Consider the following 72,089-nt stretch of genomic DNA (forward strand, 5'->3'; position numbering starts at 1 on the left):
TTGATTTCTTATATTTTTGACATATTTTTGTTCAAATTTCCATGATCCTAGGATTAAAGTACACATTAAGGTTGTAATAGTCATTCAACCTTTATATGAAGAATGAATTCATAGACAAAATCTTCTTGTTTATCAAATTGTGTGTCAGGTTATACTTGAATAACATGAATATAGTAAACATTTGATAGCTAGTTGAAGTCCACTTCTAAGATTACAAATGCTAAAGTTGTTTACTCCATTTAATGGAGTCTTCCTCCTTTGAGACTTTTAAACTTATTTGTTATCACACCTTTTGTTATCACACCTTTTGAATGAGGAGCAAAAGTGCATGACATGAATATCTCAATAGGGACCACTTTTGTTGTGTTTGTCTTTTCATGTAGATTATGTGTTGTTTTTATTGGTTTTAAAGTTTGTTCATGAATAATAAATTGTTGAATATACTGATTTTATCGGTTTTGAAGTTTCTTCATGAAACTATGTTTAACTTTAAAATATATTAATATACTGATTTTGATATATTAATATAAATTAAAATATAAAATTTAGTGTAGATTAAAAGTTAAAATATGAATTTAAGTTTTATATTAACTAAAATTAAAAAAGTTGAATAACAAATAAAAGATTCATGGTGAAACTTTTATGTTGATTGAACTTATCTTTTATTATGGTTGAGAAGAAAATTATTACAAATTCGAAACATGACTTTAATATCATATTCTTTATGAGAAATTAGTCTTTTTAAATAAAAGAAAAAGTGAATTAAAATTAAATAACGCAAATAGAAAAAACTGTCAAGCTCTATCACGTGAGTGCCACGTGGCCATTGGGAAGCTCAAAAGAAGTGAGCCCAACTTCCTTAAACGCCAAACTCCCCAATACCCATTTCCCAACTTCGACCATAAGAAATTCTTTTGGGCTTCTCTCACACGCCAACATCAACAACATCTAAAAATCAAACAAAGGCAGAAAGAGAGAAGAGAGGAAGAAAATAGAGAAAAGAAAAACCTTGGCTGCCCGCCAAACGCAATTTCCCAAAGGAAAAACCCTTTCGCGCTCTCTCCTCCCAAATGACACAACCATCAGCGCCTCCGCCTCCGCCGCTGGCGCCACCGCCACCGACAACTCCCCCGCCACCTCAGCAGACCGAGAGCGTTCGCGTGCGCTGCGCCGGCTGCCGAATGATCCTGACAGTGGCGCCTGGCCTCACGGAGTTCGCCTGCCCTACCTGCCGGATGCCGCAGATGCTTCCGCCGGAGCTCATGCCTAGGGAGCGCGCCGCCGCAGCAAATGCGCTTACATCGGTGCCTCCGACGTCCGCTCCGCCGTCGCAGCCTCCGCACGCTCCTGCACACGGCATTGATCCCACTAAGATCCAGCTTCCCTGTGCTTCTTGTAAGGCCATCCTCAACGTCCCTCACGGCCTTGCGCGCTTCGCTTGCCCTCAGTGCAACGTTGACCTAGCCGTCGATGTCTCCAAGGTGAAGCAGTTCTTCCCCGCCGCTCCTCCGCCTGAAGAAGTTAACGAGGTTTGCCTCCTTTCTGTTTCTTCTTTGCTGCTAATTGACGATTTCGGTGATTGAGAAGTACCGAACAGGAACGGTGCTATTGGTTTACTGTGTAGTGTGATTCTAGGTCACGGTAGGGTTTGTGTGTAATTTACTTCGTTCTGGTTGATATTCGGGATATAGTATATAAAGTGTGATACTATACAGAGTGTTATTGTGATTGTGGTCGATACTATAATGCTTCCAATGAGGATGAAGAAGCAAGGAAGTGGAATATGAGTATGCTTGATGGTTGACAAATGCTTTGTCTGTCTTTATTGATACCGAGGAGCATGTTTGGAAAGCTTTAGTCGGTCAACACACATTTCATCAGGCCAAACGTAAAAGCAAATTTTTGTTTCTTATTGGTATAAGGTGGTTTCCGTTGAGACAAACAAACACACCAGAAGACATGCAGTATAAAGTGTGATTGTGATTGTGGTTGATGTTATAATGTCAGTGTGTTCGGTGATTTTAGGTTACATTTGGGTTTTTATGTGTACTTCATTTTTCGATGATTTATATTGGGACATACAATTTTAAGTGTGGTTGATTTTATAATGTTTGTGTGTAGTGTAATTTTAGGTTACATTTGGATTTCTAAGAGTACTTTAGTTTGCCTTGATTATTGGGCACACACAAATATAGAAAGTTTGTTGTTTATAATGTTACTCTGTAGTGTTATTTTAGGTTACAGTGTGATTTCTATGTACAGTTTAGTTTGTCCTGGTTGCTATAGGGGACCTACAATATGAAGTAGGATTGTGATTGCAGTTGATATAATAATGTTTCTAATGAGGATGAAGAAATAAGAAAGCAGAATATGGGTATGATGAATGGTTGCTAATGTGAATATGTTAGTAAGGAGAAATGGGGATGATTAAGAGGAAGCCTTGATTTGGTTTTGCATGATAATGGGATTTTATGTATACTTTATTTCGTCTTGATCGATATGGAGCATATTTGATAGGGTGTGAATTTTAGGGTGGTTGATATTAATATGCTGCCAGTAAGGATGAATGAGGATTATGAAAAGGAGTTTGTGATTCTATGTGTACTTTGGTTTGTCTTTATTGATATGGAGGATCTACAGTAAGTTTTGTTTACAGCTGAAAACTTGACATGGTAATTGTTGCTTATTGGATTGAACAAGTATTATATAATGTAGTAGAATGTGCTTGGTAGTTAGTCAAGTGGGTGCAGCATTTCATGATTGATGTGGAGGACATACAGTGAGGAGTAATGGTAGTTGATATGATGGTTTAGCTACAAGGATGAAGATGAGCATGCATTATGAAAAGGAAGAGGAATATGCTTTATTGTTGGTGGATGAGGTAAAGTTGTAGCAAGAATGAATTTACATTTAAAAAAGGAAGAAGAATGTCATTTAGGGCGAATTAAGAAACTGGAAGTACAATATGCTTGATGATTGATAAAGTAAAGAAGATAATAATTCTCATGTTTTGTTATTTATATAGATAAAGAGTTGATACAATAGAGAGATAGAAGGTCAAGTCACTGTCCTAGACTGCTAGGTACAATGATTAGAGATAATCCAACACACTACCCCCTATTTTAGTCCTACTGACTACACTAACAAGTAGACTTAGTAATTATTCTAACACTCCCCCTCAAGCTGGAGCATACAGATTGAATTGAAAGTTATTGAACAATGTAACATTTTGGTTAACTGACTTAAGGAAATTAAATTGAATGGACAATTAGGGACAAAAAGAACAGATTTTAGAGTTAGAGAGGGAGACAAGGAGACTTGACCGACTCCCTTTGAACAAGTTTTAGAGCCATTTGCAAGAGTAATGAAATGGGGTTTTTCTTGGAGGGAAAGGGTTGAGAACAATGAGGTATTACCAGAGATGTGATTAGAAGCACCCGAGTCAATTACCCATGAATTTTGACCTTCCATGGATTGAGAAATGCAAGCTGTGGATGTAATTGGGGATTGAGATGATTGCGCCAAGCTGTTAGACATTAATCGCAGATACTCTTGATACTCTTCCTCAGTGAACTTGGAGTTGGAAGTGGGAGTTTCAGCCTTAGAGATATTGGCTGTTTTTGAAGGAAAACCATGCAAGGAGTAGCAGTTTTCTTGAGTGTGACCCATCCTCTTACAGTAAGTGCACTATGGACGTCCGCTTCCTCCACGTCCTCCTCCTCTAGTGCCCCGTCCTCCTCTTCTCAGCGTAGCAACCATGACAGATGGTTCCATTGTTTCAGGAGCTTCCTGAGATTGAGGCACTGGAACACGAAGAAGACGTGTGGTCAAGGCTTCCAAGGAAGGGACCTCATGACTTGTCAGAAGTTGATCTCTGATATGATTCAAATCAGGGTGTATAGCACGGAGGATCATCACCATATAATACTTGTCAAGCTTCTTCTTGATGTCTTTCGAAGATTCCACTTCCAAGAACATTCTCAACTCTTCCACAGCTGCTTGGGCTTCAATCATGAAGGAGACCATATCATGGTCTGTCATTTTGTGACATGCAAGCTTGTTTGCTGTATCATAGAGACGTTGAATATCATTAGCATAAATGCTTTGAGCTTTCTTCTAAAAAGAGTGACATGTTTTGAAGGCTCTAAGAGATATCAAAAGTCGGGGTTCCACAGATTGCCACAATGGGGCACACAATTGGAAATCTACATGTTCCCATTGTTCAGCTTTTTCAGAAGGTACTTGGCTTCCATCCTGCTCAAGGTGGTCATAATGTCCTTGACCGAGAAACCACATTTCAACGGCAGCAGACCAAGAGAGGTAATTCTTTCTGTTTAGATTTTCGGAAGTAATTGAGGGACTTCCAAAGAAAGAAAGAACACTTCCAGACGCCATTGTTGATAAAAATAGGAGAGGAACCAGAAAGGAGCCAGAAAACCGAGAGGAACTAGAAAACCCTGGGGTTTCTTAGGGTTTTCTTCAAGGGGAGCTTCTGGACCTCACTGAAGCAGGATTTTGAGGGGCAGAGCAGAGAGAGGAGGTCTAGGCGACGACTTTGGATGTGTTGCGGTGACTTTCCGGTGGCCAGAGGGCGGCGCGTGAGCTGCACGCGCCTCTTTGCAGCGCACAAAGAAGCAGCGCGTGGCAGCGCGTGGCAGAGCGTGGGGAAGAATCAGACGCCGACACCGGTGGGGTTGGTCGTCAAGGCGAACCAGATCAAGTGGTCGCCGGACGGAACATTGACGGCAGACGACGGCGGACGGTGGCAGACAGATGCGAGATGGCTGAGAACCAAGTTGAAGAGCTTCAAACTGCAGTTGTCAGCTGCAGACAGTGGCAAGACAACTGCGGACGGCGGCAATGGGCACCAGATAGATGCAAACAACAATGACAATGCTGGTGGACCAGTTTAGGACAGAAACCAGAGCAGGATGAACCTGCTCTGATACCAACTTGAGATAAAAATATGTTCTTGAGGGCTTGAAAGACACCTTTCATGTTCTGTTATTTATATAGATAAAGAGTTGATACAATAAAGAGATAGAAGGTCAAGTCACTGTTCTAGACTGCTAGGTACAATGATTAGAGATAACCCAACACACTACCCCCTATTTTAGTCCTACTGACTACACTAACAAGTAGACTTAGTAATTATTCTAAGAAATAGGATGGTTTATTTTATTTCTTGGGGGGAGGTGTCGGGGGAGTGGTTTGTTAATTAGGGAAGTGGGAATTACTGCTGCTGGGAATGGATTTTCCTGTTAAGGTACTTATCGTGTCCTTATGTGGTTCTATGCTGTTGGATTTATTGCCTCTTTGCTTCTTCCATGCACATAATCTTGTTATTATTTTATGGTAAAGGTGTTTAGTGTTAGTGCCTTGGTGAGTGAGGAACTGAACTTATATTTGTGGATGTTTCGTGTATAATAAATGTGGAATAGAATGATGGATTATTGTGTGAGCATTCAACCATCCACATTTTTATGAGCATTTTTTTAATAAATAAATTTAGAAACAAGAATTTAACCATCTAATTGGGTGCTTATCACCATCCTTCCCTTTTACGTAAATTCTTTCATTGAGACCTTTGTTGAGTTGGTGGAAAATGGGTATGTGGAAAATTTGCAGCGAAATAACTTTATTCTTTTTTGGTTAATGGAAATAGGGGCTGGGAAATAAAATGCACTGATTTTTCACTGAGGTAAATTTTTCCTTGAAAATAATTTCACTCTATCCTCTTTTTTTTTCCTCTTCCCAAATTTCACCTACTCAAGTAAGCTGACCCTAGGTGTCTTGTATAATGCGAAGAATGCATTGAGATCTTATGTTCAATCATCTCATGTGAGATTTGAGATGGAAGGAGGGACTAAATTGAATGGCAAAAGAAACAATTAAATTTGAGCACAGCCTGCCAGTCATTTGCAAGTATGATCTAGAAACATTCAATGAACTCTGGAAGTGATTGAGTCTCAGGAATACAACTAACTAATTTATTGAAATAAAAGAATTACGAGTGGAGATCTGCTACCCTGATTCACAAAGCATAAGCTCCTATTGATTTCCTTAGAGAATAACTAAGCATGACCCCTGACAGACTCCTGCATCCCTTTTACATACTACTCCTTAACAACTTTCCAGATTAGCCTACCTGCTATTGATCCCCTAGATAATGCTATCCTAAAAACGAAACAATATAAAAGATACCAGCTTTAATGTATAACATATTCCTATCTTTCAATTAGTATTTAATATTAAATACAAAACAGTAATAAATGTTAACTTCCTTAATCGAAAACAGATCTATCTGTTATTTCTTGTTCCTCCTATTATAGACACTCGATACCTCGGGCCTGCTATTTTGCTTTACATGCTGGGACCTACCAATGAGAAATATGAGGCTAGGATCAGGAAGACAAGCCTGTCCAACAAAATCTAGGGAAGAAGTTTATTGCTAACATTATTCTGCTCACGGTTTATTTATATAGGTTATGGCTACCTAGGGGCTTGATTGCTCTTTTGAGTCAATGTTATTTCTGTTTTTTTTTTCTTACCTCTATTTTTAATGTGTACATAGGACCTTAGAGGGTTCCTTATTCTTTTGCATGTATCTATACTGCATATGTGTATTTATTTCAGAATAGGATCTTTTGCGTTTTTGATTTTGAGAAGGACAATCAATATGTGAACATGCATTATGCCCCCAGTAAAAAAATGGATTGTCCCCTACCTCTGTTGATATTTATTTATTTCTCCAGTTCTCCTTGTGATGTTTCCTTTTATTAATTTAATTTTTGTCTTTTTTTTTTGTTTTTATGAAGGTCCATTGTTTCAAAATATGTTATTTGTACATTTTATTGTCCTTATATCAATGATTTTTATTTTTTTATATAATGTATTCAATTAAATCAGGTTGCTGTTGAAGTGGAGCGGGACGAGGATGAAGGTGGCATGGTTGGTGAAACATTTACAGATTATGTGAGTTACTAATTGTCTCCTTTTGAAAGCATTGTTTGCTAGAACTTTATAATTTGTGGATTATTATTTCAGTTGTTATTTCATGTTATGCTAGCACATTTTAGTGGTATTGAAATGTCTCCTTGTGCAGCGACCACCAAAAGTATCTATTGGATCTCCACATCCAGATCCTGTTGTGGAGACATCTTCCTTGTCTGCAGTGCAGCCGCCTGAGCCAACTTATGATCCAAAAATTAAAGATGATTTGGAGAGATCTAAGACTTTGTCGTGCTTGCAAATTGAGACATTGGTCTATGCTTGTCAGGTTTCTTCTATGATAAATTGACAATATATGGTCATGTTTTGCTTTGCCTTTCCTGTGTATGATGTTGGTTTTTATGACAGAGACACCTTCAACATCTCCCAAATGGAGCTAGGGCAGGATTCTTTGTTGGAGATGGAGCTGGTGTCGGTAAAGGTCGAACAATTGCAGGGCTAATTTGGGAGAACTGGCATCATGGAAGGAGGAAAGCTTTGTAAGTTTGGGTCATGGCATCCACATGAAATTATGGTTGTTATTGAAAACTAAGATGCTCTCGGAGTTTTGTTGTTTTGATGCTTTTTGTCACATGTCCAATGATCTTACACAGGTGGATTTCTGTTGGTTCAGACTTGAAGTTTGATGCTAGAAGAGACTTGGATGATGTGGGTGCAGCATGTGTTGAAGGTATTTTCCTAGAAAATTATATACAGACAAGGTTGTATTTATTACTTATGTTTTGATGAGCCTGTTTGCCTGTTAAGTTAAATACATAACATTTGCAAAAGTAATTCTCATTACGAATATTTTAATACATATTTTTAGATATTTTTGTTTTCATTTCTGGGACATGTGAGGGGTGGGTATTTCATTGGGTGGTAGTTTTGCCCAATATCTCACAGAATTGGGATTTTGGATGTGTAGGTAGGTGGTTCATGGCCAGTGATTTTCAATTAGATTAACACTGTTATCTTCGTGATTCCTTTATTTTGCGTCTTCTTAAAATAGAATTTTGCTTACCCTCCTCTGTTTTGGGAGTCACATTTGTTATTAACCTCCTCTTGTGCACACTCTTACCTCTAGTTTGCTTTTTATCCAAAAAATGAAAGTTTTCTGCTGTTTTGTTATCATCCTGGGGTAAATTTTCTTTTGTAGTCCATTTGAGGTGTTTGTGTAACTGTTTTGAAGTCTTTAGTTTAAAAATTAATTGTTATTATTGTATCTATATCACAAAATTGTTTCAAATTTAAATATCTTCCTTTTGTTTTCCCTCTATCCAGTGCATGCTTTGAACAAACTTCCTTATTCTAAGCTTGATTCAAAGTCTGTTGGGATCAGGGAGGGAGTTGTTTTCTTGACGTACAATAGTCTCATAGCCTCTTCTGAGAAAGGTCGTACTCGTCTCCAGCAGCTTGTACAGTGGTGTGGACCAGGGTTTGACGGTCTTATAATTTTTGACGAGGTATGGGAATATTTTCTAGTGTCAACTAGCATCCAATGATTGTTTAATTTGATAGTTGTTAATTGTTAAGTGTTTCTCGGATTCAATTTTATTTCTCCACCATTTTTTTTACTAAGGTTTAAATGGTCAATTGTAGTGTCATAAAGCAAAAAATTTGGTCCCTGAAGCAGGCAGTCAGCCAACTCGAACTGGAGAGGCAGTGCTTGATATCCAGGTTGTTCTTCATTTCAATCTTTTGAAGTAGTGGCCCAGAATTTCTATATTGTTTGTGTTGTATTCATTTGTGAATTTATGATGAGTGAAGATTAATTTTTTTTATTGTTTTTAAATATATTTTTGGTTTTTTATTCTTTGTTCTATTTATTTTCGTATGTAGTGTTTTAGGGAATATTTTTAATACAGTGAATCTAAATGTGATAAGTGATATCTAAGCAGAAAGAAAGATAACAATGGTCTTGTTTAATATGCTTAGTAGATGCAACTTGTAGCATAAGTACAGTGATAGAATGAAGATTCTTAGATTTATTTATTTTAGTTAAAATAGTTTAAAGCCAGTGGTGGAAAAGAAACATATTCATGTGAAATAAACTTACATGGAATAGGTGAGCCCTTTTTAATTGGATTTTCATACCATTATGCTACAAATTATAATATGGATGACGCTTGCTATAAATGGCAAACCTCATAGCCATGCATGTGAGTATGCTACAATTTGTAATACGTATCATTCTTACCACAATTGGCAATTCCAATACCCATTTAGGCTATACAGACCTAAAGAAATGTTTTAGTTACATGATTTGGAAAATCTATTCCTCTTTAATCCCTCAACATTAAATAAGTTTCCCAATAAATAATATGGTGTCATTTTTGTTCTCACCTAACTCATGAAGCCTGTCATGATTTAATTGAAAATTCAATTTTTAATAGTCTATTGGTATGAGGTGATAGAAGTAAACATCCATTTTACAAGATATGCTCAAATCCTTGTCATGTTTCTCTGATGTGTCGCTAACAACTCCACCATTAAAGTAAGGTTCCAAATCCAAATTGTCATGCTTGTGGCTGAAGGCAATAGGGTCATGAACAATTGGATGAGATGTTGATAGGTCCATATACAACCATTCATAATGAATTCTCACTTAAGATTGAAACTGTAAAATAATTCTAGAGGGCTTAATTGATCCCTCTCACAATCTTCTATTTATAAGAATAAATTGATACACAAGTACATGATAAATAGGGTAACCCTAGACACAATATAATCATGATAAATAGGGTAAATCTAGACACAATATAATCATGATAAATAGGGTAACCCTTGACACACTATAATGAGGATAAAATAGGATAAATATCCTAACACTCCCCCTCAAGTTGGAGCATACAAATTGTATGTACCAAGCTTGGAACAAATAAACTGAATCCGAGGACCCCTTAGTGACTTGGTTAATACATCTGCGAGTTGATCGTTTGACCCAATAAACTCAGTACATATTTCTTTGATCAACAACTTTTCACGAACAAAATAACAATCAATTTTTATATGTTTAGTCCTCTCATGAAACACTGGATTTGATGCAATGTGGAGAGTAGCTTGATTGTCGCAATACATCTTCATAGTATGGATGTCACAAAATTTAACCTCTTGAAGGAATTGTTTCACCCATATAAGTTCACATGTTAGTGATGCCATTGCCCTATACTCGGCTTCCACGGTTGATCGACCTACTACATTCTGTTTCTTACTTTTCCATGAAATAATGTTTCCTCCGAGAGAAACACAATATCCTGTAGTAGACCGTCTATCAATAGGTGAACCTGCCCAATCTGCATCACAATACCCAGAGACCTGAATGCTTCCTTTATCTTCATATAACAATCCTTGCCCGGGAGCCTTCTTTACATACCTTAGAATGCGAATGAGAGCATTCCAATGGTCAACACATGGAGCCTGCATGAACTGACTAACCACTCCAACTGCAAAGGATAGATCTGGCCTTGTAATAGTGAGATAAATCAGTTTTCCAACCAAACTCCTATACCTCTCTGGATCGGAGAATAATTCACCTTCTTCTGTCCTTAATTTCTGGTTTGGGTCCATGGGACTGTCTATCGGTCTACAATCAATCATGCCTGTTTCTTGTAATGTATCAAGAGCATACTTCCTTTGGGAGATTACAATTCCATCTTTTGATTGCGCTACTTCAATGCCTAAGAAGTATTTGAGACTTCCAAGATCCTTGGTTTGAAAATGTCTACTCAAGTACTCTTTTAGTTGAGATATTCCAACAACATCATTTCCTGTAATGATAATATCATCAACATATACTATTAAGTAAACACATTTCCGGAGAGAAGAATGACAATAAAAAATTGAATGGTCTGCTTCACTGCGTTTTAGCCCAAATTTTTGAACAATGGAGCTAAACTTTCCAAACCAAGCATGTGGGGATTGCTTGAGGCCATATAGAGATCGATGCAATTTGCATACCATACCAGACTCCCCCTGAGCAACAAACCTAGGAGGTTGCTCCATATAAACTTCTTCCTCAAGATCACCATGTAGGAAGGCATTCTTGATATCCAATTGATGAAGTGACCAGTGACGAATGGCTGCCATGGCAAAGAAGAGACGAATAGTAGTCATCTTAGCTACAGGAGAGAAAGTGTCACAATAATCAAGACCATAAACCTGAGTGTAACCTTTTGCAACAAGCCGAGCTTTGAGCCGATCAATTTCACCATCAGGGCCAACTTTAACTACATACACCCATCGACAACCAATCGCCTTTTTTCCTGGGAGAAGGGGCACCAGCTCCCAAGTATTGCTGTGGTCAAGAGCCTGCATTTTTGCAATCATAGCTTGTTGCCATCCAGGATGTTCAAGTGCTTCTTTCACATTCTTGGGTATAACAACATAGGACACTGAGGATAAAAGAGAAAAATAGGAGGGCGACAATCGATGATAGCTTAGAAAATTATAAATGGGATGGGGGTTTCGAGTTGAACGAGTACCTTTTCTGAGGGCAATAAGCAATCATTTGCACCAGGAGGCGTGGGAGGAGGTGACGAGGGAGAAGAATCTGAAGTAGGAGATTCACCATTGTCTTGGGGAGGTGGACTATCCATTGGGGCCCTATGTGGTATGATCTCAGAAAATTATAAATGGGATGGGGGTTTCGAGTTGAACGAGTACCTTTTCTGAGTGCAATAAGCAATCATTTGCACCAGGAGGCGTGGGAGGAGGTGACGAGGGAGAAGAATCTGAAGTAGGAGATTCACCATTGTCTTGGGGAGGTGGACTATCCATTGGGGCCCTATGTGGTATGATCTCAGTATGTGGAGAAACAGGTGTAGAAGGATTGTGATCAAGACTTGGAATGACAAAGATAGTGGAGCTATTTGACTCAGCCATTGGAATAGGAAGGACCTGTTGGAGGATAGAAACATCCTGAACAGATGGAGAGAAGTAAGGAGTCTGTTCAAAGAATGTGACATTGGCAAACATGTCATACTTCTTAGTTTCAGGAGAATAACACCGATATCCTTTTTGAAGTCGAGAATAGCCTAAGAAGACACATTTGAGAGCGCGAGCGGAGAGTTTGTCTAGACTTGGAGCCATGTCATGAACAAAACATACACACCCAAACACTCGGGGAGATGTATGAAAGAGAGGATCATTAGGAAACAAAATGGAGAAAGGGACTTTATTATCAAGAGAGGAGGAGGGCATCCTTTTAATAAGATAACATGCAGTTAAGATGGCATCCTCCAGTGATGGACAGGAATATGGGCACCAAGCAAAAGAGTACGAGCAGTTTCAACCAAGTGTCTATTTTTTCGTTCTACTATACCATTTTGCTGTGGTGTATAGGACAAGTAGACTGATGTAAGATACCATGGGAACTCAAGATGGCAGAAAAGGAGGATGAGAAATACTCTTTTGCATTATCACTTCTTAGTATTTTGATTACTTGACCAAATTGATTCTTGATTTCATTAAAAAAGGATGTAAAGATAGCTAACAATTCAGAACGATTTTTCATAAGATAAACCCAAGTACATCTTGAATATTCATCAATAAAGGTAACAAAATATCTAAAACCAAAGGAGGAGATACGACTAGGTCCCCATATATCAGAATGAATGATGGAAAAACTAGAATTACATATTGATTGAAACCTTTTAGGAAAGAAGATCTAACATGTTTTCCTAATTGACATGACTCACATTCTAAGGTTTGGAGACCACTAAGTTCAGGACACATCTTTTTTAATTTGGACAAATGAGGATGGCCAAGTCGATCATGTAGCACTTTAGGATTAGGAGCAGCAACACAGGACACCCTTGGACGAGATCCAAAATGGTATAGTCCGCCAGCTTCATATACTCCTCCAATCTGTCTCCCCGAACCAGGCTCCTGTATAACAAAAGATTTATGATCAAAGGTTATTGAAAAATTTAACATTTTAGTCAACTGGCTTAAGGAAATTAAATTAAAAGGACAATTAGGGACAAAAAGGAATGAGTGGAGATTGAGGAAGGGAGATAAAGAAACATGACCGACTCCTTTGGAAGAAGTTTTAGATCCATTTGCAAGGGTTATGAAATGAGGTTTTTCTCGAAAGGAAATGAGAACAAAGAGGTATCACCAGAAATGTGATCAGAAACACCTGAGTCAATTACCCATGAATTTTGACCTTTCATAGATTGAGAAACGCAGGCTGTTGATATATTGGGAGATTGAGATGGTTGTGCCAAGCTGTTAGATTTTAACCTTAAATACTCTTGATATTCATCCTCAGAAAACATAGGAGTGGAAGTTTCAGTCTTTGAAATATTGGTGGTTTTGGAAGGGAAACCATGTGAGGAGTAGCAATTCTCTTGAGTATGACCCATCCTTTTACAGTATGTCCATTGAGGACGTCCCCGACCTCCTCGTCCTCCTTCTCTAGTGCCACGTCCTCAAAGATACAAGAAGTTTGGGTTCCACTGATTGCCATAACAGGGCACACAACTGGAAATCTGCTTGTTTCCATTGATCAGCTTTTTTAGTAGGCACATGGCTTCCATCTCGCTCAAGGTGGTCATAATGCCCTTGGCCAAGGAACCACATTTCAACGGCAGCAGACCATGATAGATAATTTTTTCCATTTAGCTTCTCGGAGGTAATTGATGGACTTCCGGAGAAGGAAAGAGTACTGCCAGACGCCATTTTTGAAGAAGACGAATAGTACTAGCGAGGAACAAGAAAACCCTAAGGGTTTAGACGAAGGAAACTGTGACAGTGATGGACGACGGTGGCCTGCGGCGACATGGCCGGACGGTGGCCGGCGACGAAGAATTGTGGCGCCGGACAGATATATATTACGAGACAGAAACCAGAGCGGGATCGACCCGCTCTGATACCAACTTAAGATTGAAACTGTAAAATAATTCTACAGGGCTTAATTGATTCCTCTCACAATCTTCTATTTATAAGAATAAATTGATACACAAGTACATGATAAATAGGGTAACCCTAGACACAATATAATCATGATAAATAGGGTAATCCTAGACACAATATAATCATGATAAATAGGGTAACCCTTGACACACTATAATGATGATAAAATAGGATAAATATCCTAACATTCGCAAAGTTTTGAAGCTTGTGTTGTGCTGTATTTGAATTTTTGTCAGAAATAAGTGGTGCAATGCCACTACTGCAAGAAGAACAAAGATGGAAGGAGGTATTGAATTGATACAAAATAACACCTTAAGGCCTACTATCCAAAATGCATTGAGTCTTTTTTTTTCTCTTTCCATGGCAAATATGACTTTTTGTTTTTTAATGGGGTGAGCCAATAATTTGAAATTGGTCATGCAAACTTCAGTTCTGGCTTTTGGACAAGTATGAAGGTTTAAGTGAACGGTTGTTTTCCAGGTCCGGGTGCTGATATAATAGTATATAATGAAATTTATGAGTAGTGACACAATTCTAGAGAATTCTGATCCTAATTTATGAGCTTAGTCTACTCCTTGGTACCTTATGTGGCGGAAAGTCCCATCATACTGTGTGTATCTGATTTGTACCATCTATGAAGCATGGCAAATGTCCTTGTAATAATGGTTTTGATTTGTTGGAGATTCCATATTGACTGGAATCTCTCCTACTTTGTAATTCAATTTTATGAGGTTGAATTATGTTTAAAGTGCTTTTTCTAAGAGGGCATGTCTGCATATACCATTTACCCCCTCTGACGTCGATCTCTCCTATTTTATCTGCATTAATGTATCATTGAAATAGTGGGCACAGGATGTGGTATCTGAGTTATTGCAGTTTAATTTCCCAGGAGCGACTCCCTGAAGCTCGTGTTGTTTATTGCTCAGCAACTGGAGCTTCTGAACCTCGCAATCTGGGTTATATGGTTCGACTTGGTCTTTGGGGAGATGGGACATCCTTCTTAGATTTTCGTGAATTTCTAGGTAGTTTCTCGTCTATTCTTTTCCTAATTTTTTAAATACAATTTAACTATTAATGTTCATTTTTTTTTTCTTTTGAATATGCTGTTCTATTTCTTTTACTCAAATAATGTTTTTGATAAATCCACTCATGAACCTTTTTTTCCCTTTCAAATACTTGCTGCTGCACTTTTTGGAGGTATATTATATTTGTCTAGTTGATGAAGTCTTTATTATGATATACATTCTTCTGTTTGTTTGTGGCCATTTTTTTTCACTTATATTGTTACTTTACAATAATTCATGAATAATATTTCATGATTGGTAAGCATTTACGATGGTATTGAATATAGTGAAAAACTATGTATATGATTAATCTCCCTTGTGTAGAAAATACACATAGGATATTATATTTTATAAAAGATATATCTGCTAAACCCAAAATATAAATAAAAAATAATAAAGTAATCGAAAATAAAATTGTTGAAGTATAATGTCTTTATTATTATTAATATTTATGTTAGGGTTTTAATAGGGGCTTCCTGCCCTTTTACTTTTCAGAACTACTGTCTCCTATAAATACAATAGTAAGTTGTATCAGGTTTTCTTAGTAAAAAATAAGGCTTTTCATCTTCTCTCAACTCTTCAAGTTGGTATCAAGAGCCAAACCTTTGTTTCTTCCTCGTCTATCGTCGGCGGCATCGCCTCTGTCATTTCTGCCATTCGCTCCGCTGTCCCTCGCCGCTGCCGTTGTTCGCTGTTGCCGTCACCGCCGCTGCCAAACGTCGCTTTCTCCAGCGAAGTCAAGGGTTAGGTGCGCCTTGAGAAGCACAACTCAACCCTAGTGGTCCCGTCCTCTGAAGCCTCCACACGAGCATGCGCCGCTTCTTTCCGGCAAGTCTCAGTCGCGTGTTCCACACGCGCCACCTTCCCGCTATCGTAGTTACACCGTGTTACTGTAGATCGTCTTGCCGGGGCTTGTTGAGTGTGTTTTGGTTCTTATTTCTCTGTTTCGTTGGCTTGGGCTCATACCTAGGGTTTCCTCCCTCACGTTTTTGAAACCCTAAGTTCCATTTCTTCTCACAGTTCTAAAATGGCCTCTTCTACTAAAACTAATTCCACTTTATCTGCTACCCCTTATCATTACATCGTTCCCTCTGTGGCTTGAAGCGATCACCTCGAGTTTGGTTTGGTAAATTTAGTTGGGTTGTGCAGAATTTTGGATTGAAACGATGTGAGACGAATCATTCAGTATTTTATAGTCACTCTTCTCCTGATAAATGTGTTTATCTTATGGTTTATGTTGATGATATTGTCATTACAGGAAATGACGTCACTAGAATTGCTCAATTAAATAATCATTTGTTCAACCACTTTCAGACCAAAGATCTGGGTCAGCTAAAATATTTCCTTGGTATTGAAGTGGCACAGTCAAAGGAACGTGTCATCATTTCACAAAGAAAATATGCTCTTGATATTTTGGAGGAAACAGGCTTGACAAATTGCAAGCCCATTGATAGTCCTATGGACTCAAATCAATAGTTAATGAAAGACGAAGGTGAACTTTTCTAAGACCCAGAGAGATATAGAAGGCTTGTTGGAAAACTTATCTATCTTACCATAACAAGACTTGATCTTTCTTATCCAGTGGGAGTTGTTAGTCAATTTATGCAAAATACACATGTTGATCATTGGAATGCTGTGATTCTCATTCTCAGATATGTAAAAGGGAAACCAGGACAAGGATTGTTGTATGAGGACAAGGGAAGCACTCGAGTTGAGGAATATTGTGATGCAAATTGGGCTGGTTGTCCAATTGACAGAAGATCTACCACAGATACTCTGTTCTACTTGGAGGAACCTTGTATCTTGAAAAAGTAAGAAACAAAGTGTTGTTGCTCGATCTAGTGCTGAAGTTGAGTATTGATCTATGGCTCTAACTACATGTGAACTTGTGTGGATTAGACAACTCCTTGAAGAGTTGAAATTTTGTGAAAATGAGCAGATGAAGTTGTACTATGACAATCAAGCCGCCCTTCACATTGCCTCCAATCCAGTGTTTCATGAAAGAACAAAACACAAAGATTGATTGTCATTTTTTTAGAGAGAAGTTATTGCAAAGGATCTTGTTACTAAGTTTGTCAACTCTAATGAACAACTCGCAAACATTCTGACCAAATCTCTAAGGGAGCGTAGAATTCAATTTATATGTTCCAAGCTTGGTGCATATGATCTATGTGCTCCAGCTTGAGGGGGAGTGTTGAAGTATAATGTCTTTATTATTATTAATATTTCTGTTAGGGTGTTTTTAGGGGCTTCCCGCCCTTTTACTTTTCAGAACTACTGTCTCCTATAAATACAGTAGTAAGTTGTATCAGGTTTTCTTAGTAAAAAATAAGACTTTTCTTAGTAAAAAATAAGACTTTTCATCTTCTCTCAACTCTTCAAGTAAAATATAAAAATAAGATATCTTTCTAAGATATCTAATATACCTAATACTTCCCCTCAAATTGGTGCATACAAATCTTATTTATCAAGCTTGTTACAAATATAATTAATTATTGGTTCCTGTAAAAACGTAGTGAAAATATCATTGGGTACAATCTTCTCTCGAATGAATATACAGTCAATTTCAATGTGTTTGGTCCTTTCATGAAAGATAGGATTAGAACTAATATGAATGGTAGCCGGATTATCACATATAAGTGTCATTTGAGTAACATCTCCAAATTGTAACTTCTTAAGCAATTGTTTAAGCCAAACAAGCTCAAAAGTGGTTGGGGCCATAGCTCTATATTATGCTTTTGCACTAGATCTTGACACCACTTTTTTTCTTGCTTCTCCAAGAGATCAAGTTACCACTAATGGAGACACAATATTCAAATGCAGACCTTCTATCAGAAGGAGATCCTGCCTAATCAGCATCTGACGTTGAACAATGTTGCTAAATTTTCCAAACTAGGCCTTGATTTAGGCCATATAAGGATTTGTGAAGACGACATACCAACCAGAAGACCCTCTTTGAACAACAAATCTTGTAGGTTGCCTCATATAAATCTCTTCTTGCAAATCTCCATTGAGGAACACATTTTTGACATAAGTGATAAAGAGGACATTGTTGAAGAGCAGTCATGATTATAAATAAACGAAGAAAAACCATCTTTGCCACTAGAGAAAAGATCTCACCATAATCTAACCCAAAAATTTGTGACCTTGGGGTACAAGACGAGTTTTGAGGTGATCAATAGTACCATTAAGACCAACTTTGATAGCAAGAACCCACTTGTAACCAATAATATATTTCCTGGACGATAATGGGACAGACTCTCAAGTTCCACTATTTTGAAGAGTACTTAGTTCATCTAGCATGGCTTGACGCCAACTAGGATGAACTAAGACATCACTGACAAATAGGTAGGTATGAAAAGGTGAAGATAACTTATGATAACTCGAAGCAATATAATGTGGAGAGGGATTACAGGTATAACAAATACCTTTTCAAACGATAATTGGAAGATTAGACTTAGTTGTCAGAGTCAGAGATGAAAAAGTAGTTGGCATTGGAATTGGTGGTTGTTGAGAATGATGTTTATGACTATAAACCTGAAGTGGTAGTGAAGAAGTATCCGATGGTTGTGGTGGTGGTGGACAAGGCACATATGGAGGACCACAAATAACAAAAATATTGATTGTACTAGGAATATTGATTGCATTAGATGAAGACATATCAGAAGAAGAATGACGTCTAAAGTAAAAAGGAGACTCATTAAAGGTGACATCTGGATAAACAACATAGCAGTTAAGAGAAGGAGAAAAACACTTGTATCCTTTTTGTGTTCTAGTAAATCCTAAAAAAACACATGAATGTGATTTAGGACATAACTTATCTAGACCAAGACTAAAATTATGAACAAAACATGTAGACAAAAAAACTTTTAGAGGTAAGCGATGAAGAGGTTCCTGAGAAAATAATGTAAAATGATGTATTTTATTATTTAGAACTGAAGAGGGCATGCAATTGTTAGATATATTATTTATATTTTATGTTTGTCTTTTATATTTAGTTATTTTGTTATTCTTTATTTGTATTTTGGGTTTAGCCCATATTTCTTCTATATAAATATAGTACCCTATGTGTATATTCAACACAAGGGAGATTAATCCCATACATAATTTTCATTATATTCAACATGAATAATGAGAAAACATGTAGTAACCATAACATCACCCCAAAAATATTGAGAAACCATTGATGTCTACTTTTCTACTTAGGCATCCTATTTTGTTGAGGTGTATAAGCACATGAAGTTGGATGAAAAATGTTATGAGAAGCCATAATTTGTTTAAAAGAATGGAAAGATATTTGTGACCATTATCACTTTGCAAAGTTCGAATAGACACTCTAAACTTAGTTTTAATTTCATTGAAAAAAGATTGAAGTATATAAAATAACTTTTTTTCATTAAAAACAAGTAGGTACATCTAGAATAATCATTAATAGAAGTAACAAAATATTGAAAACGTAAAGTAGACTTAACTCGACTAGGTTCCCAAATATTAGAGTAAACTAAGACAAAAGGGGACGAAACATGTTGGTAGACACTGCAAGGAATGGAACTATAATTATGCTTACCTAATTGACATGACTCACCAAACTGGATAACTTGGATAAGCTGGGAATGTGCTGCTGCAATTTGGTAAGACTGAGATAACCTAACTGAGCATGAAAAATAGATGAAGACTCTATAATTGTGCCTCCATGTGTAGAAGGGTGGAGATGATAAAAACCATGAGACTCACATTTGGTGCCAATCTTCTATCTCGAACTCCGTTCTTGTAAACAAACAAAATGTTTGGTAAAAGAAATAATACAATCAAGATGGTTAGATGGATAATAAGTTAAAAGGAGATCCATGGACATAAAAGACATTATCAATGGATAAGGAACGAAAAAGGTTAAGGATCTCAATACCATGAGCTAAAACCCTAGATCCATTAGGCATTGTAAGAGAAGGTAAATTATCCAAGGAGGATGAAGAGGAAAACAAATATTTGTTACAATAATGTGATTGTGACTCTTGAGTCGAGAATCCAAGGACTAAGAGAAGAAGGTTGTTGATCCTAGAAGGTTGTTGATCCTCACACTTTTTTGAGTAATATGATCAACATCCCTTAACTCTTAAGCCAAAGTTTAATGTCTAATGCCCAAGTTGCATAATTAGAGCTATCTAACTTATAGTAGACAAGTGCACATTGACATAATATATATATCAGATGCACTAGTGGCAGAAGAGAGATTAGAAGAGACAGTAGCGAAAGAAGCCATAGATGAACATGAGAGAGACAAATCCTAAAATTCCAAGGTTCTACAATCAAGGCAACATGGCCAGATCCTGAGAGCAAAGGTTGCGACAAGTTCAACGATGGTGATTGGAGCAAGAGAAGACAACGCACACACCTCAATGCATGGCTGGAAAAGACGATGACTGTGAACTTCGACGATGTTAAAGTTGTTAGGCTGGGACAAGTACAATCATGGCATTGTTGGTCGAAACTGAAGTTGTGTCGATGGTGACGACAATTGTAGTGGCCAGGGCCGACGAAACGTTTTCAAAAGAACCATAGGCTTTAGATATCATATTGAATATAGTAAAAAACTAGGCATGAGTTTAATTTCCCTTTTGAAAAAAATACACATAGGGTATTGTATTTATAATAAAGAAAATATGAACTAAGTTCAAAATAAAAAAAAATAATAACCAAGTAACTGAAGATAAAAGATAAATATATCTATTTAAGATATCTAATAATTTAATATGTTTAACAGTAACTAATATTTTATGATTCTTTGATTTAATCTTCCTAGAAGTACATAGTATAGGATGTTAAAAGAATTTGTTATATCTCTGCTTTCTAGTTGCGTTTCTTGTCCTTGATGTTCCCATATCCTAGGTCTGTGATGTTAAGAATTTGAAATTATATATCCAGGTGCTTTGGACAGAGGGGGTGTTGGAGCTCTTGAATTAGTTGCCATGGACATGAAAGCAAGGTTATAATAATTTCATGTGGTCACCAACCTACCTTACTGAAAGTATATGCTTAAGAAAGATAAATTGTTTTTCTTCATTTATCTTGTTGTAGGGGTATGTATTTATGTCGGACGCTCAGCTATGAAGGTGCAGAGTTTGAAGTAATTGAAGCACCTTTAGAAGAGAAAATGATGGTACAAGAAATTTATTTGCCATTATTTGCGGAACTTGTAATTTCTTTGCTGAAGAAACAATGGAAACTATCTGGTAAAATACTGACTGGCATCTGAAAATAATAATCAGTAAAGCATAAGAGAAAAGAAAGGGAATTCCATCAATCAGTTTCAGAAGGTTGTTTGTTAGTTATGTGACATTGTTTAAAATAATTGGTCTTTCTTTTTCTTACAATTGGTCTGGGTGTCATTTGGTTTGTGCTTGTCAAAGTCAAACATATTTATTTGTATCAATAAATGCTGACATTATACAGTCGGGTATGCATGTGTATTTTCAGATATGATTTTTGTTCAAGCATGTTAAATCAGGAATGTACTTTATCTTTCTCTTTGGTGCGTTGTAATTTCTTTTTCTTTTCTTAAGTATGATAATAGAAACGAATTGAAGTTGTAAGAAACTAGAGATGTTTCCTGGCTGTAGATTGTTCAACTTTCTTTTCATATAATTATAACATGTACAGTTATCTATATTATCTCTCAATGCATTAATTTATCCCGTGACTTCCATATTTTTGTCTTATAATCTTATTTGCACAATAACATTAGGAAATATATAAAAAGGCAGCTGAATTTTGGGCTGAATTACGAGTAGAATTGCTGTCAGCCAGTGCCTTCCTAAATGATAAACCTAATTCTAGTCAGCTATGGCGCTTATACTGGGCAAGCCATCAGGTATTGAAGTTTATGTGGCAGATTAAATCTGTATTTGGATTCTGATGTTTGTTAACTAATACTCATTGACTATTTTGTCTGTTCGTTTTCCTTGTAATGCTGTAGCGTTTCTTTAGGCACCTATGTATGTCTGCTAAAGTCCCTGCTGCTCTGAGATTAGCAAAGGAAGCGTTAGCTCAAGAAAAATGTGTAGTCATTGGTCTTCAGAGCACTGGAGAAGCAAGGACAGAGGAAGCTGTGACAAAATATGTGTGTATTTGAATACCCTGTTCATTGCATTTCAGTTTCTCACACGGTTTATTATTTTGGTCAGGGTTCTGAGCTTGATGACTTTGTTTCTGGACCTCGAGAATTGCTGCTTAAATTTGTGGAAGAAAATTACCCTTTGCCAGAAAAACCTGAACTTCTCCCAGGTTTTAGACTTGTTTTTCTAGATGATTCTCATTTATTTATATATTGTGAATTTAATCGTTCTTCTGTAATAGGAGAAGATGGGGTGAAAGAACTCCAAAGGAAGAGGCACTCTGCAACTCCTGGTGTTTCAGTAAAAGGCAGAGTCAGAAAAGTAGCCAAGTGGCAACCTCCTAGTGATGCTGAAAGTGATGAAGAATCTGATAGTGAGTCTCTTAGAAACAAATTTTTTGATGAAATCCACTTGTCCTTGTTTCTCTTGTGCCTCCGTAAGTGAAAATAAGGTGTCACTTTTGACATTAGTATTATTATTATTATTATTATTATTGAAAGCAGAGAACACTTTCTTAAACCAGAAGGCCTTGGACTCTGAAATTTGCTCAACCAACGCAAACTAAACTTGTAGAATATATTTCAGAAACTGAATAATTGCAAGAATAGTTTAATCATATACCAGTTCCTATTTTCCAATTACTCCTTGAAACTTTGATTGCATTAAACATTAGTTCTGTGACAAATTATTTGCAGACAATGTTTGCATGATACGAGTTGTTTCTGCCTAGAAGTGCACTGACCACTGTATTAACCATATTTTATTTTGTTTTTCTCTTGTTCGATGTTGAATCAGCGTCATTGACACATTATTATTTTATTTATTTGTTATGTTTTTATTCATTTGACTCACTTCATTGGCTATGGTGTGTTAAAGGCATCGTTGTTATTAATATAATCTTTTTTATTCTCATGATATCCATTTTTAAAAAGTTAAATGTTTGACATTTGATGATTCCTGAAGACATTTTAATTTGCTGTGTTGCTTGTGTGCATTTTTATAAAGATTCCTCTGGTTTGGTGCAGCTGACTCTGGTGTTGAATCTACTGACTCTGATGATGAGTTTCAAATATGTGAAATTTGTACTACTGAGGAGGTGGTTTTCTTGCTTTTAAGTGTTTTTGATTTGTTTCAATACTGGAGATTCAGTAAGCACTTGATTTCCCTGCAGGAAAGGAAAAAATTGCTACAGTGTTCTTGCTGCGGTAAATTAGTCCATTCCACATGCTTGATGCCACCAATTGGTGATGTAGTTCCTGAAGAGTGGTCATGCCATTTGTGTAAGGAAAAAACAGATGAATATCTCCAAGCAAGACAGGCCTACATAGCTGAACTTCAAAAGAGGTAGAATTCTTGGGTGATGTTTTCATGGTGAAAAGTTATCATTTCAAGTTAAATAACTGATTAGTAAAAAAACTGGTTGTATTGAGATACAATATCTTCTGTTAACCAAAATTATGTGGTAGAAAAATTAATATAAGAAACCAGGGAAGTGTTGATTGATGAACATATTCTTACATTATTTCAGGTATGATGCAGCGTTGGAACGGAAGACAAAAATATCAGAGATAATTCGGTCTTTGGATCTGCCAAATAATCCTTTGGATGATATTGTTGATCAGGTAGTGATCAGTACTCGACTTACATTCTTGCTTTGAAAGGACACTTTTCAATATGTGAACAGAACACAACTGTTTAAATCATTGTAGTAAGTATTGTATGATTTACGATACGCATTGTATGATTTACGATACGCATTGTATGATACAAGTCAACTCCTCTGTGATACAAATCGTGTGAAGACTCATAGGTTCTAGTTTTTTCCTGAGTGGCCTTGTTTGAATGCTATCTTTTCTATCCTTTTCCTTAATGTTATTTTTTTCTTTTGAATCTGCTGACTTTTTCCTGCTACTACTGTTGTCATCTAATATGCAGCTAGGAGGCCCTGACAAAGTTGCAGAAATGACAGGAAGGAGAGGAATGCTTGTGAGGGCTGCTACAGGCAAGGGTGTAACCTATCAGGCTCGTAATACGTGAGTTGTTGTTTGCCTACCTAATCATTATGCAACACTACATTATAGATTACTAATTTCTGTGTGTACCTCTTTAGAAAAGACGTGACCATGGAAATGGTTAACATGCATGAAAAGCAGCTCTTTATGGATGGTAAAAAGTTAGTTGCTATTATCTCTGAGGCAGGATCTGCTGGCGTTTCATTGCAGGCCGATAGACGAGCTGCAAATCAGGTGTGAAAACTTCTCTGATAGAAACAATTATGCTTGGAAATTTATAGTATACTGAACTTTGAATATAGTTGCTGTCATTCGTCTCTCATTCTAAGCTTTTCCCAACAGAAAAGAAGAGTTCATTTGACCCTGGAACTTCCATGGAGTGCTGACCGTGCAATTCAACAGTTTGGAAGAACGCATCGATCAAATCAAGCTTCTGCACCCGAGTACAGGTCATTGAGCACTACTGATTAACATCTTTTGCAGTTTGATTGCTTTCATTTTGGAACTGTTCAGTTCATCCTTTGGAACCATATCACATCCCAAATATGACGAAATAGGATGAATTGAGATTGACATTTTGTAAGTTACATACGTAGTTATTTGAATAAACTCACTTTCTGTATTTTCCAATTGTTTGGACAAGGTGTTCATTTTGTTCTTTCTTCAACAATTTATGATCTCCAGTAGTCAAACTCTCATTAATTGTTTCCACTCCATGGGTTCAGATATGCTAGATATTTAATATAGAACTGTGGCTTGAGGAAAATGACCTTGTTTGAGTCTCTTTTTGGAGAAGAGAAAAGAAAGATTAGGAAGTGCAGTTAGGAAGACGTGTATATATTATTAAAAGTGATGCTATAGCTTAATTTGGGAAGGATCTGGCTTCCATATTTGTTTATACCAGGACTGTGTAAACTATCACGTGCAATTTACTTCTCTGAGCATCAGTGTAATATCCTAGCCAAACTACATTATTGTGCCAATATCTTTCCTCAAATGGAAGTGTTTCATGGACATAAACTTGCTGCCTTTTTTCTGAGCAAACAATTTTATTGTTGGTGTGAATTAGTTGACTATTATCATGTCACCTGATAACTTATAAAAAGTTAGGATTGAGACACTTTAGACCTGATCAGATCTTAAAATAGTTGCAGTCCTAAGTTTTGATGATGCTCTCTCCAGATGTCACACCACACTAGTTCAACCTAATCTCTATTACCATCAATGTTGTTAAAATCGCAATTAAGTTCACAAACTTGCATAATCCTACGAGTTTTCACCCCAAGCGAGCTGACATGGAGACCAGATCAGAAGCTGGCCAGATCGGAGCGATCTCTCAAGGTAGCTCGCTGGATTGGAGGATCATCCTCTGTGTCGATCTTCTTGGTGTGCCATCTTTGTCTTCATTTGTTGTGATATTTGGGTTTGGCAGCATGTTTTATTAAAAAGATGACCCAACCCATGTTTTATAAGAAAGTGACCCGGTCCACCTTTAGTTCACACCTCACCAAAAAAAAACAGTTTGCACAAAACGAGCTATACGAGTTTCCTGCAACCACCAATCTTGTTGTCAACAATCGCAGACAACACTCTTTGCCGACTTATGAACCTATTTTTAATTGTTATGAACCCATTTTATGAAATCTGTATGTGCTATTTTTATCGTTCATATTATTTTTAATGATGCACCTATTTATGAATACAATTTTTTATCTACTTGTAACTCTTACGAGTTGAGTTACTATCTTTGAGTTATGAGTTTTCATTCCCTTTCTAATTCCCTTACGATCCTCGAGTTTGACAACATTGATTACCATAAATTTTGTACAGGATACTCTTCACAAATCTTGGTGGAGAACGAAGATTTGCATCAATTGTTGCCAAAAGATTAGAATCTCTTGGTGCTTTGACTCAGGGTGACCGCAGGCATGTTCAATTTATCAGTTTTCTTTTTAAAATGAGCTGACATGGATGAACATTTTGGTTGTTATTCCTGACATTTTTTGTTTGTAGGGCTGGACCTTCATTAAGTGCTTATAATTATGATAGTGCCTATGGAAAAAGGGCTCTGATGATTATGTACAAAGGAATAATGGAGCAGGTTTCATAATTTTTATGGAAAATAAGGAATATATATAATATATAGAAATGTGTAAAAGAAAAAGAATGTTCAAATACATACTGTCGAATTTTTTTCAGGATTCTCTGCCTGTGGTACCTCCGGGATGTTCATCTGACAAACCAGATACAATTCATGATTTTATTGTGCAAGCAAAAGCTGCTCTTGTGTCTGTTGGAATAGTAAGGGACACAGTCCTTGGTAATTCATTCATTACTCTATTCTAGAAGTTAGTTTGCCTGGTTTGGTAATTAAATTTGTTCGTCTGTAATCATTTCGTAACATTACCACATTTAAATACATGCTTCCTATATTTGTAGGTAACGGTAAAGATCTTGGAAGATTATCTGGTCGCATTATTGATTCAGATATGCATGAAGTTGGGCGGTTTCTCAACAGGATTTTGGGACTACCTCCTGATATTCAGAATGGGTCTGTTTTTTGTGAATTAAATTGCTTGATGCTTATAAGTCTTGGGATTATATTCAATATAATAAATAATACTGTAACAGGCTATTTGAGTTATTTGTTAGTATCTTGGATCTTCTTGTTCGGAATGCTCGCATTGAAGGTAACCTTGATGCCGGCATTGTTGACTTGAAAGCTAATGTAATTGAATTGCAAGGGACTCCAAAGGTTAGTTTCTAGTTGACTTCTTTTGACAATTATCTATATTAACTTTATTATAAAGCTAATATTGACGGGAAACTTTTTCACTTCCATTCAGACTGTTCATGTTGATCAATTGACTGGGGCCTCAACAGTTTTGTTTACATTCATCTTAGATCGTGGGATCACATGGGAGGTACATGTTCTCTTCTACCTGACCTGAATAATGGTGTTTTTTATGCTTTTTCTGACTTGTAATTTAATATTTACGTGTTAGTTGGCAACTACAATGCTGAATGAAAAGCAAAGGGATGGGCTTGGTTCCACCAATGATGGCTTCTATGAGTCCAAGAGGGAGTGGTTGGGAAGACGCCATTTCATTTTAGCATTTGAAAGGTATATTTTAGTTTTTGTTATCTAAGATTTTAAAATTTAATTATAGTTTTTATTTAATTCGATGTTCCAATATTTGTTAAGGTTGCAAAATATTACTTGTGAGATTGTTTTATGTTCACACGCATGGAAACCCAAATAGGCTCTATCATCGTGTATGTGTTGAGAAAACTCATTGGGATTTGTTTGGAGGGCATTTGTGGAGAAAACTCACTGGGATTAGGGTTTGAGTGTTTTTTGAATCAGCCCCTTCATTCCTTCTTTTCACTAAAAAAATTTAAAAAGTTATTTATAAAATCATATAACAATAAAATATTATATTATTTATAAATATTTTAATATCCAAGTTTAGTAGGTTCTTACGAGTTTACGTAAACACTCTAGTCTAACAACCTTGATAATATTAATAATATTTCGATAAAAAATATTAAAAATTATTTATAGTATCATATAACATTATATTATTATATTATTTATAATTTATAAATATTTTAATATTTTTATATCAAAAGTAAACTCTTACAAGTTTATAATTCGAGTTTAATGACTTCCATGAGTTTACGTAAAGTCTAAGAGTTTAACAACCTTGAGTAGATGTCTCAATTTTTGGTATTTCCTAAATATTGACATCACCTTCAATACTGTTCTTACGGGGAATGTTAGTGTTAAATGACTATAAATATCATGCAGGAGAAATTGGTTTCAATCTGTTTGTTTAATTGAAGCCTTGCTTTTTAAAATTTAAATGAAAAACACTTTTACACGGAATGTCTACATTGGATAGTCAATGCAGAGAACTGGTCAAATAACGTATTGAGCTCATTATGGTTTTCTATAGCTGAAAGATAAACTCTGGAAAAAAAATCAACATCATTCATGGTAATACGAAAATAGTTGGTATCTGATAAAGTTGTCTTTTACTATTTATTTTAGTAGCTTGGTTGGGGCTTAAAATCTTTTTTCATTAAAAAAATAAAGGACAATAGGAAATTAGTAATAGAAAAAATATGTTCATAAAGCAAGACATCAAAATGTATTAATGTTTTTGTGGTGATTGTTCTTAATGATCTGATTTTCTCAGTATTTCCTTTCATTTTTCAGTTCAGCCTCGGGTATGTATAAAATAGTTCGACCCCCTGTTGGAGAATCAAACAGGTATGTGTTTCTCAGTAGTCAGGCCTTGTTGACCTGTTCAGTTTAATTGTATTTTTAACCCCCATTTCTCTCAAATATATATATAGGGAGATGCCTCTGTCTGAATTAAAAAGTAAATATAGAAAAATTTCGTCTTTAGAGAAGGCTCAGTCTGGTTGGGAAGAGGAATATGAAGTTTCATCCAAACAGGTATAATTCTTTAAGTTACTTTTCATTACTTTTCCCTGTTGGGAAAAAATGGATGTATTGAAATCTTGACGCTTGATCGAGGACAGCTTGTGACTGTTTAAGCAGATGCCTGTTTTATTTAACATTTTATTTATTTGTTACGAACAATGGTGGTATAAATTTATAAGTTATCATTCCTTTTCAACTGTCTATTTCTGTACTAATCAATTTAGCCGTAAAGTCATAAAAGAAAAAGATAAGGGGACAAAGTAAACATTCATAACCAAATGCTCCAAGAACTTTACTCTTTAGATCAACTTGTTATGTATTCTGAACTGGCGTTGCATTCAATAGGTTAAACGTATCATGTTAACCTGCTAAAACATTTAGATGGAAGGGAAAATAATTATATACTCTTGTTCACTCTGTTGTCTCATGCAACTTCTTATATTTATTGGCAGTGTATGCATGGTCCCAATTGTAAGATTGGCAACTTTTGTACAGTTGGTAGAAGACTACAGGAAGTAAATGTCTTGGGTGGCCTCATCCTTCCTGTGTGGGGAGCCGTAGAAAAGGCCCTTTCAAAACAGGTAATTCTGCAGCATAGAAGTTGTCACACACTAAAAAACATTTTATTGAAAAAGGCCTATTAATTAAACTGGTGATTGGAGTTGAATTTTTTAATGATGAGATTTGCAGTGTAAAATATCTAGCAGATTGTGTTGGATTATGATATCAGTTGATATGATTTCTTATAGTATTATTCACACATATCCTGTCGGGTGTAACCTTCGAGGTTCGTTAGAATTTATTTCTTGCACTGAGTTTGACTTTACTGTCGAATTGTTGGATCATTATCAATTACTTGTGACTAAATATAATATTTTGATTGATAGTACTTTCAGAAATTGCTTAAAATATATTTCTTTGAAGTAAACTAAACTGCGGAACAAAATTTGTACAGGCCCGTCTAAGCCATAGGAGGTTACGCGTTGTACGCATTGAAACTACTGTGGACACCCAACGTATTGTTGGGCTTCTTGTTCCTAATGCAGCAGTGGAAACTGTGCTTCAAGGTTCTCTCTCTAAAACACATCCACATTTCCGAATATGCGCTCATGATGTACCTACATTGAGATAGAAAATGTATATAATTGTCTGTAAATGTGCTGGGTAAGTGATTTTTTAGACTTAGGTACAATTTTGGACTGAGTTTAAGAATGTAGATTTTTCATGATGGATACTGTTTATTTTTTGCCTGGACTCATTCATGTAGTTGTTTGAAAAAAAGTTAACCTCCTTGATATGCACATGTATGTCAAAGGGAATATTGCATCAAGGGGTCAACCTAGGGCACTTGCCTGTTTTACCTTGGTTTTGGATTTATTTGCTAAACAACATGAAAATATTAGTATCCCAACGTGTATTTCATGTAGATGGTATAGTTTTGTCGAGAGATCTTTTGAATCAATTATTTTTCAATTATGCATGATCAAGTACAATGAATAGAAGTTAGCAGATGTGCTGAAAATGAATTGGTGAAATTGAGAGATCATTTTCTATGGCAAGGCATATAATTTAGGTATCTTGGATTTAACGTGAAAAGTCATACATCGATACCTAGTCATAGGATCTAAGTTTAGGTGAAATTGACTGATTTAGATGTTATTTGTGATGGAAGACTGCTGGTTAAAAGGAAAATTTCAACATAATGTCAGTTGGTTTGCAAGATCATCTGTGGTACTGATCGTCGAGAAGTATAAATAAGTGTAGCAAAGAGGAATAATAGATGAATTTTCTCTCTATTTTGATCTTGCATTCTCTTGTCGATTTGATGAAGAATCTAACCGAATATTTTCTGAACATTTACAGATTTAGCATGGGTTCAAGAAATTGATGATTGACATGTGACAGTAGGATTTGCTCAACTTTTTTTTAGCGAAGTTTGAATTTCGGTACCACCTTTTGGCAGTTGCTTGCGCTACCATATTTGGTGTCTTCGAATGTCGACAAGCAATTAATTTTATTTTATTTTTTTGGAAAAGGCTCTACATTGACGCAGAATTTTTTTGAGGGGAAGGCTCAATCTCTTCGGCCCGCAACACAATTGTGCAGTCTCAATTTTAGTATTATTTTGTCACCCATTTAGGGATGTAATTCGATTTTGTATATTTGTAAAGATGATTCACTGAAAAAGCGAAACAGTAGATAGCTAGGTTGTATCACATATAGTCCAGTCAATCTGAACTAGTTTGTATCAGATATCACGAATGATTACTGAAATCATAATTGAAGTAAATATTCCTTTTGAGCAACATTGATTGTCCCAAACATAGTAATACACAAGCATGCCATACCAATCATAAATTATTCCCTTTTTCTGCACTAGATGAAAATTTATCAGCACACGAAAGAACCATCAACATGGTGATCACTGCAGTAGAGTCCTGGTCTTTGGGTGAAACCTCCTCTCTTAAGCTTCTCTCTTGCCTTCAAAACAAGTTCTTGATTTGTGACTGCACCACGTGTCTCCTCAATTATAGCCTGTATTGCATTGCTGAAAGCTCCGTAAGCATTGGCAGCATTACCGGCTGGACTTGCATCTGCAGAGGTCTGATCAGTCTGACAACCGCTCAACAGAATTCCACCGTCTGGAAGACGAGGCTTTGTTGATCCAGCATACGCTTCATACTTACTGTCTACCTGTGTTTCCATGGCAGGTTTTGCATATCCATTATCATTAGCATCCAGCTTTTGCTTGATAAACTCTTGGGCAAGACTACCCACCAACCCCAAGATTCCACCGTGTTTGTCACTTCCACCATCCCCGTGTTGGAGTTTGTTCAATATAACCTTCATGAACTTCTTTACTTTAGGGCTAGCATCTTCCCCAAAAATATCGTAAAGTGAAAGTCTCAATTTCCCAACATCGATATCACTTTTTCCAGTTTTCTGCTTCAGTATCTCTATGACAGTAGAAAGTGGCAATGACCTATTTTTTACATGGCCATACTGCTCATGTGGAAGTTCAATGTCCCTATCATCAGTTTCATCATCATACTTGTGTCTATGATGGCGCAATGCTGAAGGAATATGAATTCCACGAGACTCAATGGCATCCTCCGCAGTACGACGTAGAAAACTGGACAAACCAAAGCCAGAACCAGAATGTTGCTCATCTCTCTTCGTACTATTTCCTATCTGCTCCTTAGCTCCGTCAATTAGGCCACCACTATGGCAAGAATCTGATACTATTGTGAGCTTACAATCACTAGGGACCCCCTCAACAAATTCCCTGAAATCATCATCTGTTAAATGTACACAAATACTTTATTATTTCCCGGAAAACTGTTCCAATGCACAATATTCTTACAAAAAAACAAAAAATAGGCTACGATATTTTCTAAAACCTGTCAGTGTTACTCTACAATTGATAATAGATTTGGCACGGGAAAAAAGTGGGTCTGAGAAAAATCATGACTCGGGGTTTCAATGCTTGTTTCTGCCACTAAAATGCACATGGTATTCAGTTTTACTTGAAACCGATCAACATAGTCCAAATTTTGACTCGTTTCTGAAAAACTCCAAGCCCCTTACAAAGTAATAATATCATCATCATTCTGCACTAGTTCCTACAATAATTGTTCCCTAAATGTTTAGTATATTTCACGCCTATTCTTTTCTGATCTCTTCATCATGTATAAAAAAAACAGGAATATAAAAAATAAAATTTGAATGGATCATTTAATTAAATAAAAGACAGTAAAAATGTCTAAGCTGCAAAACATGTTGCTTTAAAGGATAAATTAAGATTTTCTTTTTGGGTACTGATTGTTTCTTTATGAATACACAAGCTATCTCTTTTAGGAAAATAGAAATGATGAAAACAAAAAAAAAATATGAAAATCTGTGAAAAATAACAAATTAAAAATGTTTGATTGAAAACAAAGGAAAAATAAGAAGATGAATAAAGAAAATAAAGTAAAAAATAGTAGAACAGTTTCACTCATTTTTTCCCCTCTTATTTACTACCAAAGGCCAAGTTAGAGAGATCAAACAAAATGAAAGCAGATAAGAAAATGAAAAATTATCTTGCGGCAGAGTTAACTATTTTTGGTTTCGAAAATAACTTTCAAAATTTAATAGATTATACATAGAGATTTATTTACTTTTGCACGGAAAAAAATACTTTAGAAAACGTTTGAAAAGCAAAACGTTAAAACATGCAAAAAGTTGACCAACCAGTGATGAGGTTCATATCAGAAGGAACAATGCATTCATCAAATCCAGTGTCATCATCCTCTCCCGTTTCCGCAGGAAGACGCGTTCCGTGTCCGCTGTAGTGCACAAAGAGCACGTCTCCGGGCTCCGCCGATCGGACCAGCGAGGTCAACGCCGACCGGATGTTCTTCCCCGTCGGCTCCGTGTACGATTTGTCCGTGTCGATCAACACGGTGATGTTGTCTTCGGAGAAGCCGTAACGCTCGACGAGGCACTGCTGCATCCGCCACACGTCGTTTATGCAACCTTTCAGCTCCGCCTTGGTGCCCGGGTAGTTGATTCCGATCAATACTGCCTTTTTCGCCATTGCAACTTTCTCTCACTCTTTCAGCCGAAATTGAAAGCAGGTGTGTGAATCTCTCTGTCTCTTTCTCTTACTTTCTTTTACCTCAGAATTGACGAAACAAACAAGAGTGTTGGTTTTTTTCTTTCTTTTTCTTACAAAAACAACTTTTCACAAATTTCTTTCTTTTCTCTTTGTAAGCCATCTTTTAAATTTTCTATAAGTGTTTTTATCATTAAAACTGTTTTGTTTGTTTTACTCAATAAATAATAAATAGTAAATTAATATATTTTTTTTCTTTTGTCGGAAATTGAAAAAATTGACTAGCGAAATTAATAATACTATTATTAGAGCTCATTATGCGTAGGTTTAGTTTAAATCTCCACGCATAAATTTTTACTATATAAAAACCGTTCACACTTTAAATGTACTTTAAGTTTTCTAAACTTGCATTCAATTTAAAAAATATGAGAGAGATGGATTACTAAAATATAATGAGACTTTTATAACATTAATTTATATAATAATTGTTTACTTAATTCATTAAAAATGTACAATTAAGAAATAAATGTATTCAATTCTATTTAATGACATTATTGGTTGAATATAAAAACTTTATTATATATATATATATATATATATATATATATATATGGAGTTTGTTATTATATATAGAATATGTTTTTACACTAGTGCAGCGAGGGGATTTTACCGCGGTTATTTTTCACTATACGTCGCGGTTTACGAACCGCGGCATATTCAGCCGCGGTAGTAAGATAGAGACTTTAGGTCGCGGTTATGACCGCGGTATATAGGTTGCGGAATATGTCGTGGTTGTCCAAGGAACCGCTGCCTAAATCCAATTTTTTATGCCGCGGTTGTGGTTACAACCGCGGCATAATCCCCTGCAGTTTTTTAAAATTGCAGGTCTGTTTTTGTGATATCCACTACCACAAAAACAGACCTGCATATAAAAACATGTACACAAATTCAATTTGAACATAACAAACACATGTTCAAATGTATTTCAACATCAAATAAAGTACAAAGTCTAAGAAAATTCAATCTAATCAAATGCAATGTTTAAATCTAAGAGCTATTGTATAATCTAATTATATACTTCGCAGCAGCGTTCCTAATGAATAATAGTGACTTCTCAGGAACTGGTGTAGTAGTCTTGAATCTCTGCAAAAGACAATTCATATTAATTAGTGTATATGAATTCAACATTTGGGAAAAAATCAAAATTTGTTAAAGTTAAATATTACCGTTTCCCAGCGACTTGTGATGTGAGAACGAACAATATGGGCCATCCAATACATTACATAGTATCCGCACTCATATGACCCATTTTGTCTGTTACACTACAATATATCATCACAGTTGATAATAGTTAGTGAATAACATTAAAATAAAACAATTATAACAAAGTATTTCTACACTCTTTACCAAATTTGGGGAATTGTCGATCAATATTTTTCCATTGCTTTGAATCAGCTGGATGACGAAGCAGCCCATCAATTTTTCTCTCATCTGCATGCCATCTAAGGTTTTTAACATCTTTGGGATTCGCAAACAAACGCTTAAGTCTGGGCACTATTGGAAGGTACCAAACTACTTTCAAAGCAGATCCATTTTTTTCTATCTGACCATTATTTTCACTATTGTTTTTTGACTTGTATCGTGATAAGCCACATTTTGGACACTTTGTCAAAAATTCAAACTCTTTCCTATACAAAATGCAGTCATTGGGACAAGCATGTATCCTTTTATACTCCATACCCATTGGACAAAGAATTTTCTTCGCATCATAATTACGAGTGGGCAGTGTATTTCCATCTGGCAACATTTCATTCAACAACGTCAACAGTTCTGTAAAACTCTTATCAGTCCATCCATTGCTCGCCTTCAAATTCATGAGCCTTAACACCGCTGACAAACGTGTGAACTTAGTTGAACCGACATACAAAGGTATTTCCGCATCAGTCGACATCGTCTCATACACATGAGCTTTGGCAAAATTTTCTGCTCCAACATCGCGGATCATGTCCTCCAATTTGTCTTCATCCGGTCGATCTTCTTCCATGGTGGAATCAGTAACATTTACAGTTTGAGAGTCAGTGGGAAAATGCATTTCTTCGCCGTGCCATATCCATGTTGTATAGCATCTTAGAAAACCATCACATATAAGATGTTCTCTAATTTGAGTTGCGTTCAACTTTCTCCCATTCAAACAGTTCACACAAGGACATCTAAACTTCACTTCATCATCACTTCTCCCCTCATTACGTTGCGCAAATTGTATAAATTCCTCTACACCTCTCTCGTACTCAGCACTAATACGTGGTAAATTAATCCAATTTCGATCCATATTCCTAAATATTACATAAAAAGATAAGCTACTAAAAATCAAACTTGCAATTTCATACATATCATTGAAACTTAGTGAATAATATTTTAAGGTTTATAAATAATGCAAGAACTACAACACACATTACCAAAACTATAGCAAAAACTATACCATACATTATCAAAACTATAGCAATTTCATGCATTACCAAAATTTTAGCAAAAACTATACCATACATTACCAAAACTATAGTAATTTCATACATTACCAAAACTATAGCAATTGTTATTATGCAAAAACTAATGAAGAAATCATGTTAAGAATGCAAAAGGGCATAAATACCTGGAATAGGGGCGGCGAAAAAGCTTGGTGCAACAAAGGGAAATGGCAGCGGAGAGAATGACAGGCGTTTCAAACGATTTTGATCGGCTAAAACTCTTTCTTATCGTCAAAAACGAGAAATGACCGAACAATTTTGAGTTTAAACGGTGCAAAAACGACGGCCTGAGATGGGTGGTCGCGGGAGGGAGAAGAAAAACCGAGACTACGCCTGCGCGAGCAAGAAGACGACACTGTTCCAAAGTTTTATTTTTTAACTCTGACTGGGGAATCTACCGCGGTTCACTACTTAACCGCGGTATAAGATGCTCATATGCCGCGGTTTCACAACGTACCGCGGCCTATACTGATTAAAAAAATTAACCTAAATGGCATTTTTGAAATTATTTTTAAACTATATGCAGTGGTTCAGCGGGCAACCGCGGTATATTCCTCTAAATATTTCAAATTCATTTTAAATTTATTTCAGGTAGGAGAATAGGTCGCGGTTACTCTGAGAACCGCGGCCTATACCCCTGTAACGTGCTGAACACAACTGTCTATCCAATTGCCTTTTGGGGAATATCAGTAGATGACAGGGGGTATATGCCGCGGTTGCTCTGAGGAACCGCGACATATACGCCTGTAACTTCTGAAATTCTCTGACTGACGGAGAAGTTCAGAAGTTACTGCGGTATATGCCGCGGTTCCTCAGAGCAACCGCGGCATATACCCTTGTAACTTCTGAAATTCTCTGACTCAGTCAGCCCCTGCAATAAATTGGCAGGGGTATATGCCGCGGTTGTCCAGAAACCCGCGGCATATACTCTGTTATTTAATTTTTTATTCAGACGTGGCGTCAAAGGGGATGGTTGACTGGAGTATATGCCGCGGTTTATTTACAAAACTGCCACCGCGCACCATTATGCTGCGGTTTCCAGTGAACCGTGGCATAATGTGCGCTGTAAAAACCCAATTTTTTACTAGTGTTAGTTGTATACTTTAGCATAGTGTATCAAATTTTAGTTAATAAAAATAATTTTATATATTATAAATTTTAAGTTTTAAGGTCAAAAATATTTGAATAAATTTTATTTTTAAAACTAAAAAAAACAAGAAGTCTCCAAGCTCTGATTTACCTCTCTCTCATCTCTTATTCCTTCCAATCTTTTCTCTTTCATTCCAACCTTCTTTCTACCATTATATAGTAGTCTCATTTCTTAAAATTTGTTTTTCATTTTGATATGTGTTTTAATCCATTTTCCAGCTCAAATTTCCATTTTGTTTATATGGATTTAAAAACTGGAAAATCCAAATTTCCATTCTTAATTGGCAGCGGATTCAACTTTACTTTCTAGTCTTGTTTTTGGAATGAATGGGCAATTGATATTAAAAAAAGTGCAACCTGGATTGGTTAGACATCATGGTCGAAGCTTTTGCCCTTTTGTAATGTAATGTATGTGTGATGATGTATCTTGTTTGTGGCCATAACTATGTAGTGATATTTTGTTATTAAAGTGACTAACAAATAAACATGAGGAAAAACAACAAAGTACAATGTCGTAGATTGTTGTATGTGTGGGTGAGAGAAAGGACGAAGATAAGAGAGAAAGAAATTGGATAAGTGAGGAAGGTGAGTGTTTCTGATTTTTTTTATTTTTTTAATTTTAAATTAAAAATAAAAATTATTAAAATATCTCTATGTTTAAAGTATGTCTTTTTTTATGAATGAGAATTTTTTTTGTCTACTAAAACTTGGTACATTTTGTTAAAATGTACCAATTGAAAAAAGAGCTTACATAGATTAGCAAACCCCTATATATATATATATATATATATATATATATATATATATATATATATATATGAATTAGTCTTATCTTTATTTCATGTAGGACTTCCAACATACCTCTCTTACGCTGAAATATATACATATTTTGTGTCAGACTAGACAATGGATAATCCGATAGTGGGTAGAACAATAGATATGACAAAAATTTTGCTAGGAGATAGACTTTGATACTATGTTAAGAAGTGAATTTTAAGCCCAACTCAATCTTACAAAACCAGTTTGTAAGGTGAAGTTTGCATCCACTTATATATTATGAATTGGTCTTATCTTTAGTCGATGTAGGACTTCCAACACCCTCCTCACGTTGAGGTATATACATCTCGTGCGATGGACTAGACAATGGGTGGTCCGATAACATGTGGAACAATAGACCAAATAAACATGTTTGCACCCACTTATATATTTTGAATTGACCTTATCTATAGTCGATGTAGGACTTTCAACACACCCTCCGATGTCGAGATAATACATCTCGTGTGTGGGACTAGACGATGGGTGATCTGATGGTGGCCTGATAGCGGGTGGAACAATATAATAGACTTTGAAGTCCAGTTCTTAACATTGTAGAGTTATGAGTTAAAGGATATCCTAAAGAGATTAATGTTTATTGGGTTTATTGTTCCACTACTATCAGGCTACTATCAAACCATCCATTGTCTAGTCTCACGCACAAGATATATATACTTTAGCGTGAAGGAATGTGTTGAAAGTTGTACGTCGACTTGAGATAAAGCCAATTCATAATATATAAATGGGTGCAAACTTCACCTTAGAAGCCAATTTTGTAAGATTGAGTTAGACTTAAAATCCACCTTTTAACAAAAAAGAGTCAAGTTGAATTTGACTTACCTTTAAAAAAATATGATTTTGTTTTCAACCCAATCCGATTCAAACTTGTGGTGACCTAGGTTGGTTGACGAGTTGGAACCGGTTTTGACACCTTTAGTTGAGATCATGAGGCTATTATGACAATTTAGTATTCTTAATTTGTTGTATATAGTTGTGTTTTTACTTTGTTATGATTTTTTTTTTCTTCTCTACATATAATTTTTCATCTTAGGAAAATATGGAGAAAATATTTAAAAACTCGTAAAAATATGTAGATAAGTTGACTTCTATGAAACAAGATAAATAAGCTTGAAATATAAATGGTATTAGTATAATGTCCTCTACTATCGCTCTTGACTTTCTTTTCTTTTCTTTTTTCATAATAAATTTTCACTCCATTTGTTTAAATTAGTATAGATTTTTGTGGAGAACGTTGTTATATATTTCTTTCATAAGAGTTTGGTTTGTTCTTTTATGTATTTGTATTTCTTTATTATCTTATGACATGTTTCATGTAACATCCCAATTTATAGTCTTAAACACTATTAAGGAAAGTTACATAGTTAATAAAATAAGAACAATTAACATAAAGTAAGGTACAAAATAATCATTACAATTATCCAAAAAGTATAACCATAAATCAAAATATATATACAAATGATTTTAGATTAAAAACATCTACATCTAGAAAGAAGTTCTTCAAAAGAACAAGGTTAAGCTAGTCTAATCTCCACTGCATGTTAGAGCCCACGCCACCTGATACCTACTCCACTAATATACCATCCCCCTCTACTAACACCAATAAGGTGATCATCGCCAAAGAGAAACAAACAACATACAAGCAAACAACAATAGAAGGGTAAACTAGTGATATAAAACTAATCTTAATAAATATATTAACATGTCATGCATATATCACAATTATCATAAAATAGATAAATCATCTTAATCATGGCAAAGGCTTAAACTAGACTATTCGAATTTAGTATGAATGTCGAGCTATGACGAGTCATGTACTTGTGGTGGCATCTAATGCTTTATAGAGTCATTGTCAATGAGTTTCACCCTACCACACTCACAAGGTTTGTCTATACCGCATCTTAGACCATATTGGAAACACCTAAACTAAGACCTCCTGCTACTTTCACCACATGTATCACTCCTCTCTAATTGAGAATGAATGATCATTAAAGTGTCAATATAACCCCCAAGACTGAGCTCTCTACATTCATACCAACAACACTTGATAGCACACTTAGAATTTCTCCTTAGAAACTCTTAATTCATCACACTTCGAAACATACATCAATTCTCATTCAAATCATTGATACTACATCATAAAACATACCAAAATATGTCATGAGATTCATTTAATTACTCAAAAGCAACCATAAAAGACACAGAACTGGAAAACAAAGGAAGAACACCCTGTAGAGTGGCACTGAGCGACACCCTCTTGCCGCTAAGTGTCATTCTCCTCGCAATTCTGGCACCTAAGCACCACTCCCTTGCAGTTGGGTGCCAGACCTCTCACAATTCTGGTGCTCAGTCCCCATTGAGAGCCATTGAGCACCACACCAGAACACTCCCCACCCTTATTTTCTAGCCTTGGATGCCCTCTATACCTATTTACATGGTTTATATGATTTGCTAGACCTAGAAAACACTTTAGGAACATGTTTCTAACTTAAAATGGATACCTTACACCAATTTTACCCACTCTAACCTACCCAAACTCTTTTACCTATTATCATGCAAAGTTAAACATCCTAGGAGTCCAAACAAGTCAGAAATGGTCTAACACTAGATCCCAAACTCTCTATTTTTCGCTCAAACCTACTACATCAAAATCTCACTATCCAAAACCTCTAAAATTGGACTTAAAACCTTCTCAGAACCACCCTAACAACTCATACTCATTTCCATATCAAATTATTAATAACTTAAGGTCCCAACAAATCTCAATTAATCCTACCATATGTTCTAAGTTTTCGTTTCTCTCCTTAGATCCTCACTTCTAAAAACCTCCATTTTATATTAAAATGACCTATAATTCCACATAATTCTTTCCCTTCAACATCTTTATTCAACTTGACACCACTAATTTCAATACAACATATTTCATGACAACAACTGAGTCTACACAAATCATCAAAAGCATACCAATATCATTCAATCAAGTATATTCACTCCAACTCACTCAATCATAGAACAATCAATTTAATCATAACCTTCAACATGCATTAGTTTCATACACCATTAAGTAACAATTCGTACTTTGTATTTTAACTAAAATAAAACACTAGTTTCCCTTATCTTAAGGAGAACTACTACAACTCTAGACAACTCACCTACCTTGCTTCAGGCTCAAGGAATCCTAGAAACACCTATAGAACATAAAATTGTGATCGAAGAGAGTCCTTAGAACCTCTGATCCACAAGGAACTAGGAAAGAGAGGTAAGTAGCACACATGAGAATGGATCCCTATGCATAATCTCAAACTAAGTGTAAAGGAAAAAGGACTCGAAACTTACTTACTCTATATTAGAAACTGATCGATAGATGTTGGAGAACGCACTAAGGTGATCTCCTAAACATTTTCTGATCATCCAACAAATGATCGATGAATTAAAATTTGTTGAGAGAAGGAAGAGAGAACTTAGAAAAAGAGTTTTAGAGAGAAGACAAGTATTTTAGATAATAAGACGAGTTTAAGAAATTATATTTATATTACTAAATTATTTTAACTTTAAAATACTCAGTTTCATCATTTAAAAACATCTACCAAATCCAATACTCTATTTTCTAGGTTCTTACATTTCATGTGATGTCATGATTATTGAATTTTTTTAGTTTCTATCTACCATGAGTTTTATAAAAGAAATTCAACAATTTTATTATATATATATATATATATATATATATATATAATTTGAGAATAATATTATTCCAAAAAATCATATATAAAAATATATATTTATATTAGTTTTAATGTACTTTACACATAACACTAAGTTTAGAAACCATCAATCTAACACTAATATTATATTATACTCTTACTTTTTTGTATTACGAGGAGTTACCTAAAATACTACTAATTGTAATGGACTTTGACAATAGCGCGTGTATGGGCACACATTTCTAGTTTCAAATCCAAAGTAATAAAAATGTTTAATAACTAATTTTGTCCCCAGTTTCGTTGACAAATCTCAATGTAGTCCCTCGTTTTAAAAGTGTTTGAATTAGGTCCTCACTTTCAAAACTTTGATTCAAATTAGTCCCTTCTGTTAAATATAACCAAACGACGTTAATGAAGTGATGATTTGGCACAATGCAGTGGTGACGTGTTGTTTTTAATTTAGGACATTTTGATTTGTGGGAGATATTAGGTTATGAATTGTAGGGTTTTTTTAATCCTAATAAATGTTACCCTTTTTTCTGATACCGTTGATTAACTTTTATGAATTGCTTATGTAATCAATTTCATAAATGTTTCTTAAATGCTCTTTCAGTGATTTTAATTAAGGAAATCTATACTTTTTTGTATTAAGAATCCATTTATGTTTATGCAATTTTAATTATTCATAAAACCTTAAATTAAGAATCCTAATTTAAATCAGAAAGGGAAAATTCCCATTTTGAAACCCTAAGCTTATGAACCCTAAAATTGGGAATGATTCTTGGCCTTCTGGTGCGTCGCACCTCTGTTTTGCGAAACTCACTTCATCTCCTTTGGTGTTCTTCACCACGCTTATGGCCGTTGCATTCTGATTTTTGGCTCGATGGTTTTCTTCTTCTCCATTCGCATTTTTTGTCATTGAGGAGAACTAGGTCGCGATGGTTTGGGTTTTCAAGCTGGCCTGTTTCGTCTGCGATGGGGTTCTCGTGCAACAATGGTTGTCAGAGTTGCGATAGTTTCCTCTGGTGAAGACGCGACTCCTTCTTTGATTGGCAACGTCTTTCGTTGCCAACACAGAAACAACTTCGCTCGTGAATGACAGCGGCTCAGATGCGTCTGCGAGATCTGGTGCTTCGCACCTGTTGGGTTGCTCGAGACAATAGGAGTGACGTTGCGTCACGACGACGCTACGTCACGGTGGTCCTCGCTCTCGCGATGGCAAAGGCACAATCAGTGGTGGCGTGTTCGCTGGTTTTGTCTCGGGTCGTTAAAGACTTCCTCAAGCAACTCCGAAAGAGGGAACACCTCTTCGCCAACCACAAACCACCACACTACTGCCAACACAAAACACTCAAATCGAAACCCAAAACAACAACAGAAACGAAAAGAAGATAAACAAGAAGAGCAGTTGTACCTAATCTCGCAGAAACGAAAATGCCCTAAAATCAATTTTTCTCCAATTTCAAATGCCCAATCTTTAATATCCAGCTTAACTCTAACTTCGTAACACGTCACCACTGTATTGTGTCAGATCATCAATCCATTAACGTCGTTTGGTTATATTTAACGGAAGGGAGTAATTTGAATCAAAATTTTGAAAGTAAGAACCTATTTCAAACACTTTTAAAACGAGAGACTAAATTGAGATTTATCAACGAAACTGAGGACAAAATTGACTATTAAACCTAATAAAAATGTGACAACCACTTATGGGATGAAGATGTGAATAAAAAATATACAGAAGTGAAATAAAAAACAAAATAAAAATTATGGAAAAATAAATAAAAATGTAATGGAAAACGTATATCTATTGATAGAAATTGAGAAGAAAAAAGTGGAGGGGTTTTCAAAAAAGTTACACGATAATATAATGATTTAAGATATGATCTGTTTCTTTATATATAACCATTTTATTGTTTTCAAAAGTTTATTATGACTTTTAAAATTAAAAAAGAAAAAAAAAATCAAAGTAGTGCTTGACATGAAAACTTATTTCGGTAATTGGTGTGGTTGGTGGCAAGTAATAGTTTGCATCACTAAATTGTTTCACTTAAATTTATATAATTTATATTCACATAATAAAGGATTTTTTGTAAACCGAGCAGAACATAAAGTGGAATATTATTGTTTGTGTTATACTATTTAAGGAAATTCGTTGATAATTCAGGCTATATAACAATCTTGTAGAAATGTAAGAAAAGAAATTATCACAATAATTGGTAAAAAGAATGATGAGATAAGAAATAAATTAATGATAAAGTTAAAAAAAATTGGAAAGGGAGTTAGATTGATAAAGAAGTTCAACTAACAGAAATTAGCTACATTCACAAGAAATTAAACTAACAAAAAGTGGAAGCGTGAGAACGAAAATTGAGAAGGACTTAGTGGTTTTAAATGTGTGTGGAATACAAAGACTGAGAAATAATGTTGCATAATGTAACATCCATGAGAGAAATATGGAATTTTGTATAACACACTATTATTAATAGTTATAGGAAAATCGTAAAGTATTATACAAAATTATCATTATTTAAGATTTCCATAAAGAACTACGTAGAAGTAAAAAAATAAAATGAATTAATATAAATTTGTGTACTCTCAATAATTTGAAATTCGATTCGATACTCAAATATAAATAGAATGTATAAAGGTCGATCTAAAGGTTATAAGTTCAAAAATTAGGTTAAAAGATGTTTTGATTTAATTAATAAATCTTGCAATCTATGAGATATTTTAATAAAAGATAAAAGAATTATATTTATTTATTACTTTAGTATTTTGTTATTATTTTTTGTAATTAAAATATTATCTGATATTTCATAAAATAGACAATTTGTAACGGTTTTGTTTATAAATAACATAATAACTCTCATTGTCAATAAATTAAACGTAGTTATTTTACTCTGGTTGGTGTAACCGTGTTGTGTGCTGGCATTGTTTTTTTTGAATTAAAAATAATATCTAACTGGTAATAATTCACAATTCAATGTACCTCCCCATCTTCAACTAACCATTAACTCCATGTAATATTCAACGACTATAGCATTATTTTTTCAAAAGGACCAGAGTAGAATTTTAAATTGATTTTTTTTTTCTTTTCTTTTGTCTTGAAAACCTCTTCAGGAACTAAATTTTGGAAAGCATTTTTTAATTTTTTGTTTTCTTGTGTTTTTAATAAAGGAAGAAAAAAACTTTAATATTAAAAAAGATAAAACTAATTTTAAATGATTAATTAAAAATACTGAGATTAAATTTTAATTGCTTTTGAAAAAACAAGAAAATAATTTAAGTGTGAATAAATTTTATTTCTGTAATATTAATTTTGTCATATAGTCTGAAATAAAAATTGTTATTATTACAATGATTTGCAGAAAAAATTGATGAAAAATAAAAGGTAAATTAAAAATTTTACATTATTATCATTATTGATAATATTATTAATCATAAATATTTTTATTATAATATTTTTATTTTTTAAAATTTTAATTATATTATAAAAATCACATTTTTTATTTATTTTACGCCTTCTCTAAAGTAATTAAAATTAAATATTTTTTATTAAATATTTTTTAGAAATATTATTTTTGCTTAATAACTATATAGTGTAAGATAATTAATAAAATATGTAATTATGTTTATTCTCTAATAAAATATGTAATTATGTTTATTTTCTAATTAATAAAATATTGGTCTAGAGGGAAAGTTCGGCTTTAAGGGAGAGCTTAACTTGGAGGGAAAGCTCAGCTAAAGGCAAAGCTTTCTAGAGAGAGCTCGACTTGAGGGATAACTCTACCTTAAGGGATAGCTCGACCAAGAGGAAAAGCTTGACCTTGAGGAAAAGCTTGGAGGAAGAGCTTGACTAGGAGAGAGCTCAACCTCGAAGTCAAGCTAGGGAGAGCTTGGCTTGGAGGGAGGGCTCGACCTAGAGGGAGGGCTTGACTTGGAGGGATAGCTTGGCCTTGACGAAGAGCTCGACCTAGAAGGAGAGCTTGGCCTAGAGTGAGAGCTCGGCTTAGAGAGAACTTGTCTTAGAGGGTGACCTTAGCTTAGAAGGAGAGCTTGACCTTGAGGAAGAGCTTGGCCTTGAAGACAAGCTTGATTTGGAGGGAGAGCTTGACCTTGAGGAAAAGCTCATCCTGGTAGGAGACGTTGACCTCTTCCTCGAGGTCAACCTCGAGAAAGAGCTCGACATAGAGGGAGAGCTCGACCTTGAAGGAGAGCTCGACTTTGAGGAAGGGCTTGCCTAAAGGAAGAGTTTTCCGTTGAGAGAGAGTTTGACTTAACAAAGAGTTTGACCAAGGGCATAGAGGAAGAGTTCAGAGTTTGGACTTAACGAAGAGCTCGACTAAGAGAGAAAGCTCGGCCAAGAGGGAGAGCTCAACCTAAAGGAAGTGTTCGGCCTAGAGGGAGAGCTCAGTCTCGAGGAAGCGATCGGCGTAGGGGAAGAACTCGTCACAGAGGGAAAGCTCGGCCTGAAGGGAGAGATCAGCTTGGATGGAGAGCTCGACCTAAAGGGAGAACTCGGGAGGAAGAGGTTGGCCTAAAGTTGAATTAAAATAGAACTTGAAATTGAACATTACAAAATATAAATTGTAGCATAATTGAAGTAGCATAATTGAAGTTGGCAATTACAAGAGAATGAAAAAGAAAATACAAGAAACAAAACATTAAAATGAAAACGGAAATTTAAAGATTGGCCGAGAAGTCCTGATAATTAGTAAAAGAAAGAAATTAAGAACCTAAAACTAGCCGAGAACTTCTTTAGGAAGGAGTGCTGTTCTCGGTTCTTAAGCCCCCCATCCTCCTTTTCTTATGACTATTTACATTATATATAGAAAACCTTTATGCCTCTTGGTTGATGCCATGGTCCAAAAATCAGAATACTCCCTAACAACAATCTGAAAAGCTGTCCCAGAAGTTAGAATATTCCGTAACGACAATATGAAAAACTACCCCAAAAATCAGAATTCTCCTTAACGAACTCCTAAAAAGCTGCAAAAAGTTGTTTTTGTCTTCTTTTTGAGCGAGGATGTGTGTTGGCCTAATGGCTTTTGGTTTGTGTGCATTACTGTAGCAGTGCACAACCTCTCACTAGTACAGTAAGGGGATACGGCAGCGGTTATTTTCGCCTATAGACAGCGGTTTTTGAACCGAGTCATATACAGGCGAGACAAAAAGTAAACAACTTTATGCCTCGGTTGGGAACCGGGACAAAAAAGTAGAGGATTTGGCCTCGGTTTAAAAGAACCCAATGCAGTAGATTTTTCATTTTTTTATTTTTTTAACAGAATTTTATGCCTCGGTTCCTCTGAACCGAGGTAGTATGCCTTTTTTATTTTAAGGATTATTAATGTGTTTGAGTTCCAACTTCGGCACAAATTTTTCCAACAGTGGAAATAGTCTCCACAAGATATAATCCCCGCAAAGTGTCTGCCCCTAGAACTATTGCATCACTACCTACACCGTAAAATGGAAAAACAAACAAAGTAAGATTAAACCATTAATAAACAACATGAAGGTGGAAGAAATATTAACAAATAATCAGAAACAAGTAGTGAATCTAATGGACTAGATAATTTACAGAGGATGATACCATCAGCTTCTCGCAATATCTCATCCAAATGAGTCAATCCCTGTTACAATTTACAAACAAAAGATGCAGTTCAAAAGCGCACACACCAATAATCGACTTTATGAAACTTCATCTTCTTCTAATCTTGGCTGAACGGTTTGCATTAAAATGGATTGAATTGAAGATGAATTGAAGAAATAGAGTGTCCAAAAAACGCACCAGAAGATGCTCCAGATTGGTAGGAAGCAGCGAGAGCGGTGGGGAAGTGCCGATGGAACCAGTGCCGATGGATGCAGTGCTGATGGAACCAGATCCGACTCAATAGAACCCAACCAGATCCAACTCAAATTCAAGCCAAGCCAGCCCAAACACAAACTCCGAATCAAATTCAGAAAACCCTAGAGCTTTAAGAGAAGGGGCTCGAAAAGAAGGGGGCTGAAAGGAAGGGTAGGCAAAGGGCGGTGGGCGGTGGGCGGTGGTGGCACGACAGCAAGGGTAGTGGAGGCGCGGCGAGAAATGAGTGAATGAGTGGTGGTGGAGGCGCAGCAAGGGAGGGGAGCAGTGGTGGAGAACGCGAGCAGTGGTGGAGAACACGACAGAGGAAGGGGGAGCGCCGACGAGCAGCGGCGGGGGAGGGGCGACGAGCAGCGGCGGGGGAGGCGCGACGAGCAGCGGCGGTGGAGGCGCGACGAGCAGCGACGGGGGAGGCACGACGAGTAGCGACGGGGGAGGCGCGACGAGCAGCGGCGAGTAGTGGCAGGGAGGAGCGTCAAGCAGTGGCAATGGAGATGCAGAGGAAGAAGAAAGTTGGACGGGTTTTGGATGCTGCGGAGATAAAAGAAGAACGAAGAGCGCTTAGGGTTAATGAAACAATACTGCTCCGTTATTCACCTGACCCGATGCTAAACATGAATTATACGCCTCGGGTGCACACAACCGAAGCATAAAAGCCTCGTTCAAATTTACAAAGACCCTACTGCCTCGGGTCCAAGGGCAACCGATGCCAATATACACTTTATGTCTCGGCTTTTCGTGAACCGAGGTCTATAAACTCGCTGAAATTGCAAAAATGCCACCGCGTTTTCATTTGTTTCGGTTTTCATAGAACCGATGTCTATATGGCGCGTTAAAAACCAGTTTTTTTACTAGTGTCTCAGGGTCGACCTTCTTCTCTACATAGCCGAGCTTCTTCTCTAGCAGAGTTCTTCTTTGCATGGCCGAGCTTCTTCTCTTGCTTTCATCAAATATGAGCTGCCGAGCTCCAATAGGTTGGCCTCCATCATCTCGGGACAAACAGCTCGACAACACATCAACTCGACAATTCAACACAACATGGCAGCTTAACCTAAACCTTCCTAGGATGCATAAATCAAAGTTAAGACTGAAAAATAAAGGAAACAAAATGCTAGAGGAGTGTAATAAGCTTAAACACAAGAGTATAGAAATTGAGTTATCGAAATTCGACCGGTTCCAAAATACTTATTATAATTAATTAACACCTGTCTTGAACTCTCGCTTTTTTTGTTATTTGCATCTGGATTGATTTGACAGTTCACTTCTTTTAAATAATCGAAACACGATACTTCAATTTCGTGCTCTTAAATATCCACTCGTTTAATAGGTTGTTTTAGAGGAGCTTGGCTCAGAGGAGTTTAGTCGAGAGACCTCGACCTAGAGGAGGTCGATACTTAGGAACTCCATCTAAGAGAAGTCAACCTAAAAGGTTTGGCTTAAAGGAGATTGGTTTGGAGGAGGTGGACCTGGAAGACCTTGGTTAGGAACTCGGCCTAAAGAGCTCAGTTTAGAAAAACTTGGTGGTAGGAACTTAAAACGAATATACAATACAATTATTTGAATAATAACAATTACAATAATACAACCTAATTTATATCATATCTTTATTACTTTATTATTTTTATATGCAAAATGAAAATAATTATTAAAAAAAAAACCGTGGGTAAGAACAACTAGTTTTAGTATAAAAGTACATATTTTTGTAAAAATAATCGAGAATAATAGCATCAATTGGTCTAGAACAAATATTTATATTGATTAATTTAATATTATTTAAATTAAAAATATATATTTAATTATCTTAAATAAAAAAGTAGAACTCAAAAACCTATTTTATTTATTTCCTTTAAAAATTTAGCTAACCTTTTTTTATAAATTCATTCAAAACTACATGTGATACAAAATTTGTTAAGTAAAATGGATGTAAATACTCACGTACTAGAAATCCATGAAATATGTGAGAACAATGTAAAACATAGATTGTTGAATAAAAATCCGAGGAACGTTGGAAGTTGAGACTTTTCAACTCTCAGCTCAACATTAATATATTTAAAAAATAAAGAGGAATAAAAGTGAGCTGTTGTTAGACTCAACTTTTGGTTTTAGACCGTTCGGTCTCTTTCTGTTCGTTCGGTCTCTTTCTGTTCGTTTGCTCTTATTGTGTGACTATTCGGGCTTTAGCTAGTGCTCGGCCTATGTTGGCTTCCTACTGTTAATAATCGTTCGATCATTCTGTTGTGTTTGTTACAGTTGCTTTGGCTGGCTATATATTATAGTCTGTCTTTGCGGTTTGTAAGGTTTTTTGAATCTCGAAGTATTATTCAGATCATTATTTTCTCTCTTATTTACTTTCTTATTCTATCTTCTTTCCATTTGGGTTTTCTGTTCTCCGTTTCATGCGAACCCAATAATTTGCACCCACCATGGGTCTGTGAATCAAGAAATTCTAGAAACGATGGCAACCAATTTCGACATAGAGAAATTCAATGGATCAAATGACTTCGGGTTGTGGAAGATCAAGATGGAGGCTATCTTGATACAACAGGACTGTGATGATGCATTGAAGGGGGAGTTGAACATGGGTGCTACTCTGACGCAAGAAGAGAAGAAAAGAATGGTTGATAGGGCAAGAAGTGCAATCATACTGTGTCTTGGTGATAAAGCGCTGAGGGAGGTTGCGAGGAGAAGACTACGGTTGGAATATGGGCAAAGTTGGAGTCATTGTACATGACAAAATCGCTGGCTCATAGGTTGTGTCTGAAGCAACAACTCTATTGGTTCAAGATGATAGAATCAAGAACCATAGAGGAGCAGCTTGCAAGATTCAGCAAGATTGTTGATGATCTGGAGAACATTGACGTGAGGTTGGAAGATGAAGATAAGGTTGTTATTCTTCTTAATGCGCTTCCAAGAACCTTTGAGCATTTCAGGGATGCTTTGCTCTATGGTGAGGATCAGGTTATTACTTTAGAGGAGGTTGTGACATCAATTTGAACCAAGGAGTTTCAAAAACATCAAGATTCAAAGGCAAAGGGAAGAAGTAGGGGGGAAATTGGAAGAAGTCAAAACCAGAAGGTATGAAACAGGTGAGATGTTTCAAGTGCCAGAAGATTGGACATATCAAGAAGTTCTATCCAGAGAAGGGCAAAGTCGTTCGATCACAGGAAACTACCGATGTGGCAGAGGCGTCCGAGGGATATGAATCTGCTGGTGTTCTGGTGGCTTCATCTAAGGATTCTCAAAGGAGCTGGGTCATGGATTCTGGCTGTACCTATCACATGTGCCTAGTGAAGGAGTTCTTTGAGAGTCTGGAGCAAAAGGAGCTTGGAAATGTGTTGCTCGGCTATTTAAGTTTGCTCATGCTGACTTGTGAAGACCTGCAAGAACTCATACTCATGGTGGAGGAGCATATTTCCTGAGTATAATTGATGATTTTTCAAGAAGAGTGTGGATCTACGTTCTGAAAAATAAGTCTGAAATGTTTCAAAGGTTCAAGGAGTGGCATACACAGACCGATAATCAATTAGGTGTAAGTTGAAATGCCTGAGAACTAACAATGATCTGGAGTTTGTTTCAGAGGAATTTAATGAGTTCTACAAGGTTAAAGGAATTAGGAGGCATAGGATTGTGGTGGGAACTCCTTAACAGAACAGTTTGGCTGAAAGGATGAATAGAACAATTCTGGAGAGGGTTCGGTGCATGTTGCTTGGATCGGGGTTGTCAAAAGCTTTCTGGGGAGAGCCGGCCAATACGGCAATATACCTGATCCACAGGAATCCGTCTTCGGCTCTCAATCATAAAACACCAATGGAAGTTTGGAGTGGACAACCAACAAATTACTCAAACTTGAGGGTGTTTGGTTCTTTGGGTTTGCGCATGTCAAAGGGGATAAGCTGGAGGCCCGGGTGGTGAAAAGTGTATTCCTTGGATATGCTGAAGGAGTTAAGGGATACAGGTTGTGGAGGTTGGATAATAAACCTTCAAAATTGATCATTAGCAGATATGTCGTTTCTGATGAGACAAGAATGACAATGCATGCTGAAAATCCTGAATGTGAGAAGAAGACTCTCATTGAGGTGGAGCAGTCTACTAATGAAGTCGTTCGGTCGTTGATTGACAAAAACCGAACGGGTGAAGTTCAAGATGAAGCCATTCGATCATTAGTTGAGAACTGAATGGGTGGAGTTCCAAGAGAGTCTATCACAGATCTTGATGATGATACAAATGGAATGTCTGGTGATGTGAGTCACTCAAGAGGGGCTGATGTTGAATTGAGAAATTATCAGCTTGTTCGTGATAGGGAAAGGAGAATCTTTAAGCCAACCAAACGGTTTGAAGAGGCAGATCTAATTTCTATGCCTTGAATGCTGCTGAAGATCTTGAAATCTCGGGTGAACCGAGAAGTTACAAGGAGGCTCTTGACATCAACGATCGGCGTCTTTGGTAGGGCGCTATGGAGGAAGAGCTGGAGGCTTTAAGGAAGAATAACACCTGGAGATTTGTGGATCTGCCAAAGGGTAAGAAGGTCGTAGGTTCTAAATGGATCTTCAAGAAAAAAAGGAAGTTATACCAAGAGGTGAGAAAGCAAGGTACAAAGCAAGAATTGTTGAAAAAGGCTTCACCCAAATCGAAGGTATATATTATCATGAGATTTTTGCTCCTGTGGTAAAGCACCATTCGTTCAGAGTTCTAATGGCTATAGTTACTCATCGCAATTTGCACCTAGAACAATTGGATGTGAGAACTGCGTTTCGGCATGGACATTTGGAGGAAACCATTTATATGAAGCAGTCGGAGGAATTTGCTTTGGATGATAGGGTGTGCCTGTTGCAGAAGTCTTTATACGGCTTGAAGCAAAGTCCAAGGCAATGGTACAAGAAATTTGATGATTTCCTGATTAAGATGAACTTGAAGCGGTGCAATTACGATGACTATGTGTATACTCTAAATCGTGACGGTGAGGTACTGTATTTTCTACTATATGTGGATGATATTCTCATTGCCAGCCGTGACAGGTGCATGATTCATGAGTTAAAAGCGAAATTGAGTGGTGCTTTCGAGATTAAGGAGCTAGGGGAAGCAAGGCGGATCTTGGGCATTGACATAAAGAGAGATAAACTATGGCGAAACTTCTTTTTATCTCAAAAGAATTACTTGCAGAAGGTGGTTTCAAGGTATCGGATGTCTCAATCCAAACCTGTTAGCACACCGATCGGTCAACACTTGAAACTCACCAAAGAGCAATGCTCAAAGACCGAGAATGAGAGGAGGAAGATGGAGTCTATTCCGTTTTCAAATGGGATTGGGAGCATCATGTATGGCATGATCTGCACTAGACCTGACCTGGCGCATGGAGTAAGTGTTCTCAATCGATTTATGGTTGATCCTGGACAAATCCACTAGGAAGCTTTGAAGTGGATGCTTAGATACATAAGGGGGTCTCTGGATACTAGATTACTCTTTCAAAATAACTTTCTAGGTGGAGGTTTTATTGAAGGATTTGTAGATTCAGATTTTGCCGGGTGTATGGACACAAGAAAGTCCCATTCGGGATATGTGTTTACTATGTTCGGAACTACTGTTAGCTGGAAGTCTACATTGCAATCAATCGTTTCCCTTTGAACCACTAAAGCAAAATATTGTGCGCTTGTTGAAGGGGTAAAGGAGACACTTTGGTTAAAAGGCTTGATTCAGGAATTAGGGATTGATCAAAAGTCTGCCCGTGTTCATTGTGACAGTCAAAGAGCCATACATTTGGCCAACCATCAAATATAGCATTCAAGAACAAAGCATATTGATGTCAAGCTGCACTTTGTCAAGAGCATTGTAGAATCCGGTGCTGTCCAAATATGCAAAATTGCATCTGAAGACAACCCTGCAGATATGCTAACTAAGCCGCTCACAAAGGAGAAATTTTTGAAGTTTTCGTCCAGGATTGGTTTTGTCCCGTTCAGTTTGTAATTGTTTACCGTTCGGTTTGTTTTTCTTGTAATAGTCAAGTCTAGGTAGAGATTTGTTGTTAGACTCAACTTTTGGTTTTAGACCGTTCGGTCTCTTTATGTTCGTTCGGTCTTATTGTGTGTGATCGTTTGGGCTTTAGCTAGTGCTCGGCCTGTGTTGGTCTCCTACTGTTAATAACCATTCGGTCATTCTATTGTGTTTGTTACAGTTGCTTTGACTGGCTATATATTGTACCATGTCTTTGCGGTTTGTAAGGTTTTTTCAATCTCAAAGTATTATTCAGATCATTATTCTCTCTCTCTTTTACTCTCTTGTTTATCTTCTTTGCATCTGGGTCTTTTGTTCTCCGTTTCACGCGAACCCAACATGAGCCATTTTGACTAAGAAAACGCATCGATACGTGGGAGAAGCTTCAACGAAAGAAACCAAAATCACAAATAAGAGCTTTTATATAATTTATATGATCTTCATAAAAAGAGGCTGGAAATGAAACACGAATTTGGAGTTTAGCTTTGGAATTTCTCCCAGAAACACTTGGGTGTATTTATATTTCTTTAGTGTTTGCTTTCCATTTTCACAGTAAGTCTCTCTCGATAACTTTGGTTCTTACTAATGTCTTATAATGCCATCGTCCAATATATCACTTCTTCATCTCATGCAATTCACACATATGACGTATTTGTGAGCTTCCGTGGTGAAGACATAGGCAACAACTTAACTGGTTTTCTCTTTGAAGCTCTCCATAGAAAAGGAATCGATGCCTTCAAAGATGATGAAGATGTTAAAAGATGAAACAGGGAACCCTAAATTCGAGGTCAGGTTACCTCCTAAGAAAGTTAAGAGAAGAGAATGAAATATATTTTCCTACCTTTCTAATGCATAATACAATAACTAAAATAGTTACTCCAAAGATTCCCCTAAGACAGGTGGCACACAGGCCAAATAAAACACTAACAAAAACCATAACCAACTTCTTTTAGAACATTAGGCACCAACAAAAACAAATAAAATGGAATATATTAGTGATGAATGAAATTAGACCACCCAACTGCTATTTCTACCAATCTTTTGGGCCTAACACCCTCATCCAAAGGGCCTTGTATAACAATATCATCCCCTTCTACAAGGACTTTGTCCTCAAGGTCATACAATGATTTGAGACAACCTGTTCCACTGATCCAAGGCAAAACGAGTGGGAACACCATCCATAGGTATTGTCTTAAAATCGAAAATAGCCAATGGAGTGACAAAGGGGTTGTTTTCCATAGACTCAGGAGGAAGATGGTCAATACTTGGAGGAACAGGTCCCTAATGACACTTCAACATAGAACAGTGAAATACATTGTGTATCTTAGACTGTGGCGGAAGTTCAATCTTGTATGCGACTAGTCCAATACGTTCAAGCACTTTAAAAAGACCATAGAAGCACTTAGCTAGTTTATGATACCTGTGTCTATAAACTAAAACTTGTATGTACGATTGAAGTTTCAGATACACCCATGCATGAGCCAACCTCGAATTTCGAATCCCTGAGCTTCGAATCTGCAAGCTTCTTCATTATGATTTGTGCCTTCAACAAATTGGCTTTGAGAAGTGCATAAATCTCCTCACGGGATGTAAGCACAGAATCACAACCTGCATTAGAAGAAGTGCCTTCAATGTACGCTAGTATAGATGGTGGTGGCTTGCAATAAACCACTTCAAATGGAGTCAATCCAGACCCAGAGTGAATTGAAGTATTGTAATGGTATTCTGCCCAGGGAAGGTATTTGAACCAATGATTAATGTTGATATTGTTGATAGGGGAGCACTGGTTTAGCTGAACCCACAATCTTTGTAGTATCTGAGTTTTTGATGATGACAACGCATAACTAATAACACATGTGATTTATGTGTTACATGTTCTATGCTTACATGTCATATGCGTATATGAGAACATGATTGTGTTGTTGTTGTGTTGTTCATTGCATTTCAATGTGTTATATATGTGATTTTATACATGAATGCATGACACATGTTTTTGGATGAGAAAAGCCACAAGCATTAATGTTGAATTTTAATTGTGTGGCAAAACAACATTAAGCTGATTTCATTATGGGTTGAATCGATTAAAACTCATGTATTTGCACAAACTTTTTTCAAGTGTGCTATGAGATTTTTTCAAAGAGAAAAGTTTTCAAAACTTTGCTTAACATTGTCGCATAATCGATTGCATGTGATATGTATTCGATTAAGTTTGTTACTTTTTTGAAATTTATTAATGCTTGATATAACTGTCACAACGACTATATTTTTAAATGTGTTGACCAAACATTAAATGTTATTCGATTGCATTAATTGTGAATTCAATTAATTGCTTTGATTGCTACTAACTGATATAACTGAATTGTTATATTCGACTGCATTAGTAGCTTAGTCGATTAAAATGCGTCAAAGATGTGCTATACTATAAATTGAAGCGAATTTGATTTCTATAAAAACTTTTGTGATTATGACATTTTCATATTCTTTTGCAGAAAGTTTGATTCTTACAGAAAGAGAAAAAGTTCCAAGAAAACAAGACTGACCGGGGTGATCAACTGCTTGTAATTTCTTGAAGAGAAAGGTTGTTGAGTTTAAAAGTCTGATCTATCTGCACATTTGGGTGTCTACTACAAGATCAGGTTCTACAATCTGCTGAAGATTGGGTTGAATTCCTTCTTGTGATTACAGGAAGAAGGACATGTTGCGTTTCTGTGGTTGAAAGGACACTGGATGTAGGCTTGGCCGAACCAGTATAAAAACTCAGTGTTTGATCTTTCTTATCCCTACTCTTTTACATTCGATCGACTCATTTGATTAAATTTCCACTGCACTAAGAAGAGGGAGACCAGTTACCAAATCTAGAGAAATGTCTTCCCAAACACCCGTCGCGATGCGTAAAGGATATAGACGGCCTCCAAGACGGTTAGTACTATACTTAGTTTGCTGACAAACGTTGCACTAAGATACAAACGCCTTAACTTCCTTGGCCATAGACTCCTAATAAAAATTTTCACTCAGCCGTTTTAGAGTTTTGTTGACCCCATCATGACCTCCAATAGGTGTTTCATTGAACTCTCTTAAAAACAAGGAAATGAATTTAGACTTGTCGCTGAACCAAATTTTTCCACGGTAAATAAGCAATTCACCATTCCAATTGAAATGAGGATACGAAGAAGGATCCGAGAGATTTTTATCCCTTATGAGGATGAAATTTGGGTCCAGTAACTGTGATTCCTTTAAGTCACGCAAGAACAAAAATTGAGGGATAGTGAGCATGAGCATCTCACCCTGAGTAAGGCAATCAGATCTTGAAAGAGCATCTGCCACTGTGTTAAGCTTCCCTGGTTTGTACTGAATTTCATAATCATAACCGAGTAACTTAACAAGATAATGTTGTTGTCCTGGCGTCTGAATAATCTGAGTCAATAACTCTTTCAAGCTCCTCTGATTAGTGTGAATGATAAAGAAATGGCCCACCAAGTATTAACGCCACCATTTCACAACACTCGTAATGGAATGAATTTCTCAAACATAAGAAGAGGACTTGGATAAACGAGGGCATAACACTTTATTGAAATAAGAAATCAAATGATTGTCTTAAGTTAATACTGCACCCATCGTTGATCTAGAGGCATCTGTTTGCACATATACTTTTTTAGAGAAATCAGACAATGGCAAAATAGTAGTACTAGTCATACCAGATTTTAGTGTATCAAATGCTTGTTGAGTTGTGGAAGACCATGTGAAATTCCCTTTCTTGAGAAGGTTTGTCAAGGGTTGTGCGATATCTGCATAACCACGTACGAACTTGCAATAAAACGCTGTTAATCCCAAGAATCCATGCAATCCCTTAGTGCAAGAGGGACTAGGCCACTAAACCATAGCTTGGATTTTTGCAGGGTGTGGAGACCCACTCCCTTCAGCTACAACGTGCCCTAAATAGGTGATCTGTGATTGGGAAAAGGAACACTTATAAGGTTGCAAATAGAACTGATTGTGTTCAAGTATCTCAAATACCTGATGAAGATGTGACATATGCTGGGCAAAATTGGTATTGAAGACCAAAATATCATTAAAAAAATAATAACGGTCTTACGTAACAAGGGCTTGAAGATGTCATTCATAGTAGATTAGAATGTGGCTGGAGTGTTCCACAAACCGAAGGGCATTACACAATACTCATAATGACCATCGTGTGTTCGGAAGGCCGTTTTGAGGACATCAGTGGGTTGGAGGCGAATTTGGTGGAACCTAGAGGTGAGATCTAATTTCGAAAAGCATCATGCGGATCCCAGCTCATCAAACAACTCATCGATAGTGGGAAGTGGAAATCGGTCCTTGACATAGATGGCATTCAAAACGTGATAATCCACACACATCTGCCACGAGCCGTCCTTCTTTTTCAAGAGGAGAACAAGGGAAGAGAACGGACTTGAACTTGGCTGTATCCACCCTGATGCAAGCATTTTGGAAACCCGCTTCTCTATTTCCAATTTCCTAGAGTGAGGATACTTGTAAGTCTTGACATTGACAACATGATAATTACGGAAGAGAGGAATGGCGTGATCAGTTCCACGTGATGGGGACAAAATTGTAGGCTCAGAAAATAAGGAGGAGAATGAAGTGATTAATTTCTCTACTCTAGGATCAAAATGTACAGGAAGAGAGCAGTATGTAGAAGCTGGCCGAACTTCTAAAGAGAAAAGTTGAGCTATAGGATCTGAACGAGCAACACGTCTAAGCTGATGCAAGGAAATGGAAGTCGGTTGTGGCTTATAATTGCCTCTGAGTTCAATGATAGATTGATTAAAAACAAATTTCATAATAAGTGCTTGGTAATCCATTAATATGGGCCCTAATTGCTTTAACCATTGGGCCCCAAGGACAACATCAGATCCCCCCATATCTAGCACATACAAGTCTATGTGAAAGGAATGCCCCTGAATTAACAACTCCACTGTAGGACACACCATAGTACAAGCCAACTCTTCGCCACTCCCAACCAGTACTTTGAGAAATGTGGTGGGTGATTAGGTCAGGCCCAAACGAATTGCCACTTCCTTTCGAATGAAATTATGGGTGTTACCCCCATCCACCAACACACGAATCAAGTTCTGGACAATGCATGTAAATTGATTTAGGTTGGTAAGTCCAATAAATCCATAGGCTGTATGGGCTGCTCATCCATTCGTAGATCAGGATCCAAACTCGTTGGATCTAAGACCAACCCGCCCGTGGAGTCATCCTCTTCAGCAATAAGAAGAAGGAATCAATGAGTATTTTTGATCATAATTAAAGAAAATCCCCTTCTCATAGGGGTCCTCCATCTCTGCCTCCGTCAACTGACGATAACGAGTTTTTGGAGATGGAGAAGGTAAAATGGGAGGAAGAGGTTTCGGTGGTGGTTGCTGAATAGGAGTGGGAATAGTGCGCGTAGAAGATGAAGAGGGCCAAGATGAGAGTGGTTTAACATGTTGAACCCTAGAAAGATCCCACAATTTCTCTTCCAGTAACCGAGCCAAACCCACCGCTAATGACAACGTCTGTGGTTGTTGAGCCACCACATAATGGCGGATTTCCGACTTGAGGCCGAAGTGGAAACAACTCAAGAGGAAGGGTGGTGACAGCCCATTCACGCGATTTGCAGTGGCCTCAAATTTATTGAGGTAAGCAGAAATAGAAGATGTCTGAGAAAGCTTAAAGAGCTCACCCGTTGGGTCTTCAAAGGTGGTGGGAGAAAATTTGGCCTCGAGAGCTTGCAACAAGTGAGTCTAGGAAAGAATTTGGTCATTACAATACATCCATTGAAACCATGTCAAAGTCGCCCCATCAAAATAGAAAGATGCAACAATGATACGTTCCTCTTCAAGTGTGTTATGGTAGTCGAAAAATTGGGTGATCTTAAAAATCCATCCAACAGGATCAATACCTTTAAAGCGGGGTAGATCCAGCTTCAAGAAATGACGCTGTGAAGGTGTGTTGGCAATGGAATGGAATGATGGAGGGGATGAAGGGGGTTCCAAGTGAGAAAGACGAGTGTGCATATCGGTCATTTGGGTGGAAAAGATTGACATATGTGAGAGAATTTCATCAAGGTTATCAGAAAAGGTTTTAAGGCGCGTGTTGTCTGCCATGGAAGAGAACATAACGAGTGCACCAAATGTTAAAAAATGAAACAGGGAACCCTGAACTCGAGGTCAGGTTACCTCCTAAGAAAGTTAAGATAAGAGAATGAAATATATTTTCCTGCCTTTCCAATGCACAATACAACAATTAAAATAGTTACTCCAAAGATTCCCCTAGGACAGGTGGCACACAGGCCAAATAAAACACTAACAAAAACCATAACCAACTTCTTCTATAACATCAGGCACCAACAAAAACAATTAAAATGGAATATATTAGTGATGAATGAAATCAGACCACTCAGCTAGTCTTTTTACCAATCTTTTGGGCATAGCACCCTCATCCAAAGGGCCTTGCATAACAGAAGATCTCAACAAAGTTAAATCCATAACACCCGAGCTTCTGCATGCCATTCAAGGCTCTCGACTTTTTATTTTTGTCTTTTCAAAGAACTATGCTTCCTTCACTTGGTGCTTCCGTGAACTGGCAGAGATACATAACTGCGTTGAAACTTGGCCAAGACCTGTTATACTTGTCTTTTATGACATTGATCCTTCGGTTGTGTGCAAACAAAGTGAATGTTATGAGAAAGCATTTTCAGAATATGAAATGAGATTCAGAGAAGACAAAGCGAAGATGGAGGAAGTTGAGAGATGGAGAGAAGCTCTCACACAAGTGGCCAATCTCTCTGGTTGGGATATTTGAAATAAGGGAGTAATCCTTTCCCGTTTCAAGATTTATCATAATTATACATTTACTATGTCCTGTTGTTTTTTGAAATATTCATTATCCCTTTCTAGACTAGGGTTCAGAGAAGTTAGGAATTTAGGAAAAGTGGAAAACAGTGGTTGATGTGTGTTATTGATAGAGCTATCAAAACGGGCCACCCGGCCCGACCCAGCCCAGCCCACCACAGGTTGGTCACTTAGTGAGCCAACCTAATCCGGCTCATTTACTTGCAAGCTAGAAAAATTCGAACCCGGCCCGACCCACCATGGGTTGGTGGGTAAACGGGTTGGCTCACTCACTCACTTAATTACATTTTTTTTAAAATAAAAAAAATTACAACCTTTCTATAATTCAAATCTAAACAAATTTCACTCCCAACATGGGTGTTTAATTAATTTTGAAAATAAGGAACTTAAATAAACTTTTCAAGCAAAGAAAATAATAAAGAGTTTATTATAAAATTAAAATTAAAATTAGATTTTAATAAAATAAAATTAGGTAGGTGGTTGGTCGGCCAACGCGGCCCACCACGGGTTCAACCCGCATGAGCCGAGTTTAAATGAGCCGGGTTGAAATCTGACTCGCATAAAAAAAATACAACTTTTTCAAATCCAACCCGGCTCGAACCTGTAGTGGGCTGGATTGGCCAGCGGGTTGTGATCCATTTTGAAAGCTTTAGTTATTGGTATGAGTTTGGGAGGGAGGTTTAGCAATTTAAAGATAGCTTATATAAGGTAATGTATTAATTCTTGAGAAGTGTAGGTAACCTGGATAAATTTTGGGTGACAGATCTAGCTTTATTGATATTTGGAAGTGCTTCCCAAAAGCTCAAGTTGTATGTCAACTATCAATTTGACCTAATCCACATAATTAAAGGTGGGGAATGTCTAGATCTTGTATTTAATAATTAATTTAAGTCTTATAATAAAATTAAACTCAATTTAATCACGAGCCTAACCCACTTTTAGAAAAGGTTGTCTTGGGAGCTTAGGCTTTTAAGATCTCTTATTTATGGACTAATAATGCGGAAAATTATTTAGGATTGGATTGGAGCTAATACATGGATCATGCGTCAATTTGATACCTCAAATGACCATGCTATTACAATGTCAATTATTAATATCAAATTATTCAGTGCATTATGCATCTTTAAAGTTATTTTGCTTGTAGACTAATCACAATACATGGATTCTAGGATTTTCTTTATGGTAGCCATGATTTAACTTGTGCTATTATGTAAAAACAGAGGTTTAGGAGGAAACATGCAAACTGAGTCCAAATGACGAAAGTGATAGTTTGGAAGTTAAAATCTTTTACGTTATACATTATTTTGTCCTATAAATGCATATACTTTTTTAGGTTCTATTGGGTGATTTTCCTACATTTCATTTAAAATTTCAGGTCACAATATGCATAAATTGATGAAATTGTTCAAAATGTAACAAATACTTTTGGTCCCAAAATTTGTAGACTTGAATCAGTTAATAATGTTCGAGTTATTAGAATCAGTGGGATGGGTGGCATAGGGAAGACTACTCTTGCTTGAGCTTTATATGAAAGAATCTATCATCAATATGATTTTCACTGTTTTATTCATGATGTAAGCAAAATATATCGAGATCCAAGTTCATTAGGTGTACAAAAGTAGTTAATTTCTCAGTCTCTAAATGAGAAAAATCTTTCAAATTCTTTTGAGGGAACATGTTTGATGTGGTCTAGGCTGCACAATGTTAGGGAACTTGTAATTCTAGACAACGTTGATGAAATTGAACAAGTAAGGATGTTTACAGGGAACAGAGACACTTTGTTGCGTGATGGCTTAGGTGGGGGAGTAGAATCATCGTAGTTTCTAGGGATGAACATATATTGAGGACGCACATTTACCAAGTCCAGCCGTTGAATAAAGATAATGCTATGCAGCTATTTTGTAGAAATGCAGCTATTTTATTTACCAAGTCCTATTTTTATTACCATCTTGCCACCGGTCAACCTAGTATGACGGATAATTTTTATACGTTATAATAGCTTCGTTATAGAAAGGTATTTTTCCACTAGTGTTTGAGTGGTTATGAAAAGTTGGTACGGGATGTACTATTTCATGCTCAAGGCCATCCCTTTGCAATTAAAGTAATTGGGTCATCTTTATTTGTCGAAATGTCTCACAATGGGAAAGTGCATTGGCCAGGCTAGAAGAAAATAAAAGTAAAAATATTATGGATGTTTTGCGTATAAGTTTTGATCAGCTGGATGAAAGAGAGAAAGAAATATTTTTGGATATTGCATTTGATATATGCTCTCATGATGAGAAATATATCAAGGAAGTTCTAAACTTTCGTGGATTTCATCCTGAATATGGTCTACAAGTTCTGTTTGACAAATTGTTAATTCCTTGAAGAGTGTATCAAATTGTATCAAGTAATATAAAATAGTAAGACCAAGTATCGTATCCCAGAAGTAAATGAAAATGCAAATGCAACAAAAATAAATATGAATGCAAATTGATCAATTGAGGCTAAAACACAAATGAATGGATGGTGTTGATGATATGAGATGATTATGTTGTTGGGGTTTAGATTTCACTTTCTTTACTTTCATGCATATAAGAACTCATCTTCTTCATTGGAATGTTAATGTCACTTTCTAAATTACTTAGCACCCAATCACTCGGCGTAAAAAGCATATCCTTAATTATTAAACTACAATCCCTAGCATCCCTAATAATCAATTATGCATTACGAAGAGAAGCTTAAGACAACCAAACATTCTATCTCTATGCTTAGGCAATAGTCCCTTCAGGTGAAATTCTTCAGACCATGAATCGTAAGATATTTCCCAATACTCAAACAAATCAAACATCAAACTATGAATGGCCAAAACATAATTAGCATTACGAATAAAAGAAAATCACTAACATTCAATGAAAGAAGCATAAAATGTTTAAATCATATTCAAAGACATGAAAGTTTAGAGGTTACATCTTCTCCAACAACATATGAGTTTAGTTCTCCATCGTCATGGAGAACCTTGGTATACAATGGAAAAATGAAAATGAGATAGAAACCCTAAAAAGATAAGGGGAGAGCTCATTGTTAAACTCGCTTTTAGTCGCATCAAAGCCAACAAACTCAATTTCCCCACTAATGTAGTAGAGGGATAACCAAGGATCAATCCAAGGACTCAACTATGATTAAGTTTCAGAATGTAGAGTTAAATCTTGTATTTATTTAAGACCTAATTAACTACTAATACAAGGTGGGGGAAAGGAAAAAATATATGTAATGTAAAAAACTAACTAAAAATGCATGTATCTACTAAATCTAATCACTGAATGCAAGATAATGTGATGAAAACATAAACTATGTAAAAAAAATATACGCACTGATAATGAAGAATTAGAATGAATGGTATATGGATGAATAAATGCAAAGAAAGAAAATTAATGCATGAATCCTAACCTAAAATGATATACAAATGCAATACAAAAACCTGAACATTATTAATGATAGAATCTAAAATAAGAAGAACAATTAACAACACGAAACCCCCATGGGGTAATCTCCTTAGGGAATGAAAGAAAAACAATATAGAATGAAGTGTAAAATATAAAACTAAATTGTGACTGTGATAGGAAAAGGTAAACAGAATATTCAACACCATATAGCATCTGAAAAACAGAAAAGAAAAGCACAAAACTAATTACCTAATATTGGGACAAATTGGAAGATAGTATAATATCAAACACAATCTTAGCAACAGGAATAATTTGAAGCTTCAAAGCATACTATGTCTCAAGAAGACATCTTGAAAATCAACCTCAATTGCCTAACATTGTACTTGTCCTTATACTATAACAAATTGCCCAAACCAACTGATCCAAAATCAAATCCCATACTAACCTCATGTTAACACTAACCTATAATGAAACTGTAAACGGAAATTCAAAGGAAATCATAAAAGGAAAGGAAACAAACCCACAAGGAACTCAGAATCTAAAACTGAATTGTAAAGTTATTGAATGATAAAGCATAGAAAGTAAAATCAAGTGCAGAATTTAACAGAACAAACTCAAAGGTAAAGTGAATCGAAACTGGAACATAAAAGTGCTTTATTGAAAAGTAAATTCAGAATTTACAAGATACCAGAGTTTCTCAGAGAGCCAATATCTGTCACCCAATGGAAGCTCCAAGAACTCCAAGGATCAAAGTTTCTATCCTACGAAAGCTGGAAATTCTAAAACTAAAGTGAGAGAATGAAAACCCTAAGCTAGATACACCATCTGTCACCCAGTGCACATCTAAATCTAAGAATGGGCTTGTGACCCACCACTCGTGATTTACAAAGTTACAAAACCCCCTTTTATAGGGAAAGTTCAAAGGCAGAAAAAGAAACAACAGGGGGAAAAGGGGGAAGAATCACCAACTGTCTTTGGAAGCTTCTCGAGCAACCTTCAACAAACTCTAAACCACTTTGATCTTCAACCGTCGACTGCTTCGCACGTGCCTCCAACCTCCATTCTGACCGATCAACATCTTGGGTTGGCCTCCTTTAGTTAATTTTCTGGATCATCATCCTTTGGGCTGTAAAACCCCTTTCTCTCACGCTCTCTAGAGGCTCTCTCACGAACCCTAACTGCTGGGTTATTCTTCTCTCATTTGAACTTTGCTCGAGAGTGCTTTCTTCTCCAAATGAAGTCTCGAGCTCAACCCCCAAAGCTGCCTCATTTGAAACTCATCGTTTCACTTAAGCTCATATCCAGCCAATGCATTTAGCCCAATTGCTCCTCTGCTGACAAATGGTCCAAACCCAATTCCTAAGGCCCAATCTGCAACAAAGAAAAATCAGTCCAAAACTACAGAAAGGAAATGAAATTTAAGAAATAAAAAGAAATATTTTTATCAAAAGATTTTCTAAAAAAAAATATTAATTCTCTAATTATTTACAACTACCAAAAAAATACTCCTAAAAACCTATTTTTAACTAAAATTTTATAAAACTAAAGAATTAAGAGAAAAACATAAAACTAATCTAATTCTAAGAAATTAAAAACTAAAGAAATCTAAGAAATGATTTTTAACAGAGAAAAATATGTAAATCTAGAGTGTTATCACTCATGCATCCTTAATTCTGCTCTAAAGGGTCGAAAAGTGTGTTTCTAAGCTTCAGCCATCAAAAGATACCAACCCTAGGGCGTGCAAGTCCTTAAATAGATCAAAATTTGATCATGGGCCAACTTCGCTGGCACTCAACGCCCTAAGTGGGGAAACCAAGCGAGCTTGCAAGAAGGTTGGCGCTGAGCGCCCCAAATGAGGGCAAGCAGGCGTCCTGCGATGCATGTAACTAGTGCTCAACGTCCCTCCTAAGGGCGCCCAAGTGTGCTTACGAGGTGAGTGGTGCTCAACGCCCCAAATGGGGCAACCAGGCACACTTGCGAGACTTCTGACGTTGAGGTCTGCTAAAGAGAGAAACTAGGCGCCCTACGGGCCTTTTTCAGCCTTCTTTAAGCCTTCTTTCCTGGTGCTTATGTTGTCCCTCCTGGGTTCCAACTCCTTGATACTTTTGCTCCTCTTCCAATCATACCAATAACCTACAAAATTGAGGAAATTAGTGATCAATATCATAAAGTATAACCTCTATTCACTTATTTATCGAATTCAACTAAAACAAGAGTTTTAGCAAGCGTCAAAGTCAAAAAGGGTTATTTTAATATCAAAATACCATCACAAATAATGGTAAATTCAACCGTTATCACAACCCCAAACTTGAAAGTTTTCTTGTCCTCAAGCAAAATGTAACTCAGCCCAAACAACATAGTCATGCTACAATGGTCTAGCACACCAAAAGCATTCTCTTCTAGAATAAGTGAATCACTCATGTTTGTTAATCATAGAAAGATCAGTCAAGATATAATGAACTCTTCATTAATCAAGCTTCAACTATGGTGCTCACATAACAAAGAATACACAACAGATGCAAAAGCCTTATGAGTGATCAACAACCAAGCAAAATATTATCCTATAGTGCATGGAACCATTCCTTAGAAAGTGTTTCACTCAAGCTCAAAGGTGTATAGTGAGGTGTCTGTTTCACTCTACCATCACAATGTCACACAATTCAACTTTGTCTTTCATTTAAACACATCAAACACATTTACAAGCAAGTTATCATCACAAGGACTTTTAAGGCTTGTATTGTGGCTGGGCTAAGAAGAAAATTGGTTTTTCTAGATACAACAAAGCACCTTAAGTTAAGAGAGTGAACAATTACTTCATAATTTAACATGAATCTCTCTTTCTACTTTTCACTTGAGAAACCACTTGTTATCTTAATCCCAACTTTTATGCATTGAGCTTACCCTTCTCTTCTTTTGCTTTTCTCTTGCTTTATTTACTTTGCTCAATGCTCTTTTTTACTTTTAACAACCCAACAACCCCAAACTTGAACCATTCTCCTATCACACATGAATACTCTACTGAACTCAAGGCAAGGATTTCAAGGGTATTTTCCACATTAGGCTCAAGGTTCAAAGGATAAAACAAATTTTTAAAATTTTTGGGTTGAAATTTTGGCAATGGCTTTCAAGGGATAAGAACAGACGGCCTTGATCATTTGTAACAAGCAAGAAAATTGTTCAAATAGAGAAACTCAGGCAAAATCAACTGTGATTCCAAAGCAATAACATTCAATAACAAAAACTCTGGGGCACAACATCTCACAGGTTAACTTAAAGGTTCCAAAATTTGATAAACATCATGCCAAGCATATTAATCACAATTGAAACCATGCATCTGTCTTAAACAACTATGATATGAGCAACCACCATCTATGCTTAAAAGCTAAACCAATCATTACTCAACATCAATCACAATTCAATAGGGCAAACACAAGCCAATATTACTTCTCATCACAATCAAACAGTTTATCACTTCATACCAAACCATTGCAGCACATTATCCATTTAACCAAGTACATGACTTACTAAAATTAAACAAAGTTCAACATGCATAAAAATAAAGACAAAGACACATCCTGATCTAGCAGCATCAATTAGTAAATGTTGGTGTCTCATCATCTCTGCTATCATCTGAGTCTTCCTCATCATCTTCATCTGCCTCATCCTCATCATCATCTTCTTTTCTCTCAACCTCCTCTTTTCTCTCTTCAATTTCTTCTTCTTTCTCACTCAACTCAATTTTCTCTTTTCTCTCAATTTTTCTCTCAACTAACATCTCACCACTTATACTCATAATGGCATTACACTTCTCCTTAGGGTTAACTTCAGTATTAGCCCCAAAATATTTCTCAAACTTATCCTCCAACTTCTTAACCAGTTGGCCAACCCGCATCTCCAAATTTCTAATGGCACCTTTAGTGCTTTTATGATTAGAGATAGACACTTGCATGAATTGTTGGAGTGTCTCCTCTAGCTTTGCAGTCCTATCAGATAAAGAGGGTTGTTGTTGCCATTGTTGTTCTGGTGGTCTATTGAATTGTACAGCTTGCCCTTGACCCATGCTTGGGTGAGGTTTCCATCCTTGATTATAGTTACCTTGGCGACCCTAATTACACATAAAATTGACTTCTTCTTAGGTAGTAGATTGCATGACACATTGTCCATTGATATAATCTCCAACACATAGCTCACAAAGTTGATGTTGAGCTTGAGAAACATTTTGCAATTCTTGAGGCAGTTGAGAGATTTTCTTCATCAGAGTCTCTAATTGTTGAGTCATTATTTTGTTCTGAGCCAACAGAGCATCTTGAGATTGTAATTATAGAACTCCTTTCGGTTGAAATTAAGCCCTTTTATTATGCATCTCATTATCATTGGAGGCCATATTTTCAATCAACTCATAAGCTTCCTCTAAAGTCTTGCACTTGATATTACCTCCAGCTGAGGCATCCAGCATCAATTTAATCTATGAACTTAGTCCTCTAATGAAAAGAATGACCATCGTGGGTTCATCAAAGCCATGTGTGGGTGTCTTCCGCAATAAACCTTTGAATCTATCCCACGCTTGACCTAGAGTTTCATCCATGCCCTATCTAAAAGAAAAACTTTCTTGCTTGCCTTTATGGACCTTGGACTGAGGAAAATATTTGTTCAGGAACTTAACCACCACATCTTCCCACTCAGTGAAGCTATTCTATGGGAATGAATTAAGCCACATCTTAGCATTGCCTCCTAAAGAGAAAGGAAACAAGTTAAGTCTAATAGCCTCACCTGGCACACCATTAATCTTCACTGTATTGCATATTTCATTGAACGTGGTCAGATGTTCATATGGATTTTCATGAGTCAATCCATTGAATTGTTTGCTCTTCACCAGTTGAATGAGAGCAGACTTCATCTCCATGCTTGCGGCATTGACTCTTGGCCTTGTAATGTTATTACAATGAAGAGGTCCAGTGACTGCTGCATAATCTACCAGGGTATGTCTACCATTCTGATTGTCAGCCATACCTTCTATCTCCTGGTCAGATAATGTGAAAGGTTGTTGAAGAGTCTCAGGAGAAGGAAAGAGTTCTCTGGAAACCCTTTTTTGCCTTCTTCGTCTACTATTTTCCAGACCTGTAAGAAGAGGTTCAGATAGTTTTGTGCTCCTAGTGCGAAGCATACACTAAAGAACACTACACTAGAGCACCAAATTAGCCCAAACAAATAAAAATTAAAAACAAATAAAAAAATATAAAGAAAAAGTCTAAACAAATTAAGAATCACACAAAAGTATAGTATGATCACGAGTCCCCGACAACAGCGTCAAAAACTTGTTAACTCATTGGCAAGTGTACCAAATCATATCAAGTAATATAAAATGGTAAGACCAAGTATCGTATCCCAAAAGACTCACGACACTAAACAATCGTGTAATTACTTAACTAATTAAGACTAAAAAACTATTTTATTGGTTTCTAAAATGCAAATGCAAATACAACAAAAGTAAATATGAATGTAAATTGATCAATTGAGGCTAAAACACAAATGAATGAATGGTGTTGATGATATGAGAAGATTATGTTGTTAGGGTTTAGATTTCACCTTCTTTACTTTCATGCGTATAAGAACTCATCTTCTTCATTGGAATGTTAATGTCACTTTCTAAATTACTTAGATCCCGATCCCTCGGCGTAAAAAGTTTATCCTTAATTATTAGACCATAATCCCTTGCATCTCTAATAATCAATTATGCATTATGAACAAAAGCTTAAGACAACCAAAAGCTCTATCCCTCTGTCTAGGCAATAGTCTCTTCAGGTGAAATTCTTGAGACCATGATTCGTAAGATATTTCCCAATACTCAAACAAATCAAACATCAAACTATGAATGGCCAAAACATAATTAGCATTATGAATAGAAGAAAATCACTGACATTCAATCAAAGAAGCATAAAATGTTTAAATCATATTCAAACACATGAAAGTTTAGAGGTTACATCTTCCGCAACAACAAATGACTTTAGTTCTCCATTGTCATGGAGAACCTTGGTGTACAATGGAAGAATGAAAATGAGATAGAAACCCTAAAAAGATAAGAGGAGAGCTCCTGCATCCCCAATTCTGCTTCAAAGGTCGAAAAGTGTGTTTCTAAGCTTCAGCCATCAAAAGACACCAACCCTAGGGCGTACAAGTCCTTAAATAGATCAAAATTGGATCATGAACCAACGTTGCTGGCGCTCAGCGCCCTAAGTGGGGCAACCAGGTGAGCTTGCGAGAAGGTTGGCGTTGAAGGCCCAAATGAGGGCGAGCAGGCGTCTTGCGGTGCATGTAACTGGCGCTCAGCGCCCCTACTAAGGGTGCCCAAGCGTGCTTACGAGGTGAGTGGCGCTCAGCGCCCCAAATGGGGGTAACCAAGCGCCCTTACGAGACTTCTTCAGCCTTCTTTAAGCCTTCTTTCCCAGTGCTTATGATGTCCCTCCTGGGTTCCAACTCCTTGATACTTTTGCTTCTCTTTCAATCATACCAATAACCTACAAAATTGAGGAAATTAGTGATCAAAATCATAAAGTATAACTTATATTCACTTATTTATCAAATTCAACTAAAACAAGAGTCTAAGCAAGCTTCAAAGTCAAAAAGGATTATTTTAATATCAAAATAGCATAACAAATAACGGTAAATTCAACTGTTATCACAAATCACTAATAAAAAAGAGGATGGGCTTATTTATATGCATAACTTGTTGAAGGACTTGGGCAAGTGTATTGTCAAAGAAGAATCTCCTAAGGAACCGGTGAAGAGGAGTAGGTTGTGCAATTACCAAGATTTCTGCAAAGCTGTGTCGAAGAATCAAATAAAATTAACAGATTCAGTTAAAAAAAAATTATGTTGCCATCATTTTAGAGTATGAAAAATATAACATTTCTATTCTTTGTGCGTAGACAACTGAAATTCTTGAAGTTGAAGTTGTAGTTGTTAATTCACACTCGAGGTTTGAAACTGCAAGGGTAGATGGTCTATCAAAAATTAGACACCTTAAGTTGCTTAAACTTCAGAACGTGAACTTTTCAGGAAGTCTCAGTCATCTTTCTAATGAACTAGGATATCTTAGTTGGAACAAGGTTTAATACATCATTTGGTCCCTACTTTTAGGGGTTTGGTTCAAAGTGATCCTACCTTTTAAAGAAATCCTTCTTGGCAGATCAGGATTATGTCCTTTTGTGCCAGAAATGCATTGTTGATCTTGATTTGATGCCCCCACTTTAAAGTTATGGATGGGTTACTATTGTTCAAAGGGAAAATCTAGTTGAACTCTGCTTCCTTGTTTATCATCCTCCTCTTGAAGAAGTTTCATGAGACTATGGTCGTGGGGCACGCAGGTGTGAACAAAACCTTGAAGAGTCTCAGTGCCAATTTTTATTGGGCATCAATGGCTAAGGATGTATGCCACTTTATTTCCCAATGTCGGGTGTGCAAGCAAACTAAGTATAGCACCAAGCGTCCTAACGACCTTCTCACTACACTTCCCATCCGTTCCAACATTTGGGAGGATGTCTCATGGATTTATTATACGCCTTCCTCCTTCTCATGGTTTATATTGTCCTTTTAGTAGTGGTGGACCATTTCTCAAAGGTAGTTCATTTGGGAGCACTACCTACTAGCTACACGGTTTATAAAGTTGTAGAGTTGTTTGTCTCGGTAATTTGCAAATACCACGGACTACCTAAGAGTATTGTTTCCGACCGTGACTCGATTTTCATGAATCGTTTATGGTTGGATTTGTTCAAATTCATTGGCATTTTGCTTCAGATGAACTCTTCATACCATCCACAAATCGATGGGCAAACGAAGGTTATGAATCGAACAATTGAATAGTACTTGCGGGCCTTTGTTCATGACAAGCTGCAACACTAGTTTCGTTACCTTCCTTGGGCCGAGTTCCACTACAATACTTTAGTCCACACTGGATCTGAGATTTCACCATTTCAAGTGATGTATGGTAAGCCTCCTCCCTTTATTCCTGAGTATTTAGCGGGATCTTCTACTATTGAGGGTTGTGATTCTTTACTTAAGTCGCGTGAAGAGGTATTTTCCCTACTAAAACGTAATCTACTTAAGGCCCAGAAGCGTATGAAGAAGAATGTTGATTTGAAACGTAGAGAGGTCAACTTTGATGTTGGTTCATGGGTGCATGTCAAGTTGCAGCCTTACTAGCAAATATCTGATTTGGGGTCCCAATTTCACAAATTGGCAAAGCGTTTTTCTGGACCTTTTCAAGTTACAGCAAAGATGGGTCCAGTAGCTTACAAACTTGACTTGCTTGACGCTTCAAGGATCCACAATGTCTTCCATTACTCTGTTTTGAAGGCATATGAAGGGCTATTACCACCCTCTATTGACCCCTTAAACCCTATTTTGTATGAGAACAATTCATTGGTCACTCCTCTTGCCATCCTTGGATTTAAAACAAATACTGTCAATTGTGTTCCCAAGCGTTTAGCTTTAGCTAAGTGGCAAGGTCTCTCACCTGATGATACTTTGTGGGAGGATTGGATCACTTTACAACAAACTTATGACCTTGAGGACAAGGTTATT

At 36.5% G+C, this 72,089-nt stretch overlaps 2 protein-coding genes and 1 pseudogene across 5 annotated transcripts; 2 read left to right on the plus strand and 1 right to left on the minus strand.

Annotated features, from left to right (window-relative positions):
* The first annotated feature begins 884 nt into the window (after positions 1-884).
* EMB1135 (RING/FYVE/PHD zinc finger superfamily protein) lies at positions 885-30,857 on the plus strand. 4 transcript variants are annotated; one of them, XR_015782323.1, is made up of 33 exons: positions 889-1,529; positions 6,910-6,975; positions 7,106-7,279; positions 7,360-7,490; positions 7,605-7,681; positions 8,275-8,456; positions 8,593-8,670; positions 14,798-14,930; positions 20,895-20,955; positions 21,048-21,129; positions 21,715-21,840; positions 21,946-22,089; positions 22,154-22,253; positions 22,326-22,457; positions 23,110-23,180; positions 23,256-23,428; positions 23,613-23,706; positions 24,020-24,117; positions 24,195-24,330; positions 24,439-24,545; positions 25,927-26,022; positions 26,110-26,197; positions 26,296-26,416; positions 26,536-26,647; positions 26,728-26,851; positions 26,943-27,020; positions 27,102-27,220; positions 28,319-28,372; positions 28,459-28,561; positions 29,002-29,130; positions 29,505-29,616; positions 30,413-30,495; positions 30,586-30,857. XR_015782323.1 is itself a non-coding variant. In XM_088099587.1 (32 exons), exons 1-32 carry the CDS (start codon positions 1,071-1,073, stop codon positions 30,442-30,444), a joined length of 3,792 nt encoding a protein of 1,263 aa, XP_087955713.1. In that variant the 5' UTR covers positions 889-1,070; the 3' UTR covers positions 30,445-30,857. The 4 variants fall into 4 exon arrangements, 2 of the variants coding, with proteins under 2 accessions (XP_087955713.1, XP_087955714.1); XM_088099587.1 differs by having other exon boundaries at positions 30,413-30,857; XM_088099588.1 differs by having other exon boundaries at positions 1,392-1,529; positions 7,106-7,274; positions 30,413-30,857.
* Positions 30,770-33,288, minus strand: LOC124837030 (metacaspase-5-like). The gene is made up of 2 exons (XM_047312313.2): positions 32,783-33,288; positions 30,770-31,848 (listed from the first exon to the last, which is right to left on the minus strand). The coding sequence occupies exons 1-2, from the start codon at positions 33,126-33,128 to the stop codon at positions 30,941-30,943; spliced, it is 1,254 nt and encodes a 417-aa protein (XP_047168269.1). The 5' UTR covers positions 33,129-33,288; the 3' UTR covers positions 30,770-30,940.
* A 20,503-nt stretch (positions 33,289-53,791) lies between these two features.
* On the plus strand, positions 53,792-60,150 carry LOC124837027 (disease resistance protein Roq1 pseudogene; annotated as a pseudogene).
* The last annotated feature ends 11,939 nt before the right edge of the window (positions 60,151-72,089 follow it).

This window comes from Vigna umbellata, chromosome 9 (assembly GCF_029865625.1).
Source record: "Vigna umbellata cultivar VRB3 chromosome 9, Vumbellata_1.0, whole genome shotgun sequence".
Classification (NCBI taxonomy): Eukaryota; Viridiplantae; Streptophyta; class Magnoliopsida; order Fabales; family Fabaceae; genus Vigna; species Vigna umbellata.

Excerpts from the sequence above, each read along its gene's own strand:
- LOC124837030 (XM_047312313.2), bottom strand. The coding sequence starts at position 33,128 with ATGGCGAAAAAGGCAGTATTGATCGGAATCAACTACCCGGGCACCAAG. Across the intron at positions 31,849-32,782 it reads TGATATGAACCTCATCACTG|ATGATGATTTCAGGGAATTT; the intron begins GTTGGTCAACTT and ends TACATTTAACAG.
- EMB1135 (XM_088099587.1), top strand. The coding sequence starts at position 1,071 with ATGACACAACCATCAGCGCCTCCGCCTCCGCCGCTGGCGCCACCGCCA. Across the intron at positions 20,956-21,047 it reads GCCATGGACATGAAAGCAAG|GGGTATGTATTTATGTCGGA; the intron begins GTTATAATAATT and ends ATCTTGTTGTAG. Across the intron at positions 26,023-26,109 it reads TTGACTCAGGGTGACCGCAG|GGCTGGACCTTCATTAAGTG; the intron begins GCATGTTCAATT and ends TTTTGTTTGTAG.